Source organism: Labeo rohita, chromosome 13 (assembly GCF_022985175.1).
Source record: "Labeo rohita strain BAU-BD-2019 chromosome 13, IGBB_LRoh.1.0, whole genome shotgun sequence".
Classification (NCBI taxonomy): domain Eukaryota; kingdom Metazoa; phylum Chordata; class Actinopteri; order Cypriniformes; family Cyprinidae; genus Labeo; species Labeo rohita.
In genome coordinates this window covers 8,658,181-8,722,673 of record NC_066881.1, presented here as the reverse complement: position 1 = coordinate 8,722,673, position 64,493 = coordinate 8,658,181, and the positions used below count along the sequence as shown (strand labels likewise).

The following is a 64,493-nucleotide window of genomic DNA, read 5'->3' as shown; positions in this document are numbered from 1 at the left end:
TTAAAAGACATTTTCTAAGTTTCCACAATCTGTCACAGATGTATCTGACAGTTTGTGTTCACATTTAGTCAGAGAATTGATGTCTTTCTTGTATATATTCAGCAGGGTATATATAATTGTGCAATACGTTGCACAACAATATTAGATCATTTTGAAAAGAAAATCCATCGCACTCCAGATTAATTTTTCATTCCTAAAATCAACTGCCAGTTATACTAAGTTCATTCAGTTCCTTGGACGCTCTCCAATTCACGTGTAACGAACCTCTGTGGGGCCATCACAGCTTCAGATGTGGTTGATAGTGGAAGGACATCTCTTAGTTTGACTAAAATCACAGCTGCACAACGTGGGCCAGGAAATTCTCTATTAGCTTTTTAAAGCTTTCTGTGGGCCTGTGGAAAACGTACTATAATCTAATCCACCCGTGTGGTTTTGTAAATGTAATTAGAGCAGCCGCTGCTTGAGGTCGACGATCTTGATTCTGGAGGTCCAAAGCTCATCTGCTCAGCAAACCGCAGGCCTAGTTGCTACAGACAGCAAAACAGCAAACAAATGAAGTAGTAATTATGACTGGCGTGACCTTTAATTTACAGATTAATGAAAATCTATTAAAAGAGGTATTTTGAAACCAACGTAAAAGCCTGTACGCATAAATATATGGCTGGCAAAAAAACACAAACACGCTCTGAGCTGCCAGTTTGACTGAAAGACAACGCTCACATCCCTGCGCTCAGGCGGTCTTTGCGTCAGGAGCAGAATTAGATATCGTTCAGTCCACTCTATCAGCCCTTTCCAATAGCTGTGTTGAGCCAAATACTCCCCTGACAGCCAACTCACATGTGTTTTGTGGACAGGGGACAATTGTCCTTTTGTCCTCGTGCATGGACTGCCTCATTCTGGCTCCTGTTTTGGAAACTACTATTTTGCGTTCTCCTTCTGGTTTGGCCTAGAAACTTTCTTCTTTGGAGATATTCGGTGATGAAATGCAAGTCTGCTTTGTCGTTTAGCTGCATTCTTTGATTAGGCGGGACAATTTGTTGTTTGTTTTTCAAATGAAGAGCCCCTCCTATTCTCTCCAACTCACTCAACACAGATTGCGATGAAAGGAGGGAATAATCAAAGAGTTAGTGGTGGAGGTGGTAAAGATTGACGAGGGGGAGGCTAGTTTGTTTTACCTCATGCTGATAAAGTTTTCTTAAATAGGTCAACCAGATTCATGGGAATTTATAGAGATTTTTACAGATTGCTAGAGGAATGTTTTTAAAGGAGATGCGTATATTGACATAAACACAAACGGTTAAATTAATCTCTGACTCTGTGTGTGAAGCTTGCATTTAACATTTGTGCCGGCAATAAACTGGCAGATTATAGTTACAGTATCTAATGTATGTGGTGTTATAATGGGTAAGGGGGGCTGGGCTGCTTACCAAAAGTTTGCAAGTTTGAGACCCATAAGCTCAATGAACCATCACTGCTGTGTAACCCCGGGTTGTTCCACAAGGATTGTCCCTGTAATAAGTGTACGGGTAAGTCATTTCGGATAAACGGATGTCTGCTAAAATGACTACTTACTTGTATCTAAGGCATTCATTAAAAGGAGGGATGGGAAATCAGACATAACCGACAGCAGTGTGAACATACTTTGCGCTCTGGCTACAAAAGGAACCTTTAGTTCAAAACAAATGTGACCACAAAACCAGTTGTAAGTAGCACAGGTATATTTGTAGCAATGGCCAAAAATACATTGTATACACTGTAAAAAAAAAAAAAAAAAAAAAAAAAAAACGCAATTTGTTGAATCAACTTAAAATAATTTGTTACCCTGCTTCCTTAAGGTTTCAAGTTGACTAAACTTATTTGAATTGACTGAACTTAAAATTTTAAGTTGTACTAAGTGACAACTTAGATATTCGAGTTGACTAAACTAAAAATTGGTTTGTTAAACTTAAAACTTGTTAAACTGAATCAATTCAAATATCCAAGTTGTCACTTAGTAAAACTTAACATTTCAAGTTGCCTACACTTTTTTTTTTAAGTTGACCGAACTTAAAATTTGAAGGCAGCCAGGTAACAAATTATTTTAAGTCAACTCAAAAAATTGTTTTTTACAGTGTAGGTCAAAATGATTGATTTTTTTATGCCAAAAAATCATTAGGATGTTAAGTAAAGATCATGTTCCATGAAGATATTTTGTAAATTCCCTACCGCAAATATATATAAACTTAATTTTTGCAATATGCATTGCTAAGAACTTCATTTGGACAACTTTAAAACTTTAATTTTTTTTTTGCACCCTTAGATTCCAGATTTTCAAATGGTTGTATCTTGGCCAAATATTGTCCTATCCTAACAAACCATACATCAATGGATATATGAAGAGTTCAGATGCAAAAGCAGCTAAAAGCCATCTCGGTAAAAAATGAGATAATGCTCCTGACACATATACAAAGTAGCCAGAACGAAATGCTATTTTTAAATAAATACGTCAGATGGATTTAGAGGCTTTTGCATCTGCACTCTTCATATTGTTTGTCTATTTCTAATTTTCTTTCTACTTTGCTTATTGCTGCTGTTCTCTCTGAGAGCGACCAAACAAATTTGTTGTATCACTACAATAACAATAAAGTCTTTACTTATTTTAAAGTCTGTGCTTATTCAGCTTTCAGATGATGTATAAATCTCAATTTCAAGAAATTGACCCACGTGACTGGTTTTGTGGTCCAGGGCCACAACTAGATACTTTTACATTGTTGATTGACTAAACTTGTAAGAAAGGAAAATGAGATCTAATAGTGTACAGGTATCTCATTCTTTCTCTAAGGGCTATCCATAACGGTTTTACTGCAGGGATGTCAACAATTCACAAAGCTTATATTCTTGAAATTACATAAAACAGAACTTTACAGACTGACTGAATAAATGTTGCAGTTATATTTTATTTATCTTTTAATTCTCTATATTCTTTAGGTTTATTTCAGTGTAGCATGTGGTTAGTAGTGAAACCACTAACCAATTTGTCCAAAAAGGGCAAATCATGCCTGTTTCGCAGGAGTGTCTGTAACCTTAAAGTCTTTTCTGTCATATTAATTACTCACCTTCATGTCGTTCCAAACCCATAAGATCTTCATTCATCTTCAGAACACAAATTAAGATATTTTTGATGAAATCCGAGAGCTTTCTGACCCTGCAGACAGCAACGCAACTGACATGTTCAAGCTCCAGCGAAGGTAAGGACATTGTCAAAATAGTCCATGTGACATTAGTGGTTCAACCGTAATGTTATGAAGCTACGTGAATACTTTTTGTGTGCAAAGAAAACAAAAATAACAACTTTATTCAACATTTTCTTCTCTTCCGTGTCAGTCTTCGATGCGCATTTATCTTATGATATTCTTTGAATATTAGCTTGACAGTTTTGTTTAAAGGTTTAAAAAAGTTTCAAAAGGCTTCAAGTTTGAAGGTTTTATAGGCCTTACAGACAAACATACAGTTATATGGCTTTACAAATAAGAGAATAACCTCTTTATTTCTCAGAATGTCATTACCTGTTGAATTTCTTCCAAAAAGTCCTCTTCATTTAAATTCAGCTTCCTATGGAGTGTGGCCAGATCCATTAGTAGTGATTTTGGCAAGTTGATGCGTAGCGCGTTTGTTTTTTAATTTGTAGTCTTATGTTTTGGTAACTGAAACGTTGTTTGAAAACACCTCTTTAATTCGCACCTTGGGTCTAGGTGTGTGGATGAAGAAAGAGTTTCTCTTACTTTAATGATTGTGTGGTTACCATGTCCACTCTACGCATCGATTCAGCAAGGCACCTAAAAATATCGTTCTCCAGAGCCGGATCAAAGCCCGGGTCAGCTCCTCCGTGAATCCCGCCCTACCGTTTAGCCTAAATAAACCGAAAGGAGGGGCTTGTCCGCGACAGAGAAGCGCAGGGTCCCGTGGTGAGCGCTGCAGAGCCGTGTAGTGTGTGTCAGGTTTCATTCTGAGAGAGACTCAAGCGCGCAGCAGTCAGACAAACCCGTCAAATGGCACGACCGAAACACACGGACTCCCACTAGAGCCGGAGCTCACTCAACCATTATCTCCATGCACTTGAATGAGCGGCATGCCTCAGTTGAGGTCGTTTTGAAGATTGATATTTTCACGTGAAAAGCGGTTTAATTGCCTGACAGGAGAACTTTAATCAGTTTATCTGAGCACGACCCCGTCCAGCGTGGATAAACATCAAATTGCCTACACAGGTCTCACAGACATGGAGGACATGAAATTGCGAGTATCACCTCAGTCCAGTCGGGACAGGACCTGCGTTCAGCATCCTTGCCAAAAGCGTCTTTTGACGAACTGGAAGGACGTGTGTGCAATCTGCGTGTGTTTGATCTCGTTCGGAGTTTGTGTGTTGCTTTACCTGAGGACGTCAGATCTGCAGTCCAGGGTGCTCAGTTTGGAAAAGGACAGAGATCCTAGTATCTCCAGTTGGATCTCGCTGGAACAGGTGGAGCCCGTCCTGTGGAGTCGGCTGGATCAGATATTAGAGGAGGTGAGCGGTGACTTTTATTCTCCAGACATTTGTCTGAGGTTGTAATAATGATTAGTCATACTTATACAAGCTATTTGCTTGAGACATAAGTGTGAGGACAGAGTGCAAGAGAAGATGTTCATGTTGTCCCACCTTGTTAAAGTGTTATCTTCAGTGAGAGGTTAAAAGTGCGTTGTTCAGAAAGTTCAAAGAGCAGAGAAATTTTAAGGTAGAAGATGAGGAATATGTTTCTGGAACTACGTTCAGGTGTGTGAAAATATGAATTTGAAGAGCTTAGCTCTCAGTCTCTTCGTCCGTATTTAGTTTGTTTTTCGGCCCTTGTTTGTTTACGCACTTTCACTGCGCACAGTTTGAGCTCCGGTGACTTTCAAAGGCTCATGCACACGGATCAAAATAATTAGTTTTTGATTGCGCGTACCAGTTTTTTTTAGAGCATTTGTTTAGTTCTGTTTATTTATTGTTTTTTGGTAGCGTATTATTTTATTCCTTTGTATTGTTTGTAACATTGTCTTTTATTGCGTTTATTGCTTTTTTTTCTTTTATCTCCATTACAGATAAAACGCGAAACAAACTATAACATAAATAAACTGCTAATTACTTTCTTTTTTGTTTCATCTGACAGAGAAAATAACTTTTATACAGACTTTAAATAAACTTAGTTAATTTTCGTTAATGTTAATATTTGAACCAAATGTCATTCGCCATCACACGTAAGTGTGATAATTAAATCCTGATTATTAAATTAAGTTTGTTAGCTGTTCAAATACCAGATCAGAGTCTTTTACATGACTCACATTTTTCACATCCTATTTAGCATTGCTCTAGAATGAGTGTCTATAAATAACACAATCATATTGCCAAAATTTCCTGCTGCCATTCTGACACATTCATTAGTGTAGCTGTCTTAATAAAAGTACGTATAATTGATGTGATCCTATTATCCACACTTGCCTGAATTTTAAAAAAGTCTATTCAATGATAAATAGACCAAATAGACCTCTGCTATTGAAAGATATGACTGTTGTTGTTTAGCAAAACTTTTATTTGCAGCACGCAAGACCTGCTGAACCCATTGTGTCACCATACGACCACCTGTTTTACATCAACAATCAAGCAGTTTTAGGGCTCTCGCCAGCTTTAGCGTGGACTGAGCACAGCGTCTGTGTAGAATAGGATTGAGCTTAAAGTGGTGAGTTGGAGAAAAGCGAGAGATATATATATATACAGTATATTGCCTGCAGCCGTGGACCCTTCACACTGGCCTCTGGTGGTTCATCACCTAGCTGCATGTAAAATATTTGAGGTGTTAAAAGTATCTTGGGTAGAATTTTTCTCTGGGGAAGGCTGCCATCGCACTATCTGCGGTTTATAAAGTAATAGAGTCTGCGGAGGATGATGGAGGTGAATATTCAGTGTGTTAATGAGAGTACGCCAACTGGAGTAGAGGCAGCCAAGTGTGAGTCAATCTGATTGCAGTATCTGACTAATGTTGAGTCATTTACAGGTGGATCTCATCCAGGGAATAAAAATATGAATTTGATTTGCTTATTAAAAAATAGGCACCTTTCAGGCATTGTAATATGACAGTTAGGCATTTCATTACCCATTCTAATTTACGTAATGCAAAAATCGTATAAAGAATTACAGCATTATTGTAACGACAATGTAATGAGAGTCATTCTTCAGAATAATGGCAATTGCAAAAAGTAAAACGTCCACATGCATTACACTAATGAGAGTTTTAGTGGAAAGTGAGCTTAATTTGTAATGAAATAATGCTAAAATAGGCTTCAGTTTAGTTTAAAACTGATGGGACTTTGAAAAGCGTCTGAAATGTGTTTATCTCTATCAAGGGCAGATGTTTTTCATAGACATATTGACAACTGACGTTTCAGCGTCATCATAAATTTGCATGTATATGACTCCGTTAAAACTGAGAAACGTATACATTGAAAGTGCCTGTTGAAGGTTAGAATGGTGCTGTTTTCACAATTTATAACAGAATGTGCCTTTAGGGGTGTAATCAAGATCTGTTAAGGGGGAAAGTAGCTAAACTCAAGAGAGAGAGAGAGAGAATGAAAGAAATGGAAAGAGCGATAGAGTTAGGCCTGTAGGCACAAAGTCTGGGGTCTTAGTAATAATCGGACATTGGAATTGTAAAACGTTTTGTCATCCTTTCAAAATAGATTGTTAAAACCAGATCAAATACTGGGCATCGAGTTACCATTAAAGCTGGGAGGCAGAGAATGTCTCCCCTCCCTCTTAACCTATCCCTGCAAGCACTGGGGCATCAGCTGTCTCATGCCATTACCACAACCTTACCATTTACATCACGTCATCTAAAAGTCAGTATGAAAAAACGTTTGCAAACCTTTCTACTTTCATGCATTTAAAACAAAGGGTCTAAAAATGCATTATCGCATAGAATAAGCTTTTTTGGTTCTCCAAAGAACCTTTCAGCAAACAGTTCCTAAAAGAACCACATTTTTTTCCTTAGTGTGAAGAACATTTGAATTATTTAAAGAATCTTTTCCGGTAAACTTTTGTGCAGTGGAAAGGTTCTATGCATGTTAAAAGTTGTTCATGCAACCATCAATGTCAATAAAGAAGCTTTGTTTTTAAGAGTGCAATCATTTACATGTTTTAATGAGGTATTTTATGAGAAAAATGGAGGACAGGACATGATGTAGAAATAACTGGATTGTGAAAAGTGGGTGTTGCATTCCAAAATAAAGCCAGATGGTTGAAAAACTTTCTTCGTCACATCAGCTGAAAAAGTCGTTTCAGAGGCGTCCAAGTTATTACTTTTTGATGAAAGATTACAAAAACAAACATTTTTTCTCATAGGATGAATGCGCACATGAATCGTGCACAATGAGACCAGAGGAGCGTATTAAGAAAGTAAATATGGTCATTGTTGATTTCATGTTGACTTTCAGAACACCTTTATTCGAGCATAAAGGAACACACCCTACTAGAATTAAATGCTTCAGCAACTTAATGTGCTTTAAAATGAAAGCTAAGTCTTTGTATCTTTAGATCTTGTTCAAGGTTCTTCCCATCAATGCTAACTTTCAGTGTTGGGGCTAGTTACTCAAAAAAGTAATATATTACATATTACATATTACTCTCAAAAATAGTAATGCCTTACTTTACTTTATTACTCCCTGGAGAAAGTAACTAGTTATATTACTAGTTATATTACTAGTTACATTTTTTTTCTTAATTACTCTATAATTGCCTGAGATGCATCAGATGGAGGGAGAAGATACAAAGGAGGAGTGTTCTTTAGGGTCTTTATTACGCCAACAACTGGATATGTTTTTGGTCGATCGGATCACAAGTGGACAATGGAGACACAGTCGTTTACATCTGGCGTTTTAATCCATCTCTTCTGTCCACTTTCGACCACTTCTGACCACATTCCTGCATTTACATACATTACAAACTCAACTGACAGGCGTCTCTCCTGTATGACTTCATGTGATTCTCTTCAGACATTAGAACTGTACATGAATTATGAGCTTCTAGAACGTTTGACCTCCTAACTGAAGATCTTTTTACAAATATAAACAAAAACAGTATAAATAAAAATAGTCTAAACAAAAGAATAGCTGTATTAAGTGCAAACAATAGTGCAGCCATAATCAAAGTAGGCTAGGCTACTCTCTCAATGTTCAAAGTGCAAATAGAGACCAATTTTTTAAGCCTGATACAGAGCTATAGACAACTACACAACCTATTATAGGATACATACAAATAACAACATATATATGTTATGTAGCCTAATTTGCGCGCACTGTGGAACCGCTCTCTAAAAGCGCGTATTAAAATTGCTTTTGAAGGCGTGTGCGCGTTTAACTTTCGGTTTCGTTTTAAGGATCGTGCGAATTCTCAGCGGCGCTGCGCGTGCTTTCTACAATACGAGACATTAATTTAACAAACGAATTTGAAAGTGAGGGGGACACAAACGGGATTTTGAAAAGTGGATGTGGTCAAAAGTGGACAAGCTGAAAACGTTTTACACCCCTATTTACACCTGTACTTAGCATTGTCCACTTGTGATCAGATCGACGCATCAGAAAACGCATGTTAATACCAGGTGAAACAGGGCCTCTAATTCTTGCACAGTACCTCTCTCTGGTCAGTGTCAGTAATCTCAAATCCAAAAAAAAAAAGCAGGTGTTCTCAAGTCCAAACTTATTTAATATAATCGCAACATTTTGCCGTCATATAATCGCACAGGCTGACATTGCGATTGCGATACGATTAATTGTGCAGCGCTACTGGGAACCTTCCTCTGAAAAAGAGCTTGCCGTTGTTGACGCTTCCATTTTTCCCCATCTGTCTTTGCGGGTGCCGCTCTGCTGCCGGCTGCCGGGTGTCGACCATTCGGTGATGGTAAATGATACCTCGTGCCAAACCCAGACCAATCACTGTTCCATTCACGCCCCCACCCCTTCCCTTCTGTTCTCTGTGTTGTGTGCCTTGTGTGTGATGAAGGTGCTACTGGCAAATGTAACGCAAGTAACTAGCTCGGGAAAACTGTAATAATATTACCATTTTCAGACGAGTAATGCCTTACACTACTAGTTACTGAAAAAAGTAATATTATTACAGTAACGCGTTACTTTGTAACGCGTTACACCCAACACTGCTAACTTTTCATCACTGGTTACTGTTTGCTCAATGTGACACTGCGTTATTGTTTATAAGAGCTCTTAGATTGAAGTGAAACTGGGTTTTGGATGCACTTTCCCCTGGTTTGAATGTAATATAAAAATTAAGAAACATTTTATTTGGGCATAACCTGGGAATGCAGCACTGGAAAATCCTGAGTTAAAGCTCTGGCAAACCTTATAGCGTGTGCATTATCCCTGGATATTGCTCCTGTGGAAAAGAGGTTTACGCACAGCACAGGTTCCCTCCAAACTGTAATGCATTTTCCACGGCTTTTGTGCTCGCAGAGCAACCGTGTGTTAGTTAACCCTGCTGTCACACATACAGTATATTTTCATCTTAGCATTCTTTAGGTTTTCCTTTTCTTCTTAACCTCCATTAGCTGTTGCTGTTTTATAATATCTGTGGTGCTGCCGAGTGCAGTAGTGTGGAAAAACTGCTACAATAGCTTGTAGTGTCTGAGAGCGGTTTGAGTGAAGACTTCTCCAGCTGGAAAGAGGGGTTGCCAGTATCAACCAAATAAAGCCCTGGAACGATCAGTGGTTAATATAAACTGGGGCAAGAAAAATGTCCGATTGAAGCCCCAGAATTATTTAGCTTCAGTGTTTCAAAATTGGAGGAGAGGGCATGACCTGTAGTACCACACTGCAGACACTTGACAAACTTTACAATTCAGTAAAGTCATAAATGTAGCCAATCAATGATTGTTCCGCCAGTGAAATGGCACTGCATACATTGGGTATGTCTGTTATAGCTGTGGTTTTGTAAGTCTGGGCTAAAAATACAGTAGTAGCTCTGTTTAATGTCACTTCTGTGGAAACTTCATGTTTTAAAGACACCAACTGTTCTTTACATCCTGATCATTTATATACTATTCACTTTAATACCTTCACTACTCTGGAGTTTCTACAATGTATTCAATTTGGTTTGTTTCAAAAAGTGACCTAATATGCACACATTGTTAATCAAATAACTAATGCTTCACCTGTCAGTGCCTTCACTGCACATAGACGTGACGCTGTTCATAGGGCGAACAGCTCCAAAAGATATGCAGAAACAATAGAAGTTGTGCCCCTGGTGAAGGTCAGAGCAACAAATATTTTTAAGCTTGTTAGGTCAATTCAAAAATAGCTTTTCAGTGGGTTTTCTTTTAAATCCGTTACAAATGTCACTTTATATATTTAGATTTACATTAGTGCTGGTAGCGTGTGCTCTTTAATTGCATGCACAGCGGCGGTGCGCGCTGTAGCCTGTATCATTTCATATTAAATCGCGAATGAAACTACGTGCATGCGTGTCAGATCCACATCACGTTCAGCAGCGGCAGCTCTTAAAGTAATAGCAGCCAAATAACCTAATAACCCAGCTGCTGTGATGTCTGTTAATCAAAGAACATAAGAAAAAGGAGGAAATCAATAACTTTTGTCGCTTTAGGCATTCATCTATATTTAATTTCGTATTTAGTGATAACTTTATTACATTTCTGTATATTTCCAACTTGCTGAGAGGGAACAGGAAACTATGACAGTTATTATAATTGGTTTATGTGAAGATCCTTTAAGTTCACTTAAATTAGAAGTTGTTTTTTTTAAAAGTCTAATAAGTTAAAATTGATAGCTCTTAATTATACTGTAATGTTGAATGTTTATAGTCAATGGTTAAATATTAGGGAAAAAAGAACAATATTCCAGAGACATTAGTAATATTGGTATCAGTGATACTCACCTCCAGTCATAAAAGAGATGCCATTATATAAATATTAAAAATATACAGTCTTTATGTTGTTTCTACATCAATTTGAAGATTGAATGCAAAATTATTGCAACATAAAAATATATTTAAAAACTTTAATGCTAGGTGGTATTTACCGTGATTAATTTCAGAAAAAAATGTGCAATAAATTAGTACATTTTTTAATCGATTGGTAGCACTAATTTATATATTTCATATGTTTACAATTTAAATAAAATGTATTTATTTATTTATTTATTTATGAAGTTATTTAATAATAATATTTTTAGATATTGTTTTGTATACTTCAGTATTTTTAGAATTTTTACACTTCTGTTCAGTAGTTTTACTGAAATAAATGAATGCTTTTATTCAGAAGGACACAATGACAGTAATGATATTTGTAATGATACAAAAGATTTGTATTTCAAATAAAGGCTACTGTTTTGAACTTTCTAAAAAGGAAAAAAAAAATCACGTTTTAAGCAAATAATAATAAAATTTTCTTGAGCATAAAATCAGCATATTAGAATGATTTCTGAAGGATCATGTGACACTGAAGACTGGAGTAATCATGCTAAAAATTCAGCTTTACCATCACAGAAATAAATTCTATTTTATTTTATTAATTATATATATTATTATGTTTTATTAATATTTTATAATATCACTGTTTTATTATATTTTAATCAAATAAATGCAGCCTTGTTGAGCATAAGAGACTTCTTTCAAATTTTAGCAACCCCAAACCTTTAAACAGTAGTGTACTGTATATTCTTAGTAAACTCTTGGTTAAAACAAGGCTCAGCAATTGTGTGGGAAATGTTTGCACGAATAAAAAATAAAGACTAACAATTAACAGCTTTTTTATTATACCTTACACAATGAGGTTGATTTCTACACAGCTGACTTCAAATGTCCTGTTTCTTTATTTCCAGAAATTAGCTGCACGTCTACCGAAGATCCGAGCGGCTCGGGATGCACCTCACAGCTGCATCTGTCCACCAGGTACGTCTGTTAACTTCATTCATCCACAGCTCACCCCTCCTTGATCTCTACACACCTGTAATAGTGTGCTCCGCCTGTTACGTTTGATATGCAGTTGACTGTATGTTGCGGTTAAGCCATTTGAGCTTTCCTTCTGCGAACAGTCTTTTATCTGCAGGCATGTGAAGAGATACTATTGTTGCCAGGATAGAGATGTGACTGACTAGATCTCATTTCCCATGTAATGTAAATGAGTAAAAAGAGTCTCCTCTTCCTGACCCATTCACTGGTGCCCTCGGATTGGCATTGCTGTGATGACAGGTGCAGTCGTATTTTCGGGTGCTGTTGGCAGTCATTGCTTTCACTTTGTGCTTGAGCGGGTCGTGATGCAAGCCGGGGTGTTGGGATGGCGTCATATGGCCGCTCCTGAGTGCAGAGAACAGTCAACAGGGTTCACAGCATATGACTAACAAGTCACATCCGTTTGTCTGACAGGAATAACCTGTTAACTCTTTCGAGGTAACATTTTTTGAATTCTAAATTACATACAAAATTTTGGCATGAAACTCTTAGATGGCGTAGTCTGATAGGTCTAACTCAGTCTGACATAATAACATCATTATCACATGGCACAGCTGATTGGTTCTCTCCTAAATCGGTAGCCAGTGAGCTCGCAACATTTACATATATGACTAGTGCTTGCTATAGCAGTTTACAGGGTGCTTCAGAAACCCTCCACCTTCTCCAGCTCCACCTGTATAAATGTGCTACGAGGTGATTCATGTATGCTATATGGGGTTATTTTATGTATGTTATATGTGCAGCAGCAGTATTTCTTACATGCTCACAGTACCATGTTGTGAATGTATTGGCAGTAGTAAGTCTCAGTACTTGCTCTGCCACAGCAGCAATAGCATCAGTGTTAGCAGATCTATTCTGAAAAGATTAAATACTTTACACATACACATTAAATACATACACCCTTCAAGAGTTGTTATTGAATGAATAATATTAATAATTTACAATATTTATAGTAATTTCTTATGGATGTGGTTCTTCTTTGGTGTTGCAACATATTTGTTATGTTTGCATATTTTGTTTTATATTGTGCTTTGTTTGAAATAAAAATAAAATATAAGAAAGATGAGATAGTAAATATAAATAAATAAAATAATAAAATTAAATTATGTATACAACTAAATAATATTATAGAATATTAAATATCTAAAATATTTTTGAATTGTATAAATTAAATTGTGTGATATAAAATATTAACTAAAAATTATATCAATATTAAATAATAATGTATTATAAAAAGTTTTTAATAATGTATTATCATTATTATTTAATCAAATGTAAATTCATGTCCAAGCATTTTCGTGTTTAAATAAACATTATTTACCCTACCAAAAAAAGGAAAATAAATACATTTTATATTTTTACATTTACAGTGTAATCAATATTCTGTTTATCAAAGTGAAGTATGAATCTCATCAAGTTTGTGTTTTTAAGCATTTTACATTTATTCTAAAATAACTCAAGGCAGTAACAATTTAAACACTATATTTTATATGTGAACTTATTTTTAGCTACTCTTTTTAATAGTTAACTTTTAACTATTTTTGAATATATTGAGTCATCAAAGCTTGGTAAACATTGATCACAGACAAAAATTTACGTTAAAAGCTGATTAATCACAAAAAACTCTCTCAGATCATGTTTTCATGCCATTTTAAGTCTTATTTTGACATAACAAAGTGGTTATATCTAAATGTGTGAGTTGTTTACTTACTTTTTTAAATTTCTCTTCACATTAACGCCATTATATTCATTTAGACTGATTTTTGCGAATGCGGAACTTGCATGAACCAGTCACAGCCAATCAAAACGAGTCAAATCAAATCATATCGTGATGGAGGCATTGCCTCCTCTCATGTGACTTTCCCCATTCATTCTCGATTATCCCAGCCAAACTCACCGCACGCTTTACGGGGTCTGTTAAAACTAAATGGGCTCAGGGGAGGCGAAAGAGATGTGGACTCCCGCTGTAACTTTACCTGCTGGTGATTTATATACTTTTTAATATTATATTTTGTAATATTGGCATTGCTTTATTTTTGTACTACAATTTTTGTGAGCCTTCTTGGAGGAAACAACCCTGATATATGTATATATCCGGCTAACAGCGAAGCTTCCTAGCAGCTACATTTTAATTTGCTTCCCTAACATAACCTCCAGATGTCAGTCATTAGACAACCTCTTGTGTTATAGCCTGCGTGTGTGAATTTACACATCTCTGAGAACCAGGCCAGATGGTACAGACATCTCCTTGTTAATTAGGCTAGTCAGTACTAGTCATTGTTGTGTTAACTGAGTGGGAAGTGACTTCAGACAGCGTAGTGAAACCAGTTTAAAATGGACATGTCTTGGATAGGCACTTTTAAACCAGGTGTGGGGACCATTTAACAGCAGGCATCCCAGATAATGGCCGTGTTGCTTGTTTATGGCCGTGCCGTGGGAGAGTGTCTGATCTCGCAATACAGTCTTTCAACCATTTGATGTAAACCAGGCAGAGTATCAACATAAAATGTCACTGAATTGACTGTAAATACAGTGCAGTGAAAGTACAGTTTGTATACACTGTGCATGTTTTTTATAACGCATGTGTGTAAAAGCTATGTGTATGTGAGGAAGTGTCCACATATATGTTGTTCTCCATGTCACCAGCTGCCGCTTGTCAATCATTCCAGCACGCAGTGTTCAGATGGCTTCCATTCCATTGTTTATTTTGAGTGCTCAGCGGTGGGTAATAGTCTGTGACTCCTTCATCAAACGCACGGACTGGCTTGTATACGTATAGCATTGATTTAGTGTTTGTGCTACAGTTGAGGCGTAATAACTTTTCTATTCACAAAGGTATAATTGTATGAAGCCATCAACAAAATAGTGCTTTGGTGTATACTTAGCACTTCCTCTTCCAAGTTCATAAAGAATGCTATGTGTTAGTCATGTGCAGTTCAGCCCAAGGACAGTATATTATTATTCTTGGCTTGGCGAGTTTAAGCGAAGATGGTTGTTTGTAAGAGTACCTGGTGGTTTGATACATCATTTTTATAAATGTTTTGTGTTTATACCGTGCCTGTTCCTCTTGCGGTGCTACTATGCTCTTAAAACAGCTGGCATATGGGCTCGGGGAATGTTTCAACACATCCAAATGAGTTTATTTTTTCTGATTTTGCGAATCCCATGGGGCTTCAGAGGTTAAGTTCACTCAACTCGTGTTTAAAAACCCATTTGGCTCATTCTCATTCACTCGGAAATCCTCCAAGATTTGTTTTTATTAACAAAGGCAGCGTCGGTTCATACACGCAACTGTTTACCCTGCAGCGCAGCACATTTCAGCACTGAAGCGGTAACAGTGCCACACATTCTTACTGTGAAGAAAACTATTCACCATCTTGAAGTCACCTTTACATTGTAGCTATGCATAAGCCTGTGTGGATTATAGGGTTGAAGTTGTGATGTTTTGTTTTTCTGCAATGTATGTTGCCATAAAAAAAAACAGAAGGAATTTTCACCAGATGAATAGCTATGTTTTTGGGGAAAAAATCAATCTAGAATAATTGGAGTGTCCATCTGCATAGAAAATGTAAAAAATTGTTTTTTTTGACATTTATTTATTCATTCAGTTTTTCCTTTTTTCTATCTATCTATCTATCTATCTATCTATCTATCTATCTATCTATCTATCTATCTATCTATCTATCTATCTATCTGTCTTTCTTTTTTTTCTTTCTTTCTTTCTTTCTTTCTTTCTTTCTTTCTTTCTTTCTTTCTTTCTTTCTTTTCATGTGAACATCCTTTGATGCATGATTTGGGTACAAAATGTGAAAAGTTTGGGTACATATCCTTCAATAACCATGAAGTAAACAAAACGTAAAAAAAAATAAATAATAAAAAATAATAATAATAATAATAATTAAATGAATAAATAAATGAATACATGAATAAATACTACTACTGCTACTACTACTAATAATGATAATAATAATTTATTTGTATAGCACTTTTCGTACATAAAATGCAACTCAAAGTGCTTCACAAGCATAAAACAAATTTAAAAAACAACATCAGCATGGTGCAAATGATTCAACAAGTGTAAGCAATAATAATAATAAATTAATAAATCATTCCAAAATATCCACCTACCTCATTCAGTATGAAAAAAAAAAATTAAAACATAAAAAACAAGAAATATATTATAATAATAGTATTCCACTGTAATACAAAAAACAAGTATTTAATAAATATTTTTATTTTATTGTGTAATCTCAACTGTTTTGACTCATTCAGTATTAAAAACGTAAAAAAAAGAAATACATTGTAATAGTTCTATTCTTTCTTTCCTTCAAATAAAAACATATATAAATAAATAAAAAAGGAAAAAAGAAAGATGAATTAAAATTGTAAGAGAAAAAGAATGTTAATAAAGGAGTGTAAAAATGTAATTCTTTTTTCTTTCTTTCTTTCTTTCTTTCTTTCTTTCTTTCTTTCTTTCTTTCTTTTAAAAAAACAACAAAAATATATAATAATAATATATAATCATAAAAATGTTTTAATTCTCATTCTAACTGTTTTGACTTAATCATTACGAAAAATGGAAAAAAAAGAAATACATTGTAATAATTGTATTGCACTGTCATAAAAAATCTAATATTTAATAAATAATTTTATTTTACTGTATAACTGTAAAAATACAATAATATTTGTCTAAATTTCAAATGTCAAAAATGTAGCCTTTCTTTCTTTCTTTCTTTCTTTCTTTCTTACTTGAGTACACCTCCTTCAGTAACCATGAAGTAAACAGAATGTAAAAAAAGTCAATCAATCAATCAATCAATCAATCAATCAATAATAATAAAAAAATCTCATTCCAACTGTTTTTACTCGTTCAGTATAAAAAATATTTAAAAAAATATTAAAACATAAAAAAACACATTGTAATAATACTAGTGTACTGTAATATAAAAAATGAAGTATTAATAAATAATTATATTTTATTGTATAACTATAAAATTACAATAATATTTGTCTAAATTTCAAACATCAAACCATGTAGCTTTAATTTAGGCAGTCTGCAAATAAATCATCCAAGTTAAATGTCATTTACATGCGTTTCAGTGATTGGCCACTACAATCAATTTTATTTGAATATATCATGCAGCCCTAGCTATTAGAATATTTGGCACATTCCAATTTTTAATATGTTATACTGATAATCTCATAAAATGTAAATTCCCCTCACTTTATATGTTGCTGTCAAATAAATGTCCAGATGGAGTATGTTTTAATTAATAATTTAAACCTTGATATTTTAACTACTATGATAATCAGAGACAGATGTAAACATAGCAGGTTTTTTAACAGAAACAAAACCATGCAAGGTAAAAGCAAATATGGTCCAAATAACATTAATACGGGTTCACTTGCAGTGAGGATAAACATGATTTATGCGACCACAGCGTGATTTGTGTGGTGATTTATTAGCTGCCAAGAGCATGATACCATTGAAAAAACATTTAGAAACCAAACGCTCAAACAAACCAGCTGAAATGACCCTAATACTGTAATAAATATTTAAGTAAATTTATGTCTCTGATTTTGTTTACTTCTGTACGATAAACAGTTTTTTTGCGGTTGTCGAGTCGCCACTTGGTAAAACCAGTTAGGCACCACTAGTTCATAAGTGTTTTAAGTTAGGTAATTTTCAGTGTGCGTGTTGTTTAGCTGTGACCCTCTGAACAGATGTGTATATATAAACATCATTATTAAAAAAATGTCATATGTAGCTTATCGTGGATGCCTGGATGTGTGACAGTTCTGTTAACAGCGACTGAAGCAATGTCGCTATTTAGTCAGCAGAGAAAACAAGAACGTACAATGTATACATAACGACAATGATTTATAGCTCTAAAGAGTGTTTTTGGAACGCCGTGTTTATCTGCCCAGCCTCATCACTGGTATCGAAGGGTCACGGTGACGTGAAAACCAAACGCACGCTGCTCGAGGTGTGAATGAACTGTGTAGACAATTATGGCATACTGATGAATATGATGCTCTTTGTTCTAGCGGAGATTTGTAAAAATGATCCCGGAGGCGCTTACTGCCAACAGCTTTGTCAGTGTACAGGAAAACTCCCATGACAGTTAGATTGAATCCAGGCCCAAGCGCCCACAACGCTTTTGAATCCACACATTGTTTCCCGAGGAGCTGAATGGCACTTTCTTGGACGTCGTAGTAGGAAGCAGAGAGAAAGAAAGAGACGGCCGCCTTCTCGGCTTCTATGTACCGCACACCCCCGTTGCTCTTATTTCTGAAACACCAAAGAGCTGATTGCCTGAAGGATTTAGCGTCTTCGTGACTGGTTTCCGACCGCAGACCAGCATGGGTGGCTTAGGTTGTGTCACCGGGGGTCGTAAAGGATTGAGTAAGAGTGCTATCTTTAAACGTGTGCATCACGGACATCTCTCCGTTGGTCTTCTGTGGGATTGTTTTGGGTGCCATAAAGAGCGGGACGATGGATTTCATTGCATGGGATTAATCACGAGTACAACAGGAAGGGTGAGAGGCCTCTAAAGCCCTAGGCTTCACTGCAGGAAGTGACATTTGACAGTTTACCTGGATGCAGTCCGAAGAGAAGCCATATCTAGTGTGTGTAATCCGAGCTCGACTCCGGGAACTTGATGTATGACATATTTGCCATATTTAACATCCCCATCATCCCAAAAAGCACAACACAGCCAAGAGGAAAAGCGTATTGCTCAGAGGGTAATTGAGTTCTCAGTTACACTTCAATTAAGTATCAACTCGAATGTTTTCCTAATACGACTTAGTGGAAATAAAAATAGACGCAAATGAGGCAATTGTTGACAAACAGGGGGAGTACTATAAAATGCGGACGCCTAGCAAAGCTCTACACTGTCAGAAAAAATGTGCAAAATTTGTACCTTCAGGGGTACAATGGCTTGTCACTGGGGCAGTACCCTCAAGGGTACACCTGTTGTACCCTTTCACATGGGTACATATCTGTACCCTTGCAGTATGTACCTTTCAAAGGCAAATAAGTACCTCCTGCTGACTAAATTGTACCTTATAGTGCTATGGTACCATAGTGTACCTTTAAAAAAGGTGCAAATGTGTCCTTTTTAGGGTACTGCCCCAGTGACAAGCATTTTGTACCTTGTGATGGCAAATCTGTACTCCATACAACACATTAAAAAGGCCAAAATGCTATTCATGACATTTATTGAACATTCAAAACTATTACATATTTTTCACAGGATGACTGTTTTAATCTCTATCACAATGTGGCAAAAGGATGCATAGTGAACAATTTTTTATACTCTTTTTAACCATGTAAAACCTTTTATAAAAATTGTAAACAGCAAAAATATTAAGCTTAACATTGTAAACTTTTTTCCAAAATCTGTATTTCCATTTCATTAACTTTTTTTTTTTTTAAAACATGTAACATTAAGAATAGTAATTTCACTTTTTTAAAACAGCACTAGATCTCATGTTAAGTACTGTAAATTTTTCTACTACATTCTAAATTTTCTAAAACGAGTTTTGAACATCAAGAATCACAAAGCAATCTTTTGTACACAGTACATATTAATTGTAACTTTATACCCTTAAAACATTTGATCATAAACACAGTACTACAGATTTAATTTGAATGTTTTAAACATTCTTGAGTATCACAAACAATTTATCATCAGCAGAGTACGTATCAAGGGCCTGAAAGTCCATCTCTTGCCCTGGTTTTATTACACTCCATTCAAAGTCAACTTTAACTGTGTACGCATGAAAGTGTGAATCATACGACACTGGTATTAAAAACTTGCCGCACAGAAACCATACAGTGTTGACATTTAAAATGTATTTAATTTGAAAAAATAGAGGAATTTCCTCTGTGTGGACATAGTCAACTATGAATACATCTTTTAAAGCATACTTCATACTGTCAACGGTCACATTTGAAACACTCTCAATGTTGAAAAAAATTGATGTCATTCACTATTTCCTGCTGGACAGTCTGTGGAATGTGATTTTTTTCTCTACATTTTAGAATAAAACTGAAGAGATTTTCTTCAAAATTTGTCAAAAGCTCATCCCTACTAGGTGGATGCATTTCGTCTCCCCTAGGCTGTAGCTCAATAGTATTCTCAAGATCATTGTGACAGTCCATGTTTTCAAAATCATCGTCATTGTCCATGTTTTCAGTAGCATCCATATCATCAGGAGGTAGAACAAGCTTCCTATGCTTTCGATAGACAGATAGATATTGTAAAAGATGACTTGCAGTTATTCAGTCCACAGGTGATGCTGAAATTGGGTTCATGGTTGTGAACCAGACCAACATGTTGAACTAGTTTCATTAAGGTGAAGGTTTTTCTTCTACACCTTGTGCATCGATATGGTTGTGGCATTTTTAGCACAGTATATTAAGTACTCAGGTGACAGTTATTGGAAGGGGCTTGCCACCCACCTCAGTAATCTTTGCTATGGCATGCTGCAGGAAGGTCATTGTATTCTTCATGTAGGGTGGATAAGCGAAGTTGAAAACATAGTAAGCACTGAAGGCTGCAAGTATCCCTTCTTCAACTCCTATTCCCCTGCACACCTCCACACCATCTGCTTTGACAAGGACTTGAACCCTCTTGGAGAAAGCCATTTTCCAGTCAGTTTCTACCAACTGTATGGTTGGGTATGGATTATCAGCATCAGACTGTGAGAAGAAAAGAAAATGTTAAACATCTATTAGTAAAACAATGCAACATCTGTCACAACTACATAACCAGACCTGTATCAGATTATTACAAAGTGAGAGTTTAACAAATTCCATACCTCTCCCAATGTGTTTAAGCTTTCAGCTTTCTCTTTAAAGATGTGGGGCAGCAGAATCAGTGCTGTACGAAAGTCAGAATCTTTTGTAAAAATAAATAAAGTACTTTTCAATAATTTAATATTATAAATGGCCTGTTTTCTTATTCATTTATTTAAATTTTGAAATAATTAGGCTCAGTAAGGTCCATAAACTGCTGATCAGAGTAGGAGTGTGCAATAAACAAAATTTGGACTATTGTCTCCACTGCTATACACTTGCATGTTACAGTGTGGTGTCTAAAATTAAATCTGATCATCATATAAAGCCATCAAGTGTTTTCAGAAAATTTGGACTGAACGGTTTCTTATTGATTAGTTTATGATCGCTTTATGAACTTTTAAAGCAACAAAGTTGTAGTTGAATGGAAAAGAAACCTCTTTTTAAAATATCTTAACTTGTGTTTCAAAAATGTATAACAGTAATAGGGTTTTGAACAATGTGATCAATTGATGACATTTTTTTTGTGAACTAACGCTTTAAAGCAACTGCAGCCTAATAATCTACAGCACATCACATCACACCTAAAAAAACGTTTATTACATTTAATTTGTTCCATTTATTTTTAATTTATTTTATTCTATTCTATCTATCCAATTTATTTTTCTGTTGTATTTTTTTGTCTTATAGCTTGTAATTACATATTTAGTTATTTTATTATTTTCTACTTTAGGTTTGAAAATGTTTTACTCTACATTAGACTAGTATTTTTTATAGACACTTTTTTTAAAGTAGAAGTTCACTTCTAGAACTAAAATTATACAGATGATGTACTCGCCCCCTTGTCATCCAAGATGTTCATGCCTTTCTTCAGTCTTAAAGAAATTAAGTTTTTGAGGACAAGCAAAAATAAATAAGCAAACCTTCTTTCTAGGCTGGAATCATTTAGAGTCCTTTGAAGCTGCATTTAAACTGCATTTTAGAAGTTCAAACGTGCATAAATTTCTTTATGACTGAAGAAAGAAAGACATGAACATCTTGGATGACAAGGGGGCAAGTACGTTATCTGTAAATTTTTGTTCTGGAAGTTAACTTCTTTAATTAAACTTATTTCCTGCGAAAATAACTATATTGTGATGTATTATTATCATAAAATACAATTACTCGTATCGTGATACAAGATGTTGGTCATATCACCCACTGCTAGATGACAGTTTCTCATGGAGATACTGTATGAACACTAAGCACAAATTTTCAACAAATATATTTGCTGAGCACCTATAATTTTAATTTACAAAACTATCAGCTCTAAAAAAAAAAAAAAAAAAAAAAAAAAGCTCAAACACATCATCACAAAATGTTTTGTCAATACCTGGTAGATCTTCAGCAAGCATCTCTTCTCTTGCTTCTTTGTAGATTTTGGCCAATGGAGTATTTCTTTGAAGCTCAAGCACTTTTGGCACAATACTGGTAAAGCCATCCTTGAAGCGCTGGCTTAAACTGACAGCTGATGAATGCATCCGGTCAACTTCATCACACAACTGAAAATTGACAAAAAGAGAAATATAATTATTCACATTAACTATAGTAGTTCACTAACAAGCTATGCAATAATGCATGCATTATCAGAGGCGATACATCTCTGATAATGCACGCAATATTGCATAGCTTGTTAGTGAACAACGGCTCTGTGTAGTAAATGCCACTTTGTGAATGAGATTTACAACTAATCACAGAACCGGCATTACTTGCAAGATGCACACGATAATCGCATCTGACAGCCCTACCTACATTTAATAGTTCAATTCACATTTATTTGTATAGCGCATTTCACAATACATATTGTTTTAAAGCAGCTTTACAGAGAATGCAGGTCAACATTTCAATTTAGAGTAATCTGTTACTGAGTAAATAGTTGTCAAATAAATTACTAGACAGAACTGTTGAAGGAAAAGTTCACTACCAGAACAAAAATGTACAAATAATTTACTCACCCCTTTGTCATCCAAGATGTTCATGTCTTTCTTTCTTCAATCGTAAAGAAATTATGTTTCTTGAGGAAAACATTTCAGGAATTATCTCCATACAGTGGACTTCAATACTGCCCCCAAGTCTGAACTTCCAAAATGCAGTTTCAATGCAGCTCCAAAAGGGCTCTAAATGATTCCAGCTGAGGAAGAAGGGTCTTATCTAGCAAAACAATCACTCATTTTCTAAACAAATTGACAATTTATATACTTTTTAACCTCAAATGCTGGTTGTGTCTTGGTCAATACAGTTAGGGTATGTCGAAAAACGGTATGTCTTTGCATGTTCACTTTGTAAACATCGGTTAGGTTCTTCTACAGCGATGTAGGGTGATTTTGGAGTTGGGAGTTTTTTGACATACCCTAGCTGTCTTAAAGTAGACAAGATGAGTGTTTAACGGTTAAAAAGTATATAAATTGACCTATCATTTTGCTAGATAAGACCCTTCTTCCTCGGCTGGAAACATTTAGAGCCATTTGAAGCTGCATTTAAACTGCATTTTGGAGTTCAAACTACAAGACCACTATAAGGAGATCATTCCTGAAATGGTTTCCTCAAGAAACAGAATTTCTTATCGACTGAAGAAAGACATGAACATCTTGGATGACAATAGGGTAAGTATATTATCTGTACATTTTTGATCTGGAAGTGAATTTCTCCTTTAAATGAACAAAGCAGATGATAAACAAAAAAAAAAAATAATAATAGTGTTTGCTTTGTTCACTTTAATATTAGAAAGGCAAACACTATACTTTTCAACTACTAGATTTGGGAAAATACTATAATAGGATTACAGAATCAAGAAGTTAAAATGTATAAGTTACAATGTTTAAAATCTGTTAATTTTACAGATTTTTTACAGGTGTAATTTTTTTTATAATTCAAAAATCACAGTATATTAAATAATATAAAAAAAAATCCACATTTTGAATGTTTAGCACAGCATGTTAACTGAGTTTCTTTGCATCTGCTACTTGGACCCTGCTTTCTAAGATATCGGCATCAGGCATAAAAAAATCTATATCAGTCGACCACTAAACATAGGACAAATATAATACATAATACATAATGTTATACTTACATTTCTGTAGTCAAAGTTTGTTGATAGGATTCTGCTGGCACTGGTTCTAGTGTTATTGTAACCACCTCCTTCAGCTCGTGTATCCAAAAAAAAAAAAAAAAAAAGAATGATCAGTGTCAGCTTGAGGTTAACAGCAACAATAAAATCAATGTCTTTTTCAATGAACATTTAATCCACAATAAAAGAAAAATACACAATAACTTTGTACGTATACACCAGGGGTCCTCAACTCTGGCCCGCAAGATCCATTTTCCTGCTAAATTTTCAGCTCCAGTCCTAATCACACACACCTGAACAAGTTAATTAAGGTCTTTAGGATCACTAGAAAGTTACAGGCAGGTGAGCTTGATCAAGGTTGGAGCTAAACTCTGCAGGAAAATGCATCTCGCCAGCCAGAGCTGAGAACCTCTGGCATAACGTTACACTCTCAGAAAAAGGTACAAAACTGTCACTTGGGTAGTACCCTAAGGTACAAAAGCTAAAAGGTACCAATATGTACACTTAACGTACTAACAGAGAAATGCATTTTTTTCTGAGAGTGACTGATTAGAAGCAAAATTATTTAAATTAGCAGCTCAAAGAACTTATTTCACGAGTTTACCAGTTTTGATAAATAACGGTAATGTTAAACACATTTCACTTGTTGTCCTTGGAAGGGCTCAATGCCGACGTAACGTTACTCCTCGATGTGACAGGACAAATGATTCTTATGTTTAGAACGTATACCAAATAAAACTGATATTAATCAACACGGATTATATTCGTAAATTATAGAATTTCAGACTGATTAGGAGAGACGTTAAAATAAAACCGGACAGGCTCGCGTCCGGAGTGAACACGGCTAGTGAACACGGCTAACGTTAACGTTAGAGTAGTAAGAAAATTCTGGGAAACTGAATATTAGATCTGCCGATTCACAGAAAACAGGATGATTTTGAATTGTTTCTATGGCCTGTTCAGCGTCTTGAGCACTGTCTCGCGGTAGAGTATAAGTTATGCGAAAATGTACATCTTAGTTTCTGTCTACATAATAAAAACAACTGTAATAATAACAATAAGCTTAAATGTAATAATGCGTTGGTTTTGTCAGGTCAGTATTTTCGAAGAAAGTTTTCCCTCACGCCTCAGGTAACGTTAGGCCTACAGACGCAATGTCAAGTGAACTTGAATCAACGGATTTTCACAGTACTTAAAACAAAACTTACCTCTGAATTTCTTTGCTTCGTCTTCAGTGACGTTTATTCCAGCTTCTTTCAATTTTTGAAGAAGATCCTCCGTCGACAGCATCAGCAGTGAGTCAGCCATGATGTCGAATAACCGTCGTGCACAATCTTAACTTCTTCGCGCGCATAAAATGCACCGCGCGGGGTACAATCCCATTGGACGACAAGAATTTAAAGAAGAGTGGCTGCGAAAATGCGTACTTGAACTTTGAGGCAAAGTAGTTCACCATGTAATGTTAAATAAACGTTAAATACATTGTGATTTTGCTAAGAAAGATTAGTACATGTATTTGTTTAACTCTAAATTAAAAGCAAAACTTAAAACAGCTCTTATATCAGTTTAAAATTACAATTAAAAATACAGCCTCCTTTAATGCATGTGCTTTGTTTAAAAGTTATTATCTTGATGATCTGCATAATCAAAATGTCATGTGCTTGTGTACTGTTCAGAACTACTCCGTGAAGATGTGGGCTGTTAAATATATTTGGTTATTTTATGCATCTCTTCCAAATAACCAACAACTCATGAAAATGATTATATTCTCTGTTTAATCTATTTGGGGTGACTGTTTCATACACTTTGGCCTACTCCTTTTGTCACACAAGTGATTGTACCTTTGTTTGGGGATTAAATGGTCCAATAGTGAACCCTCTGACAGTTGGAAACATATTTGTACCCTTTTCACCCCTAAATGGTACATATGAGTACCCTAAGGTGCGACTATGACCCATTGAGGGTACAACTTCACAATTTGTACCCTAAGTGTCACAAACGGACCCCAACCGTACCCTTTTTTGAAAGTCAGCCAAAAGTCTCTACAATCTCATTGCAAGGAGAAATTGATGAGATGTTAAAGTGATGTAATTTGTGAGACAGACTGTTCACAACTCATTGAGGTTTGTACATAACCCAAAACAAGGCTAAAAAAGACTGGTTAAATATTTGCATGTTTAATTGCTGTAACTAGATAATATGGAAGCCTGTTTTCACCATTGAATAATAAAAAAAAAGGTAATTGTTAGTTTTTATGTTGCAATTGTGTCTTTTTTCGTGGAATTGCGAGTTTACATTTTGCAATTCGGACTTTTTTATGATAGAAACTCACAGTTGTGAATTCTAAAGTTAAAATATAGTGAGGTATAAACTCACAATTGTGAGAAATAAAGTCAGAACTGGGGGGTAAAAACTTGCAATTCTGACATTTTTCTCAGAATTGTGAGATAAACTCGCAATTGCGAGTTATAAAGGCAGAATTACAAGATATACACTTGCAATTACACGTTATAAAATGAGAATTGTGAGATAAACTCGCAATTGTGAGTTATAAAGTCAGAATTATGAGACATAAACTTGCAATTACAAGTTATAAAATGAGAGTTGTGAGATACAACCTTACAATTTGCGGGAAATTTAGTCACAATTGTGAGATAAAAATTAAAATTTTGACTTTTTTCTTGCAATTCCGAGTTTATATCCCACAATTCTGACTTCTTTTTTCAGAAACTTGCAGTTCTGTGAAAAAAAAGTCACAATAGTGAGATATTAACTGGCAATTCTGAGGAAAAAAAGTCAGAACTGTGAGTTTATATTATTTCTCAGAATTGTGCAAGTTATAAAATGAGAATTGTGGGTTACAAACTTGCAATTTGCAAGAAATTTAGTCACAATTTTGAGATAAAAATTAAAATTCTGACTTTTTTCTTGCAATTCCGAGTTTATATCCCACAATTCAGACTTTTTTCCCCACAATTCTGACTTCTTTTTTCAGAAACTTGCAGTTCTGCGAAAAAAAAGTCACACTAGTGAGATATTAACTGGCAATTCTGAGGAATAAAAGTAAAAATTGCAAGTTTATATTTAGCAATTTTGACTTAATTTCTAAGAATTGTGCAATTACAAGTTATAAAATGAGAACTGTGAGATATGAACTTGCAATTTGCAAGAAATTTAGTCACAATTGTGAGATAAAAATTCACAATTCTGAGTTTATGTCTCACAATTCTGACATTTTTTCCTCACAATTCTGACTTCTTTTCTCAGAAACTTGCACTTCTGAGAAAAAAAAGTCACAGTTGCGAGATGTAAACTTGCAATTTTGAGAAAAAAGTTAGAACTGCGAGTTTATATCTGGCATTTCTGACTTAATTTCTCAGAGTATATATTTTGCAGTATTGACTTTATAACTCACATTGCGAATTTTGAGAAAAAAGTCAAAACTGCGAGATGTAAACTTGCAAATGCAAGAAAACTGTCAAAATTATAAGATAAAAACTCACAATTACCTTTTTTTTTATTCTTTTCAATTTTTTTTTTCTGTTAAAACAATTTAAAAATGAAATACTTGATACCACAACAAAAAACTATTGCAACCAATATTTTATTTTACTATTTGAATATGTAAAAAAAAAATGTACTAAAATAAATAAGTGGATTAATAATTCAATAATAAAGTAATAATAAGGTAAATAATACATTATACTATTAGAACAGATACGAAACACATTGTGGAATAAATTATAATAGAAAACATTATAATATTTCATTTTGATATCAGATTTTTCTTGTCCTGATGTTGTTATCACTGTTGATCACTGATAATTTATCATGCAATCGTTTCATTTAAATATTGCTGTCAGTCCCAAAACTGCATTATGTAATTGGCAGAATAAAAATAAAAAGACTTTTATTCTTATTTTGAATGGGTCACACTTCCTTTATTATCAATGAATTTGTCAATAACTTCAGTCCAGCACATCAGTGTTCATTTTGACGGCTAATTTTGATTTAGTCTTAGCCATAGTCTTCTGACTAAAATGCCATTTAGTTTTAGTCATATTTCAGTCATCTGATTTGTTAGTAGTTTTAGTCGAGTAAATATAATTTACATTTTGGCCTCGTTTTTATTTGTTGACGAAAATGTAATGTATTTTCATCATAGTTTTTGTCATTTAAAAGTTTTTGTTTTGTTATCATCGTGTTTCGTTGGTGAAAAAAATGTAGTTGACGAAATTATGATGAAAATTTAATCAAAAACTCCCATTATAATTACTAAAAAGGTTTTTTTTTTTTTTTTTTTTTAGTGTGTCGTAGTGTATATGTTTTGTTGGAAAGAATTCACAACTGTAAACTTTTTGAGCATTATTGAGTTGATTCTTAAACACCTCTGATTGGCCGTTGCATTCACATGCTCAACAGATGTCTGTGATTGGCTACATTGCTCAAAGCCGCAAAAACAAGTTGTGAATTGAAACCTTTGATGCTCTTTTCTCACACAAATACACAGTGTTAGAAAGCAGGTGCCCATCAGCAGATACCAGACTGACACAATACTAGTGGTACTTCAGGAAGGCTAGTATATTTACATTTTTTTAATTTCAGTATTGACTGGTCATAACACTAGCTAGTCTAAAGACAGACTTGGCTGAAAGTGAAAATGCTTTTGGACCAATAAGATTTCATTGTGGGTAAAGCTACCCACACAAATAGAACACATACAAAGCAGCTCATTGGTTTTTATGGTGCAAAAACCTTTTTATTGCTTCTTGCTTTATTGTGTCACACTTGTTAGAATACAGTGTAATGCTCTTGCATTATAGCTGTTGCATTGTATACGACACACAGTGTCAGAGTTGTCACAGCGTCTCCAGAGCTCCCTCAGGGACATGGTGCATACAGCACATGGCATTCTGGGCACTCAGAGAACGCCCAATGCATTGCCTGATGACAGACCAATGCAGACCCTCACGACCAGATCAAAGAGCACTGCGGCACATGTTAGTAAGAGAGAGAGAAATACACAGAAAGATTAGAAGCAACCTCACAGTGCTCAAATTAACCCAGTACATTAAAACCAGTTGATACTATCTCTCGAAGAGAAGAAGGAAAGGAAAAACGCTCTAGCAGTTGCAGTTAAAAACGCTTAATGTTCTTGTAAACAAGAGGCTTCCTCTGATCCTCACAGCGGGGTCAGGTGAAAGGGTCGTGCTGCTGGTTATTTAAGGAGTTCCAAGTTCACCTTGACATGTTTGCTGACAGGAAGAGGCTTTTGGATCTTGTTTCCTCACCCGCGATTGCTTTACACCGCAGCTGCCAGAGAGCAGCCTTACTTGGGAGAGGTGTAGTCTGTGAATCATGACCGACACAGACGAGAGATCTTCAGATGGACAGAGAGAGGATGAGACTGTGAGAGAAACAGGGTTGGGAAATCTCAGGATTTAAGACTTGGCTTTCTTCACGAGTGTGAATCTATCTGTTGTTGATGTGTATGTTAACTTGAAACAATGAGTTTATCTGTTTCTGATTACCTAAAACGCTAAGTTAAATTCTAAATGATTTACAACCAGTCAGTTTTGTACATGAGAGAGAGAGAGGGAATAATGTGTCTGTTTTTCACATAACACATGTTGTGCTGGATATTTATTCCTGAAGTCCTCACAGAAGATATTCACATTGTATATCTGATTCTAAACAGTTTGAATCTTGTAGAAATATTTGTGGCGAGACTCAATGATGGCTAAAGGAATCTTCACTGGAAACAAAGGAAAATGTATTATGAAAGGTTAAATATGTTGCTGGAATAAGTAGTATGAGGAAATGCACAGTCGTGCACTGTGGTTAGCCAAAAACGAGCAGCAGGTTTTATTTTTATGGATGCATGATAGTGAATCTGTGAAGGTGAAATTAAGTGTAATCAAAACCCGGTTGGTCTGTCATAAAAATACAGCTGGAATGTCTGTAATGAAAAAATATACATGCAATGCTTGTCTGGAAATCTTGCAACATTTGAACTATAACAATGCTATAGCCCTCAATTTAAAAATCCAGAGAGGTATGAAAATTGTTTCCTAGAACTGAGTTTACATAATAGCTGAATAATGAAGCGTAGAATTATGTGCACAGCTCAATGAAAAAATAAACCAAACGTGCAAATAATTTTACAAATTGTCAACACTCCATCTCTGCTTGTGTATTCGGATTCAAAAGAATCCAAAAATAGATACCTCAGGACAAACAAACAGCAAGATACGGCATGATTTTGATTTACAAACAAAAGTGTCACTGTTGGTTTGCTTAAACAAACTTTAAAGTGAGCACAACATGTTGAAATCTGTGTAGACGTCATCTGTCTGCTCCCTTACTCTCTGAGGGACAAAACAACATTAATAATCAAATAATATTGGTAAGTAAATCCAGGCAATAAAGTCTCCGTTTGTTACAAATGAGAGTGCAACTAGTGCATTTTTCTCTATGGGAAGATTTCTCACAAATATTTTGAACAGGACAGAAATTCATGCAAGTTCTGATTTTCTTTGGACATGAACCAACAAACACAAACATCTTCCCACCAGGTTTTAGAATCAGAGAAATTGTAAGTACTTCTGCAGATGGTGATAAAAATTAGAAGTAAACTGAACCGACACAAGCTCCCAGCTGAATATAGGAATGATACTGAATGCTGCACAAACTCTTTGTGGTCACTTCTACTGGTCTTTTTAAAATAGGCAGTGTAGTCACAAGCTGGAAGAATAGCTGGAAACCTGAAGAGCCGATCTTCTTTCTGCTCTAACAGATTATGTGTGTTTGCATCCCCTGCTGAATTCCACTCGTCTGTACACTCAGTTTTTGGAAGATACACTGAATCAAAAAATGTACCTTGAAAAATATTTTAGTTAAAAATGTTTTTGTGGCTGTTAGCAATATTCAGAGGATAGGCCACATAAGGTCGGGTTGGCACTGACCCATCGTGGTCAAAATAATCAAAATGTACAGTAATGGTAATCATAGCTTACATTTTATATTATAATATCATCGAAACTGAGCTTTATACATCATCTGAATGCTGAACAAACAAGCTTTCCATTGATGTATGGTTTGTTAGGATAGGACAATAGTTGGCTGAGATAAAACTATTTGAAAATCTGGAATCTGAGGGTGCAAAAAAGTTCAAAATATTGAGAAAATCACCTTTAAAGTTGTCCAAATGAAGTTCTTACTAGTGCATATTATTGATCAAAAATTAGGTTTTGATATATTTACAATATTAATTTTACAAAATATCTTCATGAAACATGATCTTTACTTAATTTCCTAATGATTTTTGGCATAAAAAAAAATTAATAATTTTGACCCATATAATGTATTTTTGGTTATTGCTACAAATATACCCCAGCGACTTAAGACTGGTTTTGTGATCCAGGGTCACATATAATATAATATAATATAACATAATATCAGTCAATTTTTTTTGAACGGTAGTCTCTTCATTTTTTTGATCCAAAGCACAGCAAAAACAGTAAAATTTTGAAATATTTTGACTATTTACAATAACTGTTTTTTGTTTTAATATATTTTAACTTGTCATTTATTCCTGTGATCAAAGCTAAACTTTCAGCATCATTACTCCAGTCTTCAGTGTCACATATTCCTTCAGAGATCATTCTAATACGCTGATTTGCTGTTCAAGAAATATTTATTATTATTTATTATTATTATCAATATTTAAAACAGTTGAGTCCATTTTTTCAGGATTCTTTGATGAATAGAAAGATCCAAAGCTTTTGTAACATTATACCCTATACCATTCAAAAGCTTGGAGTCAGTATAATTTTTTATTTATTTATTTATTTATTTTTTTGGAAATTATAGAAATTAACTTCTTTAAATTGATCAAAAGTGATGAAAAAGACATTTATAATGTTACAAAGATTTCTATTTCAGATAAATGCTATTTTTCTGAACTTTCTATTTGTAAAAAAAACCTGAAAAGGTTCTCAGCTGTTTTCAACATAATAATAATAAATGTTTTTGAGCAGCAAATCAGAATATTAGGATGATTTCTGAAGGATCATGTGATTGGAGTAATGATGCTAAAAATTCAGCTTGGAAATCACAGAAATAAATTACATTTTAAAAAATATTTAGATAAAATAGAGCTATTTTAAATAGTAAAAATATTTCAAAATGTTACTATTTTTGCTGTACTTTAAATAAATGCAGGCTTGGTGAGCAGACTTTCAGATCTTGGAAAATATGGTTACTGCTACAATGTCCCTTATAATAGATGTTAAATTGAAAATTTATTGAATAGGACTTTTAGCAAAGCCAACACTGCAAAATCAAAACCTAAAGTGTATTTACATTATGTTCCAGATCACTGAAGCACTGGAAAGCAGTAAATTTCACTGTAGACAGACACAGGATCTGCATTTACTCCAGCAGTCTGATAGTCTGATACCATAAACCAGTGCGGTTTGTGTGTATCAGTGTGTGTGTGTGATCTACGGTCCTACTCCCCTGAGGCTGAGTGTGTGCTGGCATCATGGGTTGAGGCCCCTGCGACTCGCTGCAGATTTCCTGTGGGCATCAAGGTGCATTCCGCTCACTGCTGCTCACAGGGAGCTCGCTCACTTCTTATGTTAACAGCTCCGGGCAGACATCCAAAAACAACAGTTTTTATTGAATTTGAAAGAAGAAAAAAAATCCCCTATTGGACTATTTTTGTTCCTCAGGCTATTGCTTTAACGGTAGTTGAAATTGTAGTAGCACATTTCTAAAGGTCGTGTGTCACCTTTTAGAGTCTAAGACTAATTAAGTGCTTGAAAGTCTTAGCAGAAGAGGATGTCGCCTGCATGGACCCCCGCTCAGAGGCAAATCTCGGCCCTTAACTCCTTTAAAGTGTCTAGGTTTGTTTTACACTGCATTCAGAAAGTATTCACACTCTGCTGTGCATACTTAAATGTAAAATAAATAAAAGGCCTAACATTATTTTACACAGTATAAACCAAAAATGATGCACTGCATTTATAGTGCTTTGCACAGAAATGTAAGGCATCACATAGGATATGATGCTTTGATATGTTTTTATATTGAGTTAATTTCCTTATTCCTCCAAATGTAAAATGCTTTTTAATTGAATGCTTTTCAATGTCATTTGCATTTGCATTAATGAATAAGATTTTCATCTTATTTCAGATTACTAAAAACCATAATTTTAGATTAATCTGGTTGTGGTTTAACTGATGATGCATATATAATTAAAATATGAACAAATTAATATCTGTATATTCTTGCACATGTGCACTAGCAGTCAAAAGTTTTTGAACAGTAAGATTTTTAATGTTTTTTTAAAGAAGTCTCTTCTGCTCACCAAGAAGAAGAAAACCAAGAAAACCATTAAAAAACTTTTGACTGGTAGTGTGTATTTTGAACTGCACTGAGGTTAATGGTTCCTGAAGGCATGTAAATACGGTATTAATGTGATCTGTTAAATTCTGTATGTTATTAAACATTAGTGGAATGAATTGGTGGTCGTGACCCAAAAGTGGCTAGAAAGCGATCTGCTTTATATCAGCCTTTCATTTGGTATTGAAGCACAGGTTTAGTTATTGTGTTTTTTGGAGAGACACGGCATCTCTCCAGTTAGCTTAAAACTACGCAGACTCATAAAACATGGCTTTTTTGGCTTTGCCAGTAATTAAAGTCACCTTCAGAGTATATAACAAGTCAGATGCACTTCTCACATCACCAAGCTTCTTGCAAACAAAATTTAACCATCAGTGAAAGAGTGGATTAGAATCTGTTCAACACCTAATTTAAAAATGGTTGTTTTTAATCTCGATTATATGCTCTCAGGATTTTAAACTTGCCCTATTTGAAAAGGGTGAAAGAAAAGCTAATTTATTGTCATATGAAAGAGGAATCTTCATGCTTAATCCTCCAGCGTTTCAAGCATGCGTGGTCCAAAATAATGAAGAAATCAGCCCTCTTCTGACTAAACCCTTGGCATCAATGCTGCTTTTAAGCTAATAAGGACTAAAACAGATGGCCCGGTATGAAAAGACTCACGTAGATGACTTACCTCTCTCTTTTATGTCCACATCAGGCACTTATTTGGTAAATCATCCTTGGAGCCATGCTTATGTCATTTCCTCTGAAGTTCAGTCGCCTTTTCATATGAGACCAGAACTCATTAAATCAGTGACGTGCATATCTGAGTTATTATTGAGAGGCATTTAAAAAGGATTAGGTCACTGGAAGCCAGCAATTATTAGATATTAATTTAAGGGCATGTCATAATATGAGGTTAATATGACTTTTACTACTAGCAAATGTACTTCACATGATTCATAAATTTAAGTGAACCTACATGTGTGTTTTGTAGAAAGGATATTGCATTTGTTGACTGTGTATTCTCAGCTCAGCTATATTTGTTGTATACCCTTATGAAAAAGAAGTTTATTCAAGTGCGCCATTAGTATACTTCTTTTAAACTAAAAATAGGAAACTATACTTTCAATATACTTTTTATGTACTTCTCAGATATGTGCTTTTATATACCTCTCAGAAATATACTTAAAATGACATTTAAGTGTACTTGATTTATACTTAGAAAAAGTCTAAGTATATTTAAAGGGGTCATCGGATGCAAACTTCACTTTTACATGTTGTTTGCACATTAATGTGTGTTGGCAGTCTGTAAAAATAATATTCCCTTTTTCAAACTGAGCCATTCTCAGATGCCTGTCGACAGACGCTGCTCTCACAATAGTTGATTGACATGAGCGTTTTACCTCAGATCAGCTGTAACAGTCCAACCTCTTTGTTTCAATGCCGGAGCAGGGATGTAAGTTAGACAAGAATATCTCAGATTGAGCGACTGAGGTGTTGTGTTGCTGGATGTAATAATGAACATAGTGGTCGTCATTTACTCCCGACATCTGAGCCGCTGAAGATGCAGTAGATTACATTTGTTTGTGAAGGGAATGCGCCTCCCGATCTACATAAATGCGTCTGTGTTTGCGCAAATCATTCGTGATCCAGCTTCACCTACAGCAGAAGTGAGTATAAAGTTTTTTTTATTAATCTCTGCAATCACCTTTCCTAATAACGTGCAAGTTTCGCGGCTATATGCACTAAATGCAGCTAAAGTAAAGGACGAGCAGAGCTTATTTGCATTTAAAGGAACAATCCCTCAGAATGGGATGATTTTTGCAGAGCTTATTTTGACAAGGTAAAAAAGGTGTTTTACACAACCATTGAGAATTTTTAACCAAAGTATATTACACCCTTTTCATTAAGACCCTAAAGAATCATATCAACTTCTGGAAAATGGGCATCCGATGACCCCTTTAAGCTATACTTCTACTCTGAGAATCCGTGTTTTCATTGTTATACACTAGGGGCGCTATTGCACATCTTCTGAACAGAATTTCCAAAACACAGGTGAAGAAACCGAAACGCTTCCACGTTTAATCTAACACAATTGTCAGACATAAAACAGCATCAAAACCATAGATATATATAAAAGTGTGTAATGTTATGGAATAAAATGTCAACCAATAAAGACCTAATAATGTAGTAATCAACTACATCTACGTTTTGATTATCATGAATAGTCTTTTTTTTTTTAGCGTTTTGTTCAAAATGTTGCTTATTTATTTATTCATTTTTTTTTAATGCAACTTATAAAAAAAGAATGCATGAAGCTAGAATAAAATGTTTTTGTTTATAAGCAGGTACCCTGTTTTTCTTTTGATGTTTTGTATGTTCAGATATTTATATAACAAAATATATACAAATTAATACCTAAATAGGGACATAGTAGTATACTTAAAGTATGATGTAAAGTTCACTTAAAGAAAACTTACAAGTATACTTGCAGTATAAATCTATTAAACTAGTAGTTTACTGAAACTGTACTTCAAAGTATACTAAAATAAAAAATTATTTAATTAGTAAACTATCAGTATACCTATACGTTCACTTTTAGTATACTTGCAGTACAAAATAAAAACATAGATGTAAACTAGTTGTGTACTCAAAGTTTACTTCTGTTATACTTATTATACTTAGTATACTTTTATACACTAGAAAGTAGACCAATTTAGTTCCAAGGAGTATTGAAATAGTACACTTAAAAGTATACTACTAGTACACTGATATTTGTATACTTACTACATAAATTATACTTAAAATATACTCAAACTTTACTTAAGTATACTTAATAAAATAAAATTGAAGTATACTTCTTTTTTGGTAAGGGTAGTGTTACTCAGTTGTGCACTACTGCTCAGTAAGCTTTGTAACGTTTTGTGAATTATTTTCTAATATTATGAACTTAAAATCTCTGTTCTATTTTAACATATTTTAAAATGTAATTTATTCATAATGCAAATCTGTATTTTCAGCATCATTACTCCAGTCTTCAGTGTCACATGATCCTTCAGAAATCAGTCTAATTAATGATTTGCGTCTTAAGAAATATTTCTTAATATCAATGTTGAACACAGTTGTGCTTTTATGGAAATGTGTTACATTTTTACAGGATTCTTTAATAAATAAACAAATCAAAAGAACAGTTTTAATTTGAAATATATTTTATTTTGTCTTTACTGTCACTTTTGATCAATGTAATGCATCCTTGCTGAATAAAAGTATTAATTTCTTAAATAAAAAATCACACTGACCCCAAACTTGAAAGTTGATCGATAATGTACACTATAAAAAGCAGTATAGTTTTTTTTTTACTTGGTCTAGCCTATTGATGAATTTAACAAAATATCTCAAAGGTTTGCAATTATTTTTGAGTCTCTCCAGCACTGCATATTTTAGATGTCTCCTGACGTCATTGACTCTTTTTCCACAAAGTGACAGGTATAAGGTTGTATTGGTTTAAGATTGGTGATAACCACCAAAGACTCCTGCTAATTCAGTAGAACAATATCTGTTTCAGGCTACAGGAACTCCTGGAGGCTCACATTGAGCTCTGACCTCTGACCCATTCAGTCAATGCTGATTACCTGTAATTCTGTGACGTACTTATTGGAATGGACATTGGAGCCTTTTGATTGTTAAACCCAAAGACCTGTTTTTGTGCCTCTTTTGATCACATGAACTTTATTTGCCCTACTGTGTTGTGTTTCTGGACAATCTACTCTGTTCCACCTCAGTGTTCCCAACATCCAGCCCCCGTACTCCCCAACTTTCTTCCCCCCATCCATCCATGTAAGCACTTAAGAACTAATTAGGCCCATTAAACAGATAGTCAGCATTTCCTTTCCTTTGTTTGTCCTGTCAAGTCTAAGAGCTTTGTCACCTTCTTTCTCTCTTTACTGTGTTTACCTAAATCAGCCATTTTCTCAATCCCTGTCCTCCTCTGCGCTTTCATCCCCCTCTCTCCTTCAGTCACTTTTTCCAGCCTTTGCAAGGACATATTAAAGAATACTTCTACCCTCAAGTCAAAATGAGGACAGAATCATAAAAGAAAATTTTTCAGTTCGCTCCACGTGATTTGCTACAAAGCTACGGTTTTCTTCAAGGTCTTTGATGTTTTTATCAGCATACCCTCAGGACGTTCCCAATTTATAAGTAGCAGTAAGCAATGAAATTGCCTACATATTTTTTATGTGTAACACAACCAATTAGTGATGACATTTCGGACATTTTTAATAAAGTTCACATTTATAGACTCTGTGAAACACTTACCAAAGGGTATCGCATAAGTGTTTTTACCTATTTATTTTTACACTCTATTATTTTATTACTTTAAAATGTATTATTTTTTTTTTTACTTTTTAAGTCTTTTAAAACTTCTTTTTTATTATAAAGTAGCGAAACTGTTTATCCATATTGCCCATTATATTGGGTGACTTAAACTTTCCCTATTTAAATCAATGTGTAAAGTAGACAGCAATTTTAAACCTTGAGGCCAGATATTCTAAGTACGCAGACGCGTTTACTTGGCTAATGCATTCTTGAACTCTGTACAAAGCCTCGGTATTCGATGATGCGATAGCCTTCAAATGTCTAGGCCATTAAACCGGATGTGTCATTATTCGGGTTGCTAACTATAAACATGTTTCTCTTGTTGCAAGATACTCTTGTTGCTTCCCAATGACAGTAATTGGCCTAGTGCCCCTTGTGGCAACACTAAGAATGCAACATCTGCTTTACATACAGTTGAGGTCAAAAGTTTTCATACCCCTTGCAGAATCTGCAAAATGTAATTGTTTTACCAAAATAGGAGAGATCATACAAAATGCATGTTATTTATTTATTTATTTTTTTGTATTTAGTACTGACCTGACATGAAAGACATTTATATATAGTCCGAAAGGGGAAATAGTTGAATTTATAAAATGACCCCATTCAAAAGTTTACATACACTTGATTGTTAATACTGTGTTGATACCTAAATGATCCACATTTGCTGTTCTTCAGAAAAATCATTCAGATACAACAAATTCTTTGGTTTTTCAGCATTTTTGTGTATTTGAACCCTTTCCACAATGACTGTATGATTTTGAGATTCATCTTTTCACACTGAGGACAACTGAAGGACACATATGCAACTATTACAGAAGGTTCAAATGCTTACTGATACTTCAGAAGGAAACACAATGCATTAAGAACCGGGGGGTGAAAACTTTTTGAATTTAAAAATGAGGGTAAATTTTACTTATTTTGTTTTTTGGGAAATATGTAAGTATCTTCTGTAGCTTCTGAAAGTAAGTACTAAATAAAAAAAATATATTTTATTTAGGCAAAATAAGAAAAAGTACACATCTTCATTCTGGTCAAAAGTTTACACCCCCTACTCTTAATGCATCGTTTTTCCCATCTAAAGCATCAGTGAGTGTTTGAACCTTCTTTGATAGCTGCATATGAGTCCCTCAGCTGTCCTCAGTGTGAGAAGACGCATCTAAAAATCATGCAGTGATTGTTGGAATAGGTTCATATACACAAAAATGCTGAAAAACCAAAGAATTTGTGTGAATTTCTCTTTTGGACTATTTGTAAATGTCTTTTGATGTGAAATATCTTATTCAGGTCTGTACTAAATAAAAAAAATAGCATGCATTTTGTATGATCCCTCTTATTTTGGTAAAATAATTAACATTTTGCAGATTCTGCAAGGTGAATGTAAATTTTTGACCTCAACTCTTGAATATATGAAACATTTCAGAAGGCCACAACGTGAGAAATTTAACTAGAAATGTTGTTCATTTACGCTTAAAGAGATGAGGGCATTATTTTTTCTCTCTGTGTGTGAATTTACTGCCTCCAAACATTTTCTTCTTGAAAGATGAGCTGTGGGTTTCCTGAACTCAAGGTTTATTGGATTACCAAATTGTTTGAATTGCAGAGTAGCAAGTCATTTAGCTTTGGTGGAGGTTTACTGGTTAAATGAAACTACAAGCTTTATTAAAGTGAGTTTTATTCAAGAAGGAATTCAAATACTCCCACAAAGGAATCGGTTTCTGCTTTTCGCTTGCAAAGCCGTTAGAAAAGTTCCACAAATAAGGTCTATGTGTTTAACAGGGACACTGGACACTGACTTAACTTCCACTCTAACGTCAAGAAGCTCAAGACCTCTGGTTGACTTCCTGTTTAGGGAGATGGGAAAAAAGTGAAGAAAGCATGAGGAAAAGAAAGTAGGAGAGACTGAGGGGAAAAAGTTGCCTCAGATATTTTGGGGTCCGGTTACCTTCAATCAAAGCATTGAGAGAACTGTGTCTGCCACGTGACGTCCAGCATGGATGCTTGCGAATGTGTCTGTTTGACAGCGAACACACCAGAGCTCAATTAACAGTTAAACTGCCAGAGAAGCAAAACAGATGCAAGCACAGCGGAGGGTCGAAATACGGCCCGAGGGTGATCATTTCACACGCCCCTGTTGTTTCTCCTCCTCACTGTGCAAATGACTGACACTTATCAGTTGCAATATCCCAGACAGGGATGGAGCTGACGGGCTGCGGAGTCAGACAAGCCTCCTGTGCTGTCAACACGCTTCAGGCTTCCCAGAATCTGCCCGTTTACTCATTTTATAAGACCTTTGCATCTTGCCAACCGGCATGAATTTTAAGAGACTCTGTGGGATATTACGTAAAATACTCAAGAAGGAAAATAAGACTGCTGCCAAATTGTGTACAGAAGTTTGCTTTGCTGAAATAAGGGAAAATCTATTTGTTAATGCTAAACTGTTAGGTATGTAATTCGTCTAAAGCCATTTCCACAGACTCGTTTACGAAATATTTACTTTAGACAAATGAGCTTTTCAACTGCTTACGCAGCCAACAGATGGTTTACCAGTTGCATTGGAATTGAGAAACTTACATTTATGTTGTTTATGTTTCACAGACTATTTTCCTAAACAACCAATATAATGGTGTTGTTGGAGTTTATACTGCCACCTATTGGTGTGGAGGCAACATTGCGCAAAAGCAAACATTTTCAGATATCATTGTAGAATAACCCAATCCACCTTATTCTTCAATGTGGAAGTAAGCCTATGGGCGAGACTTCCGGTTTATAGGGAAATAGCAAGAAGAATATCAATGTGCAGTAAATGGTAAAACTGCACTACAAACTAGTATGTTCATAATTAAGATAATACATTAAAATAAAATGGCAAGACACACCAATCTGCAATATCAAGCAGCAAAACAAACCATTTTGTACAGCTAAAAATAGCTGGACGTGGATGAGACCAGAAGGCCCATAAAACTTACAAATGGCCATGCCCACTCTTACTGGAAAAATAAGGTTGATACACAAGTGTATTTTTCATGCATTATTAATTTATTCTACACTTTCAAAAGTCATATGATCTCAATGTTGCATTCAGACCATCATTTTCAACACCACTAATATGAGTAAAGTAGTTTAAAATTTCAAAAGTATTTTTATTAGCCTTCTCCAGGTGACACAACTCTGGTGTTTGTCCAAAACAGTTCATAACTTTTCTTCTGGGCAGCTGATTTGGTGACCTTGATGTCTAATTGATGTTCTGGTTATGGTAAGGGCCTGGTTGTGTTTACTCCAGATTTATCGCCAGGTATATCTGTGATTGCGTGCTGTACTTGAGGTCAAAGTTCAGCCGCAGCTCTTCATCAAGCCACTGTTGTTAGGGCGTATCTGATGATGCCCTACAGGCCCTAGGGAATGACTTTCCCAGCTGTGAAACAGGAGTGCGAGTGGCCGCTTAGTTTGTGTGTAGGGGGAACCGATAGGAGCGATCAAACGTGTAGAGGGGGTTGTAATCATCTACAACTCCTTAATTATCTTACCTTCCCCCAGCAGGCCCCAGTTGGTTTGCTCATCTTGCTGTGAAGCATCCGTTTGATGTCCTCAAGATAAACAGGGTTATTTACAGTGCTGAGGGCTTTTACTCAGGGGCCCCTTTCTGGGTTGTCAGGCAGAGGTGTGTGTAAGCGTGGGACAGTGTCAGAACCTTGTTCTCGATTGCCGTGGTCAGAGTAGACTAGTCATATATACACGTGATCCATCAATGCTGACCCTAACTTGCCCTGTTGACCACAAGATGCTTTGTACACTGCATGTTCTTTTCATTTATAGAATAATGAAAGGGTGGCGTAATGACTGGATAGTATTTAGCGTGACCTCCCCTTTAATCAGGACGCTCAGCAAATTAGAGCAAACCTCAAATAAGCACCGTTATGCAACCACACACTGAGGAACCCCTGTGACAATAAAGTGTAATCAGACCATGGGCAATTATGTTTTTCAAGACAGCATATAAATATTCATATGAAGCATAAACGGTTGAGTCTTTAGCTTAGTTTAACATTTAAAGTTGTTTAAGGTTTTTGAGCTTTTTGCCTTGTCTTTGACACTCTGTTTCCTCCAACATGATGCTAGTGCCAAAGGCGTTTCCACCAAAGGGTGGTTCTGGCCTGGAAAAATAGACTCACCTTTTAAACCGACTGGAATTGAACCTGGAACTAGCAACGGCAGAGGCTATAAGAAGGGATGGACATGATCCTCATCCTTTTGCACAGCTAAAACTAACTGTAATTCAAACGGACAAAGCAAAACTAAATAGTACAAAATTTACAGCGCATTTAGTGCCAATAATAGTATCTTGATTTCAAAAATACTTTATGAGAATATGCTAGTCTTGCGAGAACCAAGTTTTGTTTACAGCAAAGGAAAACCTGTATCCTCTTGGCTTATATCGAAATCCTACAACATTTTTCTTTGCAAATCGTTGTTTTGTACTTCTAATACGTAACCGGTGCCACTCTCTCATGAACACACGTACGACAGATAGAGGAAGCTAGAGATTATGGTTTATTAAGTTTTAAATATGGATATTTTTCTTACACAAACACTTTGATTCAGTTTGAAAGCCTTTAATAACTCCCTGGAGCCATTTGGAGTAGTTTTTCTGATGGATGGATGCACTTTATTGGGCTTTAAAATCTCAACACCCATTCACTGCCATTATAAAGATTGAAAGAGCCAGGATATTTTTGAATATAACAGACTGTATTCATCAGAAAGATGTCGACTGCTATGTTCATTATTACATCCAACAACAAAACACCTCAGTTGCTTAGGAGACATTCTTGTCTACTCCTGCTCCAGTGTCGAAACAATGGCGGACAGTTTACAGCTCACTCAGGGCGGGTCTAAGGTAAGATGGTTATGTCAATCAACAGTCGTGGGAGCGGCCTTGGTCTATGTGACAGCACACAGCCAAGAATCTGAAAATGGCTTGATTTAAGAAAGGGGTTATTATTTATAGGGATTTAATAAAATTATAGGGATTTTTATCATTATATGGTAGTTGTGTACACACACTGCTAATACACATTTATGTTGAAACTATATGTAAAAGTGAATTTTGCATCCGATGACCTCTTTAAAATAATACAATAAAAAAGAATAAAATGAAAAACAGGAATTAATTCAAATGGTTACTTTTTGAAATCCTTTAGAACTTTAGAATAGGAATTTAAAATGATAATAATATGACTTTTTTACTACCATAATCTTGTGGCTTTATTCTTGTAAAAGGCCTATTACAAGATTTTTCTCAAAACATCTCAAAACGTCTTTATTCCTTGTCATTTTTTTACTTTTGTTTGCACTAAAACAGCATTATAAAAATGAAATCACCTCCATTATAATCAATGAAGCGACTAACACTAAATTCCTATGCTCACCATTACATGAGAGTCAGCCTGTCATGATGAAGTCACTGAATTAAATTATTCATATTATGCAAAATATGTTCTCAAAGAACATATTGCTGTATGTTTGTTTGTGGTAAGTTAGGTAAGTCCGTTATGTCATCTTTGACTCCCTAGACAAGTCAGGGGCCTGTCGGCTGTAACAGTGAGTGCTTGCAGATAAAATCAAGCATGTTTGCAGGCTCCAACCCTATATTTACTGTACACAGCCCAATGCTGCAGGGCAAGAGAGGGGGGTTTAAGCTTGGTCTTTCACAGTCACAGGTGAGCTAGAGTGGAGATTGTGTTATCAACTAACCAAAGAGCACTATGGTAATCCAGGGATTAGAGCACAAAGTGACTGTGTGCATGTGTGTTGCGGCTTTCTTTTTATGTGCCAGCCCACTAGATCCCCATGCTTACCCTCTATTGGTTACAGCTCTGCGGCAGGAACCTGGTAATTGATTGTAATCCAGAACTGAAGTTAAAGATGGAAAATGACACATTGCTACACTGTGGGCACAGCTCATGTAAATATATTGGTTTTGTTGCCAGTATGTTTTGTATTTTAATGTATGGTTACATTAAAAGATGGCATGAGAGATTTCTACACCGCTAACGGCTCCAAATGTAAATGATGGATGTCAATTCTTTCCCTGTTAATTTTGACCCATGGTGCAGGCTGAGTTAGTGTTTGTTGTGCACCCTGTTAAACATGATATAAATAATTTATGGCAGTGTCTCATTATAACATCTTAATGGTTGTGTGTTCTTGGACGGCAGAGATTCAGCTCAGCACCTTTGTCTTTTAGCACCTGATGGCATAAGTTTGGCTAGGGTTCGTGGGTATCCGTGACAGGGGAATGGAATGGACATAAGAGACATGAGAGAAACACAAACACCTGCAGTTTTACTTCCTTTATAGCCATCACACACATGAATAAACTCTCATGCGCACTTGCAAGCCAATGTCAACAGTTGCTAATGACCTTGTGTTTTTCTTTTCTGACGGACAAAGTGATCTTCAAGGGCTTAAATGAATAGCTTAAGTCTTTATTTATTCATCCTCATGTTCTAAACTCATATGCTGTTATTTGCTTTGAGCACAGAAGTAGTAATTTGTTAAAGAAGTGTTATGCATTGGCTGTCAAGTTATTTCATAATAAACAGACTTCTCATAATGCTACTTTATGCATAATTGATTTTCTCAAAACATTACTATCATAATCTTATAATTTTGCCTCTATATTTTTATAAAATGTCTATTGTGAGATTATTCCCAAGACCTCATGACTTTATACTTTCAGTATTATTATTATTTTTTTTTACTTTTTTGCACACAAACAACATAGTCACTGTTATTATAATCAGCGAAACTTCATGTTATGGAAATTTGAAAAACAGCAATTCTTATTTCATGTGGCTACACCAGTCACTTTACTTTCCCCTTTTGTTTGAGTTTAAAATATTCATGCATATATCAATACATGCATATACATATTCACAGATAATACATAATGTACATAATATATATATGTGTATATATATATATATATATATATATATTTCATTAGGGCTGTCAGTTTAACCTGTTAACTTGAATAATTAGTTATGAAAAAATAACACAATTAAAATATCTTAATGCAGTTAGCGTGCTAGTGCCGCCCCCAAACCTGTACATCATCTTACAGTACAGTTGACTGTAGGCAAATATGATGCAGGGCAACAACTCCAGAAATGCAGTTATGCCTTAAATTTCAAGATATTGGTGCAAAAAAATTCCACTGTATGTGTTTTGTCTCATGTTTATTACCTTTAGCCATAACAGAATTGTTGCGCGTCTCAGAGCAAGACAGCGGTTTAGTTTCTGAATGAATCTGCGTTTTGAACAAATCGTGTGAATCAATGATTCAAAAGCCCATTTATAAAAAGAATGAAAAATCACAAAACTGCATGCAGTTATGTTTTGGTGTTACCTGATGGGCAACTAAAGGAGTAAAAACATATGAACTGTAATCTACTTTTAAGTTCCACTGAAGAAAAAACAGCTTAACAACATGAGAAATTTACATTTTTCGAGTCCTTTAAAAACACCACTCATATTTACTCACTCTAAAACGATAGTGTCAACACACTGTCTGTCTAACTCGCTTACCTTCTCCATCAGGCTGTTGTGTTTATAGTAAAGTGACTTCCGAGAGTCTGGCTGCTCACATGAACTCTTACTCCTGAAGACTAAACATTGCTGTCTTTGTTAGAGGTTGGTGATTTTGCCGTCATGGCTGACACCTCCACCTCTCGCTGTCTCTGTGTGATTAGTGGTGTGTGTTAAGAAGGATTTCCCCACGTGTGAGGCCCAGACGATGGATTGGGGAGGACTCCGCTGAGAGCCAGCGGTGGGCCCGTGCTCTTGAGCAGAATATATTGGTGTCCCACATCTAACCTGCATTGTGCCTGTGAGGTGCTGTAGGTAGAGGGTGCAGAGCAGCCGGTCAGCAGTCGTGGTATTTGGTTCAAAGTTCTGCATGGCTGATCAGAGGGACGGAGAAAAAGAATAGGCCACGATGTGAACAGGGGCCCACATTGTTCTGTGCATAACAGGCCAACAGCAGATGGTGGATGAGCCAATATGGCTTACATACACCCACACGTTGACATGAGTATGCCGGACATCACATATATCCAGTATATTGTCTGTCATGCAGCCTGCTGGAATTCAGAACCTGCAATTGAGCAAGACCCGCCGGGAGCCTTTCGTAGTTAGGTGTTTTTATTGGATTACGAGCTTCACACTGAACACTTTAAATGCTTTGAAGTTTGATTTTTCCTGGACTTCATTTACCAGGGCTTAAAATAGCACCATTTATACTCAGGATGTTGTATTTGAATGAAATGTCAATTCCCATCTGTTGGGAACATCTCACAGTGATGGATGTAAAGGAATAGTTAAGCAAAAATTTTAAATTCTGTCATTATTTGCTCACTCTCATGTTGTTCCAAACCTCTGAGATGTGCTTTCTTCTTTCAACCATTAAAGGAACATTAACACCACTCTTTTACAAACAATTAAAGTAAATGGGGACTCCAAAAAAGCACCATAAAAGTAGTCTGTTTAACTTTTAATGCAACGTTACAAATCTTTTAAAGACATATGATAGCTTTTTGTGTTGGTGTAGTTCAGAATTAGAAATTGAACTGTCGCATCTCTGGGTATTGATGAGATATATTCAAGAACCGATGACACCAAACGGTGCGTCACATCATATTTGAATTAAAGGAATAAAAGTCTTGATAATTTACTCCCCCCATGTCATCCAAGATATTCATGTCTTTCTTTCTTCAGCTGAAATGAAATTAAGTTTTTTGAGAAAACATACCAGGATTTTTCTCCATATAGTGGACTTTAATGGGGATCAATGAGTTGAACGTCCAAATTTCAGCTTCAATGGGCTCTACACGATCCCGCCTGAGGAATAAGTGTCTTATGTAGCAAAACGATCGGTCGTTTTTTTTTTTAAATACAAATTTATATACTTTTTAACCACAAATGCTCGTCTTACACTAGCATGATGCGTGTCCCTGATTCACGCATTACGTAATCACATTGGAAAGGTCACGTGTGGTTAGTCTGTCATCTGTGTAAACAAATATGAATCCAAGAAAACTGTTGTGTTGTTATGTGCTGATCTTTCACTTACAGACTTGTTGCAGGACAACATCTGTGATTGGAAAATGCCATTGCGCGTATCACAGATTGCAAGGCCAACAATTTAGCCATTAGGATGGTGGCGAGGCTGCGGTTACTTGTTTTCTCTGAAGCGCTTTCTGACTTCCTCCACTGGTGAAATGCCTGGAGGGCAAACATATAGAGGCCCCTTCACAAACTGGCCTGTTCCTCTCCACCGAATGTGAGAGCCTCCATATGCTCATATGCTCTAGACAAACAAGGCCTGTTCCTTGTTTATTTATGTTGTGTAATGGTTTTTTGAGTGCGTGCGTGCACATTGTGTATGTAGAAGAGGTCACAGCTGAGCATTGCTGTTTTTCTCTTTGTGATTGCGGCATGTAGAGACCCAAATCCTTGTCCATCATGCAGTTTTTTCATATAATTAATTTTACAGATAAACAGTTTTAAGGATGTCCTTACTACTATTCTAGGCCTTGAGCATGTCAGTTGCATTGCTGTTTATGCAGGGTTAGAAAACTTTCGGATTTCATCAAAAATATCTTAATTTGTATTCTGAAGTTGAATGAAGGTCTTACGGGTTTGGAACGACATGAGGGAATTTTCATTTTTGGATGAACTGACCTTTTAACATATTAGGTAATTTTAGGAACTCATTTTCTCAGTTGTAATCCAGTGCAATTCCCCAAAACGGTGTACGATTTTCACTTTCTTGACTTGAGCAATATTCAAAAAGCATATTTAACATATTTCAAATCACCAGTAGTGTGAAGTCTAACACGTTGAACTTGATTGGCTCTTCTGGAACGTTGAATTTCATTCCATCATCTTTACACCCACTACATACTGACGCCGGTGTCTGCAGTAGCGCTTGGCACCGGCACCCACTCCAGGTCTGGTGGAGAGAGGGCGTCCTGGCCAGTTGTGCAGGGATGGTTTATGCCTTCGGTGAGACAGCGTGTTTGGATTCCAGGGTCAGGGCGGCACGCAGTGGTGTAGGGTGACCCGCTCGGCCAGCTGAGTAGCGTCTGGACATTGCCAGAGCTTCCAGTGGATCTGATGAGCAGATGGACAGAAGGCAGTATTGAAAGAGCAGCACTGATCCTAGACAGGCAAGCAGAGAAAGATAAACTAGAGGGAAAAAAAGAAAAAGATGGGGTTCATGGGGTTGAGGTGTGTTTGTGTGTGTTGTTGGAACGCGTTCTGGGAAATGGCAGTGTGTGTGTTCTTGAAGCATGTGACAGGAACTGAGCTGAATCAAACCTCTCCAAAGCACAGAACATCTCAGGATAAGTACTTCCCCTGCCTGAGATCTCCATGGCAATGTAACATTTCTAAGTCAAATAAACACATGCATATACACACATGAGTTCTTAGTATCACGCTTGCATAAAATACTACATTTGTCATTATGAATGATTTTTTGTTCTTCCTCATTTTATTCTTCTGCATGATTTTTTCATGCAGTTATAATGAATGGGTATGGCGCTTTCCGTTAAGACACTAATACTATTGCAGAGGGGGTCTTCAGCTGGAAGGTTCTCAGAAAATTTTGTGTGCAAAGTCTAGCTTGAAAGGTCTCAAAAGAAAGCTCAGGTAGTAAGAAAAGTTTCTTGCATATTGTTTAGCCTGGATAAAAGTGATGTGTGACTCTTTCTGACTCTGACTTCTGGTTTTGTGCCACTGAAAATTATTTTGAGGTGTAATAGAGAAGGGTGCTGAAAAGTTCTCTGTCCTCGTCAACAGGCCATAACTTTAGCGTAAAGAACCGCAGCAACATTTTACAAGCGTGTTACACGTGCCACATGTTTGATTATTTGAGTTTTTGCTACAGTTTAGTCTCACTTCACTTTGGTTCCCAAATGTAAATCTTAGATAAATGGAGGTTACAACACCATGCTTACCAGTTTTGGCTTTGGGGAATAGAGGAATGACGGTATTTCAGTCGCTCCTGACTCGTTGGATGCTGTTCCGTGTTTGTGGCTGAGCCTGTTTCTCTCATTTGAGTTCGTAACATATAACGGAAACACAATCCTTTGTGATTTTTCCCCTTTATTCCGGTTTACTCTTTGTTTGGGCATGTCATCCCTCACCAAGACTAGGTTTATTGTAATGTCCTGTTTTGTTTTATAGATTTGTACATGCTGCTGATTGGGGAACAAACTTGAGGCTGCTGTAAGCGGTGAAGTGGTGGTCAATTGCCCCAAACTTTATAGGTTTTTACATCTGCTGAATGTTTTATTTTTTGTATAACTTGAAAGTACACATACATTCCACAATTTGGAAAGTACTCAACTTCCTTTGTGGCACACATGGAATTCAGATCAGGGGAAAAATGTAAATTGGGGGAACTGAGCTTATCACAAGAAATGAATTTTACCATGGAAAGATATGTCACTAGGTTTGCAGGAATGCATTACTTTTCTCATTAAATAAGACTTGAGTTACCCTACTAACTTTTTTTTTTAACATTCAGTTTTTTTCTTCTGATGATTGATTTTCCTTAACTGCACATCTAAGATGAAATGAAGAGAACTTGGAAATGTTCTAATTACAAGTTATTTTAATTAAGCATTTACCAGTAATTTAACAGTGATTACTTATTTACCAGTAATTACTTATTTCAAAAACTTATATAAACACAAACATATTCACTAAAAAAAGAGATGATAATTTGAAGAAAATCAAAATGGTTCAAATGGTTCTTTTAAAGGGATAGTTCATCCAAAAATGAAAATTACCCCATGATTTACTCTCTCTCAAGCCAACCTAGGTGTATATGAGTTAATTCTTTCAGATGAATACAATCAGAGTTATATTAAACAATGTCCAGGCTCTTCCAAGCTTTATAATGGCAGTGAATGGATTCTGGGATTTTGAAGTCCAATAAAGTGCATCCATCCATTATAAAAAGTACTCCACATACCCCCGGGGGTTAATAAATGCCTTCTGAAGAAATTAAGGCATTTGTGTAAGAATAATAACCATCCAACTTTATAAACTGTAATATTTAATGTCCGCTAGCTGTCATACACGCGTTCACGAGAGAGTGGCGTTCCAGTGGATGACGTAGGATGTATGCATATTTTACTTACACAAATGAATAGAACCACTTCAGAAGGCCTTTCTTAACCCCCAGGAGTTGTGTGGAGCACTTTTTATGATGGATGGATGCACTTTTTTTTGGCTTCAAAATCTCAACTCCCATTCACTGCTATTATAAAGCTTGGAAGAGCCAGGAAGTTTCTTTAATATAACTTTGTAATAAATATATAATATTAAATTGTATTCATCTGAAAGATGAAAGTCATACACATCTAGGATGGCTTGAGGGTGAATAAATCGTGGTAATTTTCATTTTTGGGTGAACTGTTCCTTTAAGAACTGAAAAAGTCTTTGGGGAACCCAAAATGGTTCTTATGTCTCATTGCTGCTCATCTTATATCTCAAAAACTCACATTTGGAACTTTTTTAAGTTCCATATGTTGTTTCCAACTTAAATTCATGACAAGTCTAGGTAATGACCGACCAATTTGTCGGTAGGAGTTTCTTGATTGCATTTGAAAGCAGCATAATTCCATGTTTGCTGACTGCATAATTGTTGCACTCACCAAGTCTGTCACAAGTCTTCATTACCACCACGGGTGTGTATTGAAGATTTTGTAAGCAATGTTTTTTTTCTTTTTTAATACCACACATAATATGTCCCTGATTGTAGCCTTCATGTATGGTAGAAATATATATTTTTAAAAGCAGCCCTTAAATATAATCGTCTCTCCTGCCTAGTAACCCAACATTATTCCCGTTAACAATGCCAGCGCATGGCTATTCTAATGTGTTTTTAGCTGTGTAATGTTTATTTCAACAGTTCTGCTTTTGTAATCAGCCGACAAGCTGCATTTATTTGATGGCCACTTTTGACACACCAGCCACGGTGTGTGTTGAGAGCCGCTGGCCAAGCGCCAGCCCTGAAACACACATGGTAAAGACATTGAGCTGCTCCCTGTTTATTTCACCAATGCCACTGAAATCTCCTTGTCAGGCTTCTGTTTTAATAACTCTTGGCATTGCGTGCCTTTTTACCCTCAGTAACCCAATATCGGCGGACGCCGGCTCTCTGAGCTCTCATCGCACTTCATTTTTTCGCTTTTGGCTGCAGCGTGAATGGGAGCGGTAAAACCCTCAGCGTGGAGGTCCTATGGGAGCTCAGCAGTCTGCAGTTTTTTGCTTACCCGATGTGACAAAGCTCAATAACGGATCTGTCTGCCTTGCGTCTTGGGAGAAAACTGACGCCATGTTGGGGAAACCTCCCCTTTTTAAGTCTGTCTTTAAATTTCTTTTTAAGAATGTGTGGTAAGTAGCAAAGCTATACAGATTGATTGGTATTTGTGGAAGGAAATTTTGCTGTCCGTTTGCAATCATAATGTCAACAGTAATAAACGTGTTGTTTTATCATTCTGATAAATTATGTTTTTTCCTTTCAAGCGAGCGTATTTTACAGCAAGGTCAGATCTTTTTTCAAAACAGACACACTAATCTTGCCCTTTTAACACTGTGTTCATATAGTTGTCGCATTTGGAGCTCCCAAAGGTCAAAGGTGGGCTCACAAGCGTATGCATCGCAATTACAATTGTCAAGGCAAACGCATAAAACATCCCTTAAGCTTTCTCTAAAGTGTCAGATTTTCTGTTCTGCAGTAGTGAAGGTGTTGGTTTAACCTTTCCCTGACGGCCATTTGTCTTGCGTAAGTAATGTGTTTGTTGCTTTGGAGGTTATGAGGTGCAAGGAAACAAGTTTTTAAATCACGCTGCAGTTAATATAGGAAGGTAAATGGTATTTAATACCCTGCACACAGGTTTTGAAAGGGATAGCTCACCCAAAAATTTAAAATCTGTCAATAATTACTCACCCTCATGTCGTTCCAAACCTGTAAGGCCTTTGTTCAACTTCAGAACACAAATTAAGTTATTTTTGATGAAATTCGAGAGCTTTCTGACCCTGCAGCAATGCAACTGACACGTTCAAGGCCTAGAAAGGTAGTAAGGACATTGTTAAAATAGTCCATGTGACTTCAGTGGTTTGACCTTATTTTTATGAAGCTTTGAGAAAACTTTTTGTGTGCAAAGAAAACAAAAATAATGACTTTACTCAATTTCTTCTCTGCTGTGTTAGTCTCCACACTCCAGGCTGTCATCCTAATATGGCTAGCAGTCAGATATCTATCTTTCAGAAAATCTAATATGGTTTACTAATTAATATTCATGAGCTAAGCTGTAGGGTGAGGTAGTGATATTGATTTCAGATTATTTATTATTGAACAATCTTAATTTTGAGTCTTAAATCCCAAGATTTATCTTTTACTCTGTGCCGGTGTTGTCCGACAGTATTTTTTTATGATTCCACGTTGTTGAGTGTCAATCATTTCACATTTTCAGCTATTTTTAGTTGTGCTGAATAAGCCCAGATGAAACTTTCTCTGCTGTTACTACCCACACAGCCAGTCTTCTGACACTCGTCCTGCTTGTTGGGCAGGGATCCAAATTCACACCGGATATCTTCACACCATAAAGACTGTTTGATGCTTTCTCACGGTTACAGTGAGTATCTGACACTCTGCAAACAACTCTGAGGTTAGCGGGTACGTTCAGCATTCTGGTTGGTTCACTGTGGGTCAAGATTGATCATGATTTTGAAGAATTGCTTTATAAAGTGGCACATGTGAAAGTTTAACATGTGAACACCTTTTTTTTCAGATTTACGCTTTCTTCTAGACTCGACTTTAACATACAGATTTCCGCACACATATTCGTTTTATTTCGTAGCAGTTTTGCTACTGAAGTGTAATGACTTTAGCATATGTGAGGGCTGGCAGGTGTTAATGCAATACTTTCTTTATAATCTGCATTTTATTTGTCGTAGATAAGATGACCTCAGGGCCAGTAACACAGGATTTTTCCGATGGGTGTGGATAAAAAAATGGAATTCAGTCGCTCTCAATGGCCCTATTGAGATTCCTGACGCTTCAAATCCCTCCCGTTTCTGCTAATGAAGTCAAACGCTCGTCCTCCTGGCTTTGCCTCGCTGATTCATTGAGCAGGACCCAACAAAGATTCAGAGAAAATAAAAGCCATGTCAGCCTAAGTGAAATGTCTGTGGATCCCAATTGAGATCAGCAAATTGGCCAATTAAAGAGGAAGTAAGGCAAACGCTAAACCAAATGCCCCTTGCACTTCCTTGACCACACGTTTACTGGACATCATGGCTCGAAGAACTTCAGCCCTTGATGAATTATCTTACACTACTACTTTGTTTCTTTTAATCTGGTAATTGAACTAACAAGACATATGAGTGTGCTGTTTGCAGTTTAATTTATAGAAATGTATAGCTTGACCTTAATGGAAGAGTAAATGTGCAATGCAATGCAATGCAATAAAGTAAAATAAAATAAAATAAAATAAAACTAAGAATGAACAATACTTATACAGCGTTTATTAAACTTAGTTAAGATTAATTTCAACATTTACTAATGCATTACTAAAATCACAAGTTGTGTTTGTTAACACTAGTTAATGCACTATGAACTAACGTGAACTAGCAATGAACAACTGTATTTTTATTAACTAGCATTAACAAAGATGAATAAATACTGCAATAAATTTATTTTTTCATTGATTGTGTTAGTTAATACAAGTCATGTTAACAAATTAAACCTTATTGTAAAGTGTTTTTGAATACACATTTATAGACTTGATACATTATTTATTAATTTTATTATTTTTTCTAATTATAATTTTACATGATTATTACAATTGTATCATTTTTTAGTATTATTATTATTTTATAACTTTTTTTTAAACAAACTAAATATGTCTTTTGTCAATTTTACAAGTGATTTACATACTTATTTTTTAAGTGACACTCATAGCCCTCCATATAGTTAAAAATTAGGGCTGTCAAACGATTAATCGTGATTAATCATACAAAATAAAAGTTTGAGTTTGCCTAATATATGTGTGTGTACTGTGTGTAATTATTATGTATATGTAAATACACATTCATGTATATATTTAAGAAATATTTACAAGTATATGTATTTATTATAATTTTTATATAAATACAAATACATAAACAACATATTTCTCTTAAATATATACATTAATTTGTGTGAATCTATATATGCATAATAATTACACAACAGTACACACCCATATATTAGGCAAATTCAAACTTTTATTTTGAATGCGATTAATCACGATTAATCGTTTGACAGCCCTATTAAAAATAGGTAAAAAAGAGTTGTCCTGCATGTTTTGCATGCATGTGTCTAGCTTGTGTCCCTAATAGGCTTAACCAATAAGGCTTACTTGGTTATTCAGGTTATGCCAACATTGCTATGCTGACCGGCTCAAACCAGTGTAAACCAGCTTGGAAATTCATGCTTGTCCACACTGGTCTTTCCAGCAGACCAGTCAATGGTAATGACTCTGTTGGGCGTTCCTCAGATAATCATGAATGCATTTCTTTAGGGCCAAATTTCAATCGATGACTATCTAAATTACCCATTTAGATGGGAAAACAGCTAAGGAAAATTCACTGAAAGATTTATGTGGCACTCCGATTCTCCACTTCACCACCCGCTACAACCGGAGTAGGAAACCTTTCTTCTACCCAGAACGAAGGAGATGGGGTTCAATTTTTTGATGTATGTTTTTTCCTCCTGGGAGCAATTTGGGAGAATAATAGTAAAGTCAGGGTAATAGTGGTTTTTCTGGCATCATCACAAAAGCGTCTTTGTAGTGATCTCCTGTAAGTGGCTCACCGTAATTATTTAATCCCGGACGTAATGGCGCACTTTTTTCTGCTCCAGGGATTGTTCGGAAAAATATTTCTCCACCTAGCCACATCTTGGCATACGAATGAATAAGAGCCCTGCACCAATTCAGACTTTCTGGGAATGCTGCAGTTGGCCAGAAGTACAGTTAATATACAGGGTGAGGCGTACATTGACTTGGCTTACAATCATGTGTGCCCTTAAGAAAACTCGCTAAGTTATTTTCCCAGCCTTCTAATGTTGTATGTCTCCTTTCTTATTTTTATAAGCAAAATACTCGGTTGCTTTTAAGCCTATTGTATGCGCGTCACATGTTTTTTATTGACCGGTAGGTGCAAGTGTAGTCGAGCGTTTGCCAAACTCTTTCAGCAGAGAACTGGCTGGTGTGCTTCTGAATCGCCGTTCCTCGTGGTATGAGGTTAGCACAGCAGCGGCCAAGAGCGAGAATGAAAAATGACTTGTGCTGTGATCCTTTTTCAAACTGTGACTGCAGTTTAACGAGGCAACGAAGCGGCAAGGGATCGTCGTCAATGGGTCAACTGTCATCAGTGGGCAGACGGGAGCAGTCGCGCCGCCGTTCGGCTCCTGTAACCGGGCCTGCGCTCTCGTTGGAGTGGGAGACGTCAGTCATCTGGATTGTGCCGGGTTCAGCACGGGTTGGGTTGTGTGATGGACTGTACGCTTCTCGAGGGTTGAAATTTTTGTGGACCTATCGGAACTTGATAGGGCCTTTGTTTAAGGTTTATTGGTTCCCTTAGGATACTTGGAGGTGCATTGAGCACCACATCCCTTTTTCAAAGGAGTCAACTTCTTCTCAGCCCTCTGGAATTGCCACAAAACCGTATTTTTATTTGGAGACCAAGAGAATTTACATTTGACAAGGTTATATATAACAGTTGTGAAAAGTCATGAAATGTGTGCAGTGGTTTTTCCAGATTTCAAAAGGTGTGGGGAAGCCTTTGTTCAACTTAATAGAGCAAAAGTGCAAAAGTTCATTTCTTTTCCTTTGACCGCCACGCAACCCAAAGCAGAACTAGTTTACTGTTGCTAAAATTGCAGATTACAGTTTATGAATTGCTGTACCAATATTCATAGTTGTTCATAACCAATCATAATAATTTTTTAAAATGTTTTTAAATACTAGTATTGTTAATCCAGTAGTGCACTGAAAACAAATTCAGAGCATATGTTTTTTGTTTTGTTTTTAAGATTAGCTTTTTTATACCAACTTTTTTTGCTTCAGTGTGTGCCATCCATATACTAAACTATACTACACGTAGTACAACCAAATTAAAATTGTCATTATTTACTTATTCTCATGTTGTTCCAAATCTGTATGACTACTTTAGTGTTCCACAAAAGAAAAATAATATTCTAAAAAAGAATGTTGGTAACCAAACAGTTTTGGTTCCATTTGGATTTAAAGGGATAGTTCACCCAAAACTGAAATTTCTGTCATTAATTACTCACCCTCATGTCATTCCAAAATGTCAGACCTTCATTCATCTTCAGAACACTAATTAAGATATTTTTGATTAAATCCAAGAGCTGGCATAGAAATCTGACCCGGCATAGATAGCAATGAAACTGACATGTTGAAAGATGAGAAAGGTAGTAAAGACATCATTAAAATAGTCCAGAAGTGTTCTTGTAGCTTCATAATATTACAGTTGAACCACTGATGTCACATGAACTACTTTAACAATGTCCTTACTACCTTTTGGGTAAACTGTCCCTTTAACTGCATTGACAGTTAAAAAACTGAGAAATTTCTTAAAATATCTTTGTTTGTGTTCCACAGAAGAAAGTCAGGTGTTGGACTACCTGAGAAAATATGAGTAAATAATGACTGAATTTTCATTTATGGGGGAACTGTCTCTTTAAGAGCATCATATTGCCTCACAGAAGCAGTGATGTGTTCTTGCACTAAAGTTGTCCAGGTCTGAAAAGCGATCTATGCTTTGTTAGCCCAACATTTGCTGTTTTATTCATATCCCCTGCTTGGACTTTTGCTGTGCTGCGTTTGCAGTTTGGAGGTCTGGAAGCTGAAACATCCATTCTTGGGCACTATGGTATGTGTTTGGGGCAATCAGAGGACAGAGCATTTGGAGAAATTGGCAGATGATAAGGGGAGTGGAGTTGGCAGTGGATGGGTATTTTGGACTGTAGGTTATTCCTGGGTCTATATAACAGAGCTCAAAATCTAAGATAGTGACCCAGCTGGTTTGAGTGGGTCTAGAAATAGTTAAAATTATAAAATGTGATTTATTTTAACAATTTTTTTTTCTACATGCAAAATATTAATTTAATTTAGTTTCATTTTATTTTTTAACTTTTGGGTTCAGTACAAATTTTTGCGAGATTCAAAATCCATTTATGGTACCATGTAAAGTAAACACCCTGCTATATGAATATCACCCAGTACCGTTGTGAATATTTTCTAGTTCCATAGTCTGTATAAAAATACTATAATATTTCCATTGGATGCTATCATTACAGCAATGTGTATGTATTTTATGAGTTGGCTAATTTGTAAACATTTGTACAACCTTAATTTTAAACAATTTGCGTGAGGGGTATACTACCAGTCAAGTTTTTTAATGTTTTTTAAAGAAGTCTCTTCTGCTCACCAAGCCTGCATTTATTTGATCCAAAGTACAACAGTAAAAGTTTTAAATATTTTTACTATTTAAAATAACAGTTTTCTATTTGAATATATTTTAAAATGCAATTTATTCCTGTGATTTCAAAGCTGAATTTTTAGCATCATTGCTCCAGTCACATGATCCTTCTGAAATCATTCTAATATTCTGATTTGCTGTTTTTGAAAAAAACATTTTTTCTTCTTATTATTTTGGAAACAGCTGAGTAGAATTTTTTCAGGTTTCTGTGATAAATAGAAAGTTCTTTTGTAAGAAAATCTTTTGTAACATCAAATGTCTTTATCATTAATTTAAAGCATCTTTGCTAAATTAAAACTTTTTTCTTTTTGATCTTTGGATCTTTCTGTTCATCAAAGAATCCTGAAAAAAATGTACTCAGCTATTCTAAATATTGATAATAATGATAATAAATATTTCTTGACAGCAAATCAGCATATTAGAATGATTTCTGAAGGATCATGTGACACTAAAGACTGGAGTAATGCTGAAAATTCAGCTTTGATTACAGGAGTAAATTAAATTTTAAAATTTATTCAAATAGAAAAAATTTAAATAGTAAAAAAAATCACAATATTACTGCTTTTGCTGTACTTCGGATCAAATAAATGCAGGCTTGGTGAGCAGAGGAGACTTCTTTAAAAATCATTAAAAATCTTACTGTTCAAAAACTTTCGACTGTTAGAAAAGGTGGTCCTTCATATACAAATTTCTACATGTTTGACCTATTTTTCCTATAATTCCTATGATTTTTAAAAATGCAAGGTGCAAAATATGTACGAATTGCCATGAGATCGAGTTTCAATTTCCAAAGACCTATCCAGTACTGGAATTTTTTGGAGAGAATATGATATCAAGAATTATGAATGTATTTGGATCATCATAGTTCAATTTTCAGGGTTCAGTACTATGAAACAAGGTGGGGCGGGTGGCTCGGGTGCCTTCGTGTCAGCATGCAACAGAAGATCTCCATTTCCTATCACTTTCCAGTCCACTTGCATAAGGCCGGTAACAGGTGGTTGTGATATGTGGCTTGATATTAATACTTTAACTGACATAGCACTGCCTAAACATTTAATGGAAGCATTAAACGTTCTTTGTGTTTATAGTTGAGTGTTGTTTGTTGTGTGTCCCAGCACACGCTCTCTCGCACAAACATACCCTTCTAGACACGCATAGTTTTACACCTAGAGTCCTCTAGGCATCATCACATAGGGTATTTTTGACGCCCCGGCTCAGTTCGCCTTTGGATGAAGGTTGTCTGCTGAGCAGGAAGTGGACGCAAGTCCAGAATGCGTCAGGAATCAGAACACATGCTTCCATGTGTCTGTGTGCTCGGTTTCGGCTTTCACTTCGGGGCTTTAAGGCTCTCCACACCCAGTCTACCAAAGTGTCCACTCATCCTACTGCTGGCTGCGCTGTTGCAGTTTTTGACACGTTATCTGCTTCCTGCTGCCGCCGCTTGCCGTGACTCTGTACTGATGTATTTTTAGCCCCATTTTTGCCTTTAATTATTGCAGCCACAAGGAGCTTGATCCAAAGAACTGTCGTGAAATTATTATATAACTGTGTTGCTTAGCAATAAAGCATTGTAATGTAATTCTCATATAGCTCTGCTAGTGTAAATCATAGCAGGGAAAGACTTTACTGTGGTGTGGAGCTATTGCTTGGGGTTATTTAATACATAAATGTAACTGTGGGACTAACTGTAGGTTGTTTTTCAATCAGGACCTCCTGGTTTGAGGGGAAAGAAAGGCCGTGATGGGGCTCCAGGTAGGTCAACAGTCCGCATATGCCTGTGCCTGCAACCCCACGGACTGCTGTTGTGTATGTGCACATCTAAAGCTTTTAATGGCAAAAGAAGCATGAAAACACAGTCATTGAGATTTCAAAGCATTCAGAGATGCTTGGACTTTATGGTATTCTTTATGGAGTATATGGAGATAATATGTGACCCTGGAAAATTAGATTTATACATCAATAATAAGCTTTCCATTGGTTTATGGTTTGTTAGGATAGGACAATATTTGGCTGAGATACAACTATTTGAAAATCCAGATTCTGAGGGTGCAAAATATTGAGAAAATCACCTTTAAAGTTGTCCAAATCAAGTTCTTAGCAATGCATACTACTAATCAAAAATTAAGTTTTGATACATTTACAGTAGGAAATTTACATCTTCATGGAACATGATCTTTATTTAATATCCTAATGATTTTTGGCATAAAAGAAAAATTAGACAGGAAGTGACTGTTTGATTGACACGTAAAGTGTCAATCAGTCTGTTTAGCTTTTATTTGTCATTTAGGGTGGGTTTACCTGAAATAGATGAATAGTAGATGATCACAATACTAACTGGTGTTAGAAAAAATCTAGGGGTTCAACAACTTGAACAGAACACTTGTAGGACAACTTTGTACCTAATTGGTACATTTTGTACCTTTGAGGTACTTTTTAGGTGTAAATAAGGTACTGTCCCAGTTACAAGCTGTTTCTGACAGAAAATACTGTAAAAAGCCAGCCATTAAGATTCAATTTGTTGATTTCAGACATTTTTGTTTCATCCAGTATGTATCGGATGGTCAGTAAAGGAACTGTAAGCAGTCTGTAGGTGATTTGAGGCTGCTACTATGTGACCTATAGATTCTTCTATAGTTTGTGCATATGAAGTGGTTTCATGTAAAGAGTCATGGATCACATGTGTAAAATGAGAAGGTTTATGATGACAAAGATTGATCTGGAATGCGCAGAGAGCTATTCTTGCGTGACCACACATATTTTGTGTACCTTGTTCACTCATTCCTTGACGTTATTCTTACTTTTAGGCCTAAAATAGGGCTGTCTCAGCAGCAGGTTTGATAAATGCCGGTTCTGATTTCTAAGAAAATATAGGCTTCTCAAAACAGGAAAGGAAAGAATAATGATGGACCCATAGGAAAGCTTCGTCACCGGTGTGACTGCGCCATTACTTAAGGCTGCCATATTTAATGTACCAGTTTGACTGCAGAACTCAGTTGAAATGTAGATCTTCTCCTGGTTTAGGTTTGGTCAAAACATTTCTTCTCCAGTGAACAATGGTTTTATTGGGACTTTTGTTCTCTCATCCATCCATTAAAAAGGTTCATACTGATACTCCCTTAAGTTTCTGGCTAGTAAAGAGCGAGGCGTTACCTTTTCAAAATCTTTAGAGGACAAAAAAATGGTTTCTGGAAGAAGGACCTGGAAAGAAACAGTATAATACTGTTCAGATTGTTCAGTAGTTCTGTAACAAATTGCTTTGGCGGACTGATTTCGTTCTTGCATTTGTCCTGAACTAGTAAATTGTAGAAGAGAAGTTCTAGGTGATTTTTTATGACATAAGTGGAAAAGATTTGTCATCTGCAATTTTGAGCTTGTTCTTTCTTGATGGAGCTTGAGATCCTAAAGCTATGATCTCAGTTCGGCTTGATTGCTGTGTGTTGCTTAAAGGATGTAAAAGAGGCTGTACATCCTACTAATGCATGTGCTTATAATTTGAAATTAAGCTTTTTGTAATACTTTAAATGGCTGTTTCACTAATTTTAAATCAAGTTGCATTGCTTGTTTAAATTAGACATCCAACAAAAGCCAAGAAATGTCAAATGTCAGTGTACTAACAGTATACTTGTAAATTTTCAATACTCCTTGGGACTAAATTGTCCCACTTTCTAGTATATAAAAGTATACATTTAAGTATACTTTAAGTATAACAGTAGTAAACTCTGAGTACGCAACTAGTTTATATCTATGTTTTAGTCTGTACTGCAACGATACTAAAGGTTATAGGTATACTGATAGTCTACTAATTAAATACTTGTAGCATTTTTAGTACACTGAAGTATAGTGTCAGTAAACTACTAGTTTAGTAGTTTTATACTGCAAGTACACCCGTAAGTTTTCTTTAAGTGAACTTTACATCATACTTTAAGTATACTACTATGTCCCTATTAGGAATACATTTGTATATGTTTTGTTATATGAATATTTGACCATACAAAATATCAAAAGAAAGATCAAGGTATCTGCTTGTAAACAAAAACATTTTATTCTAGCTTCATGCATTCTTTTTTTTTAAACACTTGAATGTGGGTAAGTTTCATAAATAATAATGAAAAATAAGTAAATAAACAACACTTTGAACAAAAGATGAAAAACGATTATGAATTGGATTCCAAACGTAGATACCATCTACAGTCATTATTACCTCCTCATGGGTCACATTTTATTCCATAACGTTACAGTTTTGATGCCATTTTATGTCTTATGATCGTGTTAGAAATGTGTGGAAGCATCTGTTGTTTCGGTTTCTTCCTCAAAGAACAATATCGCTCTAGACTTTTTCCTATATATTAGTCCAGTACACTTAAATGTCATTTTAAGTATATTTCTGAGAAGTACATAAAGCACATTTTTGAGAAGTACATAAAAAGTAGACTAAAAGTATACTTTCCTATTTTTTTGTTTAAAAGAAGTATACTAATAGCACACTTAAATAAGCTTTTTCATAAGGGTTCAGCTGTTCAGCTAAGACCAGTCTGACCAGCCAAGGAAGTGGCCAAAACCGCTCTAAAACCAGCCTGCTGACCAGCTAAGACCAGGCTGGATGACTGTTTTAGCTGGGTTTTTTTTAGCAGAGAACCAACCGTTCAGTGCAACTGACCTCATTAGCAAGTCCACGTGGAATCTGCAGCCTTGCATGTTTGTTTTTTAATATTAAAGCATATTTTCATCGTGCTTTTAGCAACCAGTAAAAGTATAGAAATCTCAATTTCGTTTAACGTATTATCCTCAGGGTTTCAATCTATCCTGTGTTTTCAACCAGAATCACTGTGACTAACGATGTTAGTGAAATCTGCTTCCACTGTTTATTGCGCTGCTAGTATATGATTTAGCATTAGCTATGAAGGAGATGGACAGTTTGTGATGTCTGGGTGGGGTTCACATGCTCAAAGGGGTGTGATTTATCTGTGGGAAGCCTTCCAGTGATGTGGCTTATTCTCCCACTCAGTTCCCAGTGGTCTGTTGCTTGGTGGGCTGACTGCTCATCCCTGGACCAGAGACAAGCAATGTTTTCCACAAAAAAGTTTTTCAATCCTGTCATCAACTTAATTCTAAACATATTTTTTAATGCTGTATTTACGCGCTGAACCTATGGTGTGACGCACTTCATTAAACCACCTGCGTGTGAGCTCTAATCTTCCTCGGAGGTTGGGTTACTGAGGCGGCATTCATCAGGGCTGGACGGCCAGGAAACTTACTTTGGATTCTAGTTGGACTACGCAAATTCAGACTTGCGTGACCTTTTTTCCTGTTCTTGGGGAAATAGAATTCGTCAGGGTCAAATGTTTGATGTAATGTGCACATGGTCCAAACAAGATGATTTTCTTCGAAATGACTAATCTCTCTTTCTCTTTGTTTTTATTGCAGGTCCTCCCGTAAGTAGATGTTGGTCCCTTTGTTGACTGGATTGTGGTAATGTGACCCAAACTCTGTGGCTTTCTGTGTACTTGTGTGTGTTTTGAGAGTGTGAATTTATCTTTCATGTGTTTCCTTCTTGTCACTGCTGATGGAGTGCTGATTACACGATTTCATTCACATGGAATGGAAACTGTTCGTTTTGTTTCCATCCACCACACACATAAACACCCACACTGTCATGTGTCAGAAGAAGAGCTTGTGTATTGTGTTAAAGGTGAAGTGTGCACATTGTTGACATTGAAGTCCGGTTTAATGTGGAGAGAATCTGTAGCTCTATCAAAACATTGATCTGATTGTTTTAAAATGAATAATTCACCCACAAATTTAAATTCTGTTATTAGTTACTCATCCTCATGTGGTTCCAAACCAGTAAGATCTTCGCTCATCTTCAGAACACAAATTAAGATATTTTTGATTAAATCCAAGAGCTTTCTGACCCTGCATAGACAGCAATGCAATTACCATGTTCAAGGCCCAGAAAGGCAGTAAGGATATCGATAAAATACTCCATGTGACATCAGTGGTTTGTGGGTAATTCCATATAAAAGTGAACCTTACCATGAGAAAATAAAGTTTTTGTTTGACCCCATGTGAGGTCTCTCCTAAAGTTTTAAAAAGCTTTTTTTTTTTTTTGTAACATCCATAAAAGTACACATTCCTCATAAATAGACACATCAAAATTAAAAGTAACAATTATATGTTCTGTGAAGAGCCATCACTTCTCTATTTGTTGGGTATTATTGCGTCTGGTTTGTGCATTTTAATTCACAGAAATCCTATAAAAGTAGTATCTCAAAAACGGTGTCCTTTTTTGTCACATCCATAACGCATGATTATTTCCCTTTTTTAACATAGAAAACTTGTCATTATTTTTGTTTTCTTTGTGCACAAAAAGTATTCTTGTAGCTTAAAGTTACGGTTGAACCACTGATGCCACATGGACTATTTTATCCATGTCTTTACTACCTTTCAGGGTCTTGAATGTTTCAGTTGTGTTGCTGTCTATGCAGGATCAAAGATCTCAGATTTTATCAGAAATATCTTAATTTGTGTCCTGAAGATGAATGAAGGTCTTACAGGTTTGGAATGAGGTTGAGTAATCAAAGACAGAATCTTCATTTTTGGGTGAACTATCCCTTAAGCATTCTGAGCAGCCCAACATGGCAATACTAAGTATCCAATAATGTGAATTTAGGGCGGGGATATTGTTTGGTAAACCAATGACATATAAAGGGGGCGTGTTCTGGAAAACTTGTTCGAAAACAGTAATTTTCCCAATTTAGTTTGTTGGCACAAAAATGACACACTTCACCTTAAATCACATGGAATTATCTTGGACATAGTGATGTATTCTTCTGTCTCTTGAACATTGGGAATTTAGCCACGGATATAGTAGACAACAACATTGTTAGACACAGCCTGTTCGACTTTATATATCTTTTGAGGGCTAATGTTACAGAATGAGGTTGTAATGAGAAACAAGGTCAAGAGAAATATATAGTATAGTAGGGGAGAAAAGTGAGTCGAGCAGTATAAAATTAGGTGCGGTTGGACAGCTGCGTCCCTGCAGCTAGAGGGAAAAGGTCGAGCTTAAAGTGATTAATGAAATACCAGCAGCCACAGATAAACACTGGCCACAGAAAAGACAAATCTCAAATGAGATATCTTAACCTTTTTTTCTAGAAAGC

At 35.8% G+C, this 64,493-nt stretch overlaps 1 protein-coding gene across 2 annotated transcripts; it reads left to right on the top strand.

Moving 5' to 3' along the window:
- The first annotated feature begins 3,914 nt into the window (after positions 1-3,914).
- Positions 3,915-63,064, top strand: LOC127174833 (collagen alpha-1(XXIII) chain). 2 transcript variants are annotated; one of them, XM_051125450.1, is made up of 3 exons: positions 3,915-4,540; positions 11,890-11,959; positions 62,755-63,064. In XM_051125450.1, exons 1-3 carry the CDS (start codon positions 4,256-4,258, stop codon positions 62,787-62,789), a joined length of 390 nt encoding a protein of 129 aa, XP_050981407.1. In that variant the 5' UTR covers positions 3,915-4,255; the 3' UTR covers positions 62,790-63,064. The 2 variants fall into 2 exon arrangements, with proteins under 2 accessions (XP_050981407.1, XP_050981405.1); XM_051125448.1 differs by lacking the exon at positions 62,755-63,064 and having other exon boundaries at positions 11,890-12,477.
- The last annotated feature ends 1,429 nt before the right edge of the window (positions 63,065-64,493 follow it).

Coding starts and splice junctions, on each gene's coding strand:
- LOC127174833 (XM_051125448.1), top strand. CDS start 4,256: ATGGAGGACATGAAATTGCGAGTATCACCTCAGTCCAGTCGGGACAGG. Junction 4,541..11,889: donor TGGATCAGATATTAGAGGAG/GTGAGCGGTGAC, acceptor CTTTATTTCCAG/AAATTAGCTGCACGTCTACC.